The sequence below is a fragment of the Syngnathus leptorhynchus genome, chromosome 21 (genome assembly GCF_054491065.1).
Source record: "Syngnathus leptorhynchus isolate UIUO chromosome 21, UIUO_Slep, whole genome shotgun sequence".
NCBI lineage: Eukaryota > Metazoa > Chordata > Actinopteri > Syngnathiformes > Syngnathidae > Syngnathus > Syngnathus leptorhynchus.
In genome coordinates, this window is record NC_141215.1 from 557,032 (window position 1) to 619,515 (window position 62,484).

At 46.8% G+C, this 62,484-nt stretch overlaps 2 non-coding genes and 11 pseudogenes across 2 annotated transcripts; all 13 read right to left on the reverse strand.

Moving 5' to 3' along the window:
• Window positions 1-3,376: 3,376 nt before the first annotated feature.
• LOC147039949 (5S ribosomal RNA) lies at window positions 3,377-3,495 on the reverse strand (annotated as a pseudogene).
• A 1,676-nt stretch (window positions 3,496-5,171) lies between these two features.
• On the reverse strand, window positions 5,172-5,290 carry LOC147039950 (5S ribosomal RNA; annotated as a pseudogene).
• A 604-nt stretch (window positions 5,291-5,894) lies between these two features.
• On the reverse strand, window positions 5,895-6,011 carry LOC147039951 (5S ribosomal RNA; annotated as a pseudogene).
• Window positions 6,012-7,142: 1,131 nt separating this feature from the next.
• LOC147039952 (5S ribosomal RNA) lies at window positions 7,143-7,251 on the reverse strand (annotated as a pseudogene).
• Window positions 7,252-11,268: 4,017 nt separating this feature from the next.
• LOC147039953 (5S ribosomal RNA) lies at window positions 11,269-11,387 on the reverse strand. Its single transcript, XR_015063241.1, has one exon. It is a non-coding gene; the product is annotated as a 5S ribosomal RNA (ribosomal RNA).
• Window positions 11,388-13,240: 1,853 nt separating this feature from the next.
• On the reverse strand, window positions 13,241-13,357 carry LOC147039954 (5S ribosomal RNA; annotated as a pseudogene).
• Window positions 13,358-15,312: 1,955 nt separating this feature from the next.
• LOC147039955 (5S ribosomal RNA) lies at window positions 15,313-15,429 on the reverse strand (annotated as a pseudogene).
• Window positions 15,430-26,746: 11,317 nt separating this feature from the next.
• On the reverse strand, window positions 26,747-26,865 carry LOC147039956 (5S ribosomal RNA; annotated as a pseudogene).
• Window positions 26,866-28,541: 1,676 nt separating this feature from the next.
• LOC147039957 (5S ribosomal RNA) lies at window positions 28,542-28,660 on the reverse strand (annotated as a pseudogene).
• A 604-nt stretch (window positions 28,661-29,264) lies between these two features.
• On the reverse strand, window positions 29,265-29,381 carry LOC147039958 (5S ribosomal RNA; annotated as a pseudogene).
• A 1,131-nt stretch (window positions 29,382-30,512) lies between these two features.
• LOC147039959 (5S ribosomal RNA) lies at window positions 30,513-30,621 on the reverse strand (annotated as a pseudogene).
• A 4,018-nt stretch (window positions 30,622-34,639) lies between these two features.
• On the reverse strand, window positions 34,640-34,758 carry LOC147039960 (5S ribosomal RNA). Its single transcript, XR_015063242.1, has one exon. It is a non-coding gene; the product is annotated as a 5S ribosomal RNA (ribosomal RNA).
• Window positions 34,759-36,074: 1,316 nt separating this feature from the next.
• Window positions 36,075-36,191, reverse strand: LOC147039961 (5S ribosomal RNA; annotated as a pseudogene).
• Between the last annotated feature and the right edge of the window lie 26,293 nt (window positions 36,192-62,484).

The window sequence follows — 62,484 nt, forward strand, 5'->3', positions numbered from 1 at the left end:
TGGGCCAGAGACGCTGACAAAGTGTTCAAGAAAGGCAAAGGTTCTGATGTATTTCATCTAGATGATGATGATAATCATGTAGATGAAGATGCAACAGTTTTCTTCCAAAGTTCCCAATGGGGCAGAGGAAGAGGTCAAGGCCAACAAGGTCGCAGGCCGCCATATGGTTCAAAACCCCCACCAGATTCTGACAACTGTTGGAACTGTGGGAGACGAGGACACTTTGCAAGAGTGTGTCGTTATGCAAAACGAGACCAATCAAAGGGTGGAGGGAGGGGCAGAGGAAAAGCCAAATTTTCAGCATAACGGGCTTCCTCCCCTTTGACCGCTCATGCTCCTACTTTTGGTTTAAAACATTTGTTTTAGGTTATTAGAACCCCTGTACATACAATGAAATTATGACAATGCTGATTGTATGCCCGGCAAATGACAAGGGGTCAAATTATGTGTGCACACTAAAGTTAAAATTTGCAAATCAAGTGGTAAAGTAATACAACTTGTTTCTAAAAGATAAATAGAAAAATTAGAATGTGCTGTCCTCGCGTGCGTGGGTGGGACCAGCTTCATGATCGACCGCAAGAAATGGCCAGCTTGTGACGAATCATTGTTGCCAGGTCCCCTCCCCTCGCACCGAGAGCTGTGCACGTGTGTGCATATTTGTTAAACTGATAAAATTGGCTAAACCTGTGTACAAAAGAAATTTGTTAGACTGTGGTCTATCCAATTTGCACCGCAAAACAGAAACAATTTTGAAGAATAAAATAAATAAATAAATAAATAAATAAGAGAAGAAAAGAAAGAAATCTGTTTGTAGACAGAAAACTGGTTTAATTCGCAAGCTGTGTTTTTTTTTTATGTGTTGAGTTTTTTTTTTTTTTGGACTGGTGAATTGTTCTATCGGAAACATTAGGATAGGGATTGTGCTGAGAATGGTATATGAATGTTGTGTGGAGGACTTGGATAGCTTGGGACCAATGTGTTGAAAAGACTCCTCTTTGGTGACTGTGTGTGAGATGCAAATGAGCAGGGACGAATGATTTCCTGAATGAAAGGAAAGTATTGGTTGAATGGTTGAAGTTGTTGGAGACTACTATGGGAAATTGGTAGAGCAGCTTGGACAAAAGAGTGATTTTGTGCAAGTTAAATGCTAAGAAAACAAAAACAAAAAACCCAAAGAAAAAGTTGTTGCTAATTACTAACGAAGTTATGAGGAAGTGGTGTGGGTGTTTAGAAGGGCACGCGCTTATGCGCTTCCCTGGCTCATCAACATTTGTTTGACTGATCAAAGGAACCATTTGCTACGGGACTTAACATCCAAATCTAACCGGGATCAGAGAATCTCCTTTAAACCAGGAGGCAATAAATGGGATAGCCCCTGTCGTAAATGATCTTTTGTCAGGAGGGATCATTAGGAAGTGCTCAGATATTCCTTGCAACACTCCTATTTTTCCAGTCCAAAAGGCCAACAAGATTGATTGGCGAATGATACAAGATTTACGAGCAGTAAATGAGGCAATACAAACGAGCACCTAATGTGCCTGACCCGCACACACTTCTGAACACTTTGAAACCATACCAGAAGTTTTTCACGGTGATTGATCTTAGCAATGCATTTTTCTCAGTGCCAATCCACCCAGACTCACAGTTTTGGTTTGCGTTTACCTTTAAAGGACTAAGTTATACGTACACCGGATTGCCGCAGGGATTTGCTGATAGTCCAACTATTTTCACTCAAGCTATCATGGCATGTTTGGCTGATTTTCAAATTTCAAACAAAAGCCAACTTCTAGTTTATGTAGATGATCTCTTGATAGCCTCTGAAACTGAAGCTGCTTGCAAGGAAGACTCCTTAGCTTTGTTACACTATCTCTGTAAAGCAGGGAATAAAGTAAGCAAAAATAAACTACAATGGATCAAACAGGAAGTGAACTATTTAGGTCACACGTTGTCAGCTGCTGGAAGACAGATACAAAAAAACTGAAAACAAATCATTGCAGATGCACCAAAACCTGAATAAAAAAAAAAAAATGTCATTTTTGGGGCTCTGCAATTACTGCAGAGCATGGATCCCACATTATGCAGAAAAGACGCAACCACTGCTGAATATTGTGCATGGAGTCCGCCAAACTGTTCACAAAATAACAGGTTTTGCGCCATTCGAACTGTTGACTGGTCGCCTAATGCCAGGGCCTGCCTCCACCTTGGTCCCGCCAGCTGACGTACCGACACCTGATTTATCACACGCTGCATACTGGAAGTATCTTCATTCACTTGTATCCAGTGTGTCTACGCAGGTCGCAGACAAAGCGGTTGCAGATTTGTCATCAGCATCACCGGAGTCGGACATCACTCCGTATGTCTACCTCCGGGTGCTTTCCCGGAAGTGGACTGAACCTCGCTGGAAAGGACCGTTTAGGGTTCTGGCTAGAACTTCACACGCCGTCCAATTGGAAACTAAAGGACAAAAGTGGTACCATTACTCACAGTTGCGCCAGGCCCCAGACTTTGTGCCTGCCTATGGTGAGCATAAAGGTTGACCGCCCGGACGGGCAGGTCAAGAGAGGGAACGTGACGATGGCGAGAATTGGATCAAAGTCGGACTTGAAAGTGTCTGAACCAAGACGACGACGATGCAAATGTTTAACTTTATTGACTATTTTGCTTGCTGGCTTGTGCTTTGTGTGGACTATGTTGGCGTTTGAACATATGGTGCGGGATGGCAGAAGTGATGGAGCGAAAGGAGAACGAGTGAGGGTGTATCATTCCTGTAATGGAACGGTATGGTATGAAGCAGAGCAAGATGGTGGTAAGACGCTGACACAGACACAACAACTACTGCTAAATCTGAAGTATAAACAACCGACCATCGACAGCGTCCCCGCCCCCAGTTCAAATAGAGGCAGAATAATCCTCTTCCCCCTTGGTGGCCAGGTAGTCTCCCCTGGCCACTGAAGACTGAAGACGACAACCGCGCGGCAGACATTTCCAAGTTCTCCCCCGATGAAGCAGTGCTGCAAAGGGGGTGAGAATTGTGCTCACCCTCCAACAGTGGGCATGCCAAGCCCCCGACGGCTGAACAATCACGAGCAATTTTTGTCTTGACTGTTGTTATTGGTAACATTCTGGTCGCCTAAGGCAGAGGGACCGTGTGAGACTTTTCCTGCATTATGACATCTTGCCGCAGGATTGGGACATAGAAACTTGTGTTAAGTGTTGATCGCAATTTGGAGTCAGATCAATAGCTAAAAATCCGTATCCTAACAAGTTTCAATGTCGGAGTTAAAACTAGGGCTGAAGTTTCCGAATGCCATACGTGATGGGTGTTGTAAAAAAATTGCTTGAATGATTGAATTGAAAAAAAATAAACTAAAATAAAAGCTTACAGCGCCTGGTATTCCCAGGCGGTCTCCCATCCAAGTACTAACCAGGCCCGACCCTGCTAAGTTTCCGAGATCGAATGAGATCGGACGTTCTCAGGGTAGTATGGCCGTAAGCCATCAGAATCTCCAGAGTTTTGCATTTTATAGACACAATCGTCCCTGAAAACCCGTGCCAAGCAACTTGATGGCTGTTGTAAAAGTTTCCTTTCACAATTGATGTGGGGAAAAAAAAGGCTTTCAGCACCTGGTATTCCCTGAACATCTCCCATCCATGTTTTGCAGGCTGGCGCCCCCTTGGCTCCCCAGTGAGTTCCTAGCCCCCCCCCCTAAACACTCCACCAGTAACATTTTTGTCTCACACTTAATATTAATGGGATGGATGTGCTTGGTGCAGGGACACAAGCTTCTCAACATCAGGCTGGAACTCACTAAGAAGAAGTCGTAGATCCCCGCGGTCAGTAATTTTCAGTCGGTTTCTTTGCTTGGAAAGAAGCAAGGCGACTGCACTGAAGCCCCGTTCTACTAAATATGATGTTGGGAAGGCAATAAAGTACATCTTGACCTTGTTCCACAGCACTTGATAGCAGTCAGAGATTTTTTTTTGGAACCAAAAATCTTGATATGACTTTTTGAACTTTGGCCTTAGCTCAATGTCATTTTGAATTGAAATCAGTTCTTCCTCTGCCACTCCAGTTTCTTCACCGTCGACATTTAGGAATGGATTGATCACGCAGTCTGGTATTTCAAGCAATAAAATGTCCTCAAATCTACCACTCGAACTTCTGACTTCGACTTCAGACTGCCGCCCCCCTACCGCCCCCTTCTTCCTCACCGCCCCCCCAGATCTTTCCACCGGTACCGCCCACTTTGGGAACCACTTCTGTACATAGTCTCGCCTCAAATTTTTGTCTTAACTGTTGTTATTGGTAACATTCTGGTCGCCTAAGGCAGAGGGACCGTGTGAGACTTTTCCTGCATTATGACATCTTGCCGCAGGTTTTTCACTCACACATTAAAATTGATCTACGTAGATTGCGTAAATGATGTTTAGCCGAGCATGTTTTACAGAACACTAATGATTTTGAAATGATGATCGAAAATGCTTTGCAAGTGATGGACACAATGATGTGCTGTTTCTGTGTTTAGATTTTGTTGTTGTTTTTCTTTCTTCATTATATTTTCTTACTTATGTTTTATTGATCGGGGTGGGCATAATCATATGATAAACAGGAGGGATATGTTAGGGTTTATAAACTATCTTGATCGTATAATTATGTTGAGATGTAGACTAGAATGATGAACTTTGTTTGAACCTTTTACCTTTCCTTGACTCTGAAAAGTTTAACCATTCAGTTGTTGAAACTTTCCAAATGGTGTGGAAACATCCTTGTTTACTTAGTCATCTAAAATGCTCCACTAGGTTTTATTTCCAAGACCTCGTAAAACAATAAACTGGGACCCTCTGCACTGGTTAACCATTTGCTGAGGTGACCACCAACTGGGACCCTCTGCACTGATTAACCATTTGCTGAGGTGACCACCAAACATGTCAAATGTCACCCCCACCCTACTTGTTCTCAATAAATATGCTCTTGTAAGAGACTAACGGCTGAGTCTGTTAGGACATTGCTGTACCTACAGTAACAGACAAGCTCTCCACCTGCAAGTGCTTAAAGGGCATACTGTCTCCAGTGTGGTTCTTGCAAAATAAGTTAGAGTCAGAACATCTCTAACAGGTGTTGTAAAAGATTGCTTGAACAATTGAAGTGAAAAAAAATAAAATAAAATAAAAGCTCACAGCACCTGGTATTCCCAGGCGGTCTCCCATGCAAGTACTAAGTAGGCCCGACCCTGCTAAGCTTCCGAGATTGGACGAGATTGGGCGTTCTCAGGGTAGTATGGCCGTAAGCCGTCAGAGTCTCCAGAGTTTTACATTTTATAGACACAATCGCCCCTGAAAACCCGTGCCAAGCAACGACGGTACTTGATGCCTGTTGTAAAAGTTTCCTTTCACAATTGACGTGGGAAAAAAAAGGCTTTCAGCACTGGTATTCCCTGAACGTCTCCCATCCATGTAACAACCAGGTAAGAAAAAGGCTTTCTTCCAAGACTTTTGGTGTTTCACGGAAACATGGCTATCATGAAACGTTATTGACAGCTTTTTGTGTGGTAGCACGGATTTGCCGTTGCGACCTGCATTTTGCCGTATCAAAGTAAATGTCTTGAAAAGGGGAAAAACACTACATTGGAAGTGTTTTTCCCCTTTTCAAGACATTTGACTGCTGCTTTGAGTTCACAGGGAGCCAGGCTCTTTATTTACTGTACATAGTCTCCCCTCTAGTGGTACGAATTGTAAACTACAACGGTATGGATGACACCACACAATTTACATTTCAAACTCGGGTTACAGTTTCAATGTCGGAGTTAAAACTAGGGCTGAAGTTTCCGAATGCCATACGTGATGGGTGTTGTAAAAGATTGCTTGAACGATTGAATTGAAAAAAATAAAATAAAAGCTTACAGCACCTGGTATTCCCGGGCGGTCTTCCATCCAAGTACTAACCAGGCCCGACCTTGCTAAGCTTCCGAGATCGGACAATCGGGCGTTCTCAGGGTAGTATGGCCGTAAGCCGTCGAAGTCACCAAAGTTTTGCATTTTATATAAACAATCGCCCCTGAAAACCTGTGCCTAGCAACTTGATGGCTGTTGTAAAAGTTTTCTTTCACAATTGATGTGGGAAAAAAAAGGCTTTCAGCACCTGGTATTCCTTGAACATCTCCCATCCATGTTTTGCAGGCTGGCGCCCCCTTGGCTCCCTAGTGAGTTCCTAGCCCCCCGTCCCCCCACAGACACATATGGAAACAAACACCTCTTTCTTGATATTTGGTATGCTGCAATTTGAAAAGAGGTTAAACACTGATGTGTATTTCACAAATAAAACCCAATTTAGCAAACCAATTCATTTTTTAACTGTTTTAACTGTTTCAGCAACATAGAATGGTAAAGACCTAAACACTCCACCAGTAACATTTTTGTCTCACACTTAATATTATGGGATGGATGTGCTTGGTGCAGGGACACAAGCTTCTCAACATCAGGCTGGAACTCACTAAGAAGAAGTCGTAGATCCCCGCGGTCAGTAATTTTCAGTCGGTTTCTTTGCTTGGAAAGAAGCAAGGCGACTGCACTGAAGCCCCGTTCTACTAAATATGATGTTGGGAAGGCAATAAAGTACATCTTGACCTTGTTCCACAGCACTTGATAGCAGTCAGAGATTTTTTTTTGGAACCAAAAATCTTGATATGACTTTTTGAACTTTGGCCTTAGCTCAATGTCATTTTGAATTGAAATCAGTTCTTCCTCTGCCACTCCAGTTTCTTCACCGACGACATTTAGGAATGGATTGATCACCCAGTCTGGTATTTCAAGCAATAAAATGTCCTCAAATCTACCACTCGAACTTCTGACTTCGACTTCAGACTGCCGCCCCCCTACCGCCCCCTTCTTCCTCACCGCCCCCCCAGATCTTCCCACCGGTACCGCCCACTTTGGGAACCACTGCTGTACATAGTCTCCCCTCTAGCGGTAAGAAACGTGAACTGCAACGCTATGGATGACACCACACAATTTACGTTTAAAACTCGGGTTATAGTTTCAATGTCGGAGTTAAAACTAGGGCTGAAGTTTCCCAATGCCATACGTGATGGGTGTTGTAAAAGATTGCTTGAACGATTGAATTGAAAAAAATACAATAAAATAAAAGCTTACAGCACCTGGTATTCCCAGGCGGTCTCCCATCCAAGTACTAACCTGGCCAGACCTTGCTAAGCTTCCGAGATTGCGTGTTCTCAGGGTAGTATGGCCGTAAGCCATCAGAGTTCCCAGAGTTTTGCATTTTATAGACACAATTGCCCCTGAAAACCCGTGCCAAGCAACTTGATGGCTGTTGTAAAAGTTTCCTTTCACAATTGACGTGGGGAATAAAAAGGCTTTTAGCACCTGGTATTCCCTGAACGTCTCCTATCCATGTCACAACCAGATCCGAAAAAGGCTTTCTTCCAAGACTTTTGGTGTTTCACGGAAACATGGCTATCGTGAAACGTTATTGACAGCTTTTTGTGTGGTAGCACGAATTTGCCGTTGCGACCTGCATTTCGCTGTATCAAAGTAAATGTCATGAAAAGGATAAAAACACTACATGGAAGCGCAATATGTATGTAATGTTGGGTTATTTTACAAATAAAGACTGCTGCTTTGAGTTCACAGGGAGCCAGGCTCTTTATTTACTGTACATAGTCTCCCCTCTAGCGGTAAGAAACGTGAACTACAACGGTATGTATGACACTACACAATTTACGTTTCAAACTCGGGTTATAGTTTCAATGTCGGAGTTAAAACTAGGGCTGAAGTTTCCGAATGCCATACGTGATGGGTGTTGTAAAAAAATTGCTTGAACGATTGAATTGAAAATAAATAAATCTTCACCTTCACCTTCATCTTCTTCCGCTTATCCGGGGTCGGGTCGCGGGGGCAGCAGCTTTAGGAGGGACTCCTAGACCTCCCTCTCCCCAGCCACTTCCTCCAGCTCATCCCGGGGGATTCCAAGGCGTTCCCAGGCCAGCCGAGGGACGTAGTCTCTCCAGCGCGTCCTGGGTCGTCCCCGGGGTCTCCTACCGGTGGGACATGCCCGGAACACCTCCCCAGGGAGGCGTTCAGGAGGCATCCTAATGAGATGCCCGAGCCACCTCAACTGGCTCCTCTCAACGTGGAGGAGCAGCGGCTCTACTCCGAGTCTCTCCCGGATGACTGAGCTTCTCACCCTATCTCTAAGGGAGAGCCCGGACACCCTGCGGAGGAAACTCATTTCAGCCGCTTGTATCCTGGATCTTGTTCTTTCGGTCACGACCCATAGCTCGTGACCATAGGTGAGGGTAGGAGCGTAGCTCGACCGGTAAATCGAGAGCTTTGCCATTTGGCTCAGCTCTCTCTTCACCACGACGGACCGGTACAGAGTCCGCATTACTGCCGACGCTGCACCGATCCGCCTGTCGATCTCGCGCTCCATCCTGGCCTCACTCGTGAACAAGACCCCAAGATACTTGAACTCCTCCACTTGGGGCAGGCTCTCATCCCCGATCCGGAGAGGGCATTCCACCCTTTTCCGACCGAGGACCATGGACTTGGATTTGGAGGTGCTGACCCTCATCCCGACCGACCATGGACTCGGATTTGGAGGTGCTGACCCTCATCCCGACCGCTTCACACTCGGCTGCGAACCGCTCCAGTGAGAGCTGGAGATCACGGACTGAAGAAGCCAACAGCACCACGTCATCTGCAAAAAGCAGTGACGCAATGCTGAGGTCCCCAAACCGGACGCCCTCAACGCCTCGGCTGCGCCTAGAAATTCTGTCCATAAAAATTATGAACAGAATCGGTGACAAAGCGCAGCCTTGGCGGAGTCCAACCCTCACTGGGAACGAATCCGACTTACTGTCGGAAATGTGGACCAAACTCTGGCATCGGTGATACAGGGACCGAACCGCCCTTATCAGTTGGCTCGGCACCCCGTACTCCCGAAGCACCCTCCAGAGAACCTCCCGAGGGACACGGTCGAACGCCTTCTCCAAGTCCACAAAACACATGTGGACTGGTTGGGCGAACTCCCATGCACCCTCGAGGATCCTGCCGAGGGTGTAGAGCTGGTCCACTGTTCCACGGCCAGGACGAAAGCCACACTGCTCCTCCTGAATCCGAGATTCGACCTCCCGACGGATCCTCCTCTCCAGCACCCCTGAATAGACCTTACCAGGGAGGCTGAGGAGTGTGATTCCCCTGTAATTGGAACACACCCTCCGGTCCCCCTTCTTAAAGAGGGGAACCACCACCCCAGTCTGCCAATCCAGAGGCACCGTCCCCGATGTCCACGCAATGCTGTAGAGGCGTGTCAGCCATGACAGCCCCACAACATCCAGAGCCTTTAAGAACTCCCGGCGGATCTCATCCACCCCCGGGGCCTTGCCACCAAGGAGTTTTTTAACTACCTCAGTGACTTCGACCTCCGAGATTGGAGAGTCCGCCTCAGAGTCCTCAGGCCCTGCTTCCACAATGGAAGGCGTGTCGGTCGAATTGAGGAGGTCTTCGTCACCGACTCACGACATCCCGAGTCGAGGTCAGCAGCACACCATCTCCACTGTAAACAGTGTTGACCGTGCACTGCTTCCCCCTCCTGAGACGCCGGATGGTGGACCAGAATTTCCTCGAAGCCGTCCGGAAGTCATTCTCCATGGTCTCGCCAAACTCCTCACACGCCCGAGTTTTTGCCTCAGCAACCGCCGAAGCCGCGTTCCGCTTGGCCATCCGGTACCTGTCAGCTGTCTCCAGAGTCCCGCAGGCCAAAAAGCCCTATAGGACTCCTTCTTCAGCTTGACGGCATCCCTTACCGCCGGTGTCCACCAGCGGGTTCGGGGATTGCCGCCACAACAGGCACCAACAACCTTAACGGCCACAGCTCCGGTCGGCTGCCTCAACAATGGAGGCGCGGAACAAGGTCCACTCGGACTCAATGTCCCCCGCCTCCCCGTGGGAAAAGCTCTGCCGGAGGTGGGAGTTGAAGCTCTTCCTGACAGGGGATTCTGCCAGACGTTCCCAGCAGACCCTCACAGAGCGTTTGGGTCTGCCAGGTCGGACCGGCATCTTCCCCCGCCATCGGAGCCAACCCACCACCAGGTGGTGATCAGTTGACAGCTCCGCCCCTCTCTTCACCCGAGTGTCCAAAACATGCGGCCGCAAATCCGATGACACGACTACAAGGTCGATCAACGAACTGCGGCCTAGGGTGTCCTGGTGCCAAGTGCACACATGGACACCCTTATGCCTGAACATGGTGTTCATTATAGAAAATCCGTGTCGAGCACAAAAGTCCAATAATAGAACACCGCTCTGGTTCAGATCGGGGGGGCCGTTCCTCCCAATCATGCCCTTCCAGGTCTCACTGTCATTGCCCACGTGAGCATTGAAGTCACCCAGTAGAACGATGGAGTCCCCAGAAGGAGCGCTCTCCAGCACTTCCTCCAGGGACTCTAAGAAGGGTGGGTACTTTGAGCTGCCGTTCGGTGCATAGACACAAACAACAGGACCCGTCCCCCCACCCGAAGGCGGAGGGAGGCTACCCTCTCGCTCACCGGGGTGAACCCCAATGTGCAGGCGCCCAGCGGGGGGCAATAAGTATGCCGACAGCTGCTCGACGCATCTCACCGTGGGCAACTCCAGAGTGGAAGAGAGTCCAGCCCCTCTCGATAGGGCTTGTACCAGAGCCCAAACTATGTGTGGAGGCAAGTCCGACTATGTCTAGTCGGAACCTTTCTGCCTCACACACCAGCTTGGGCTCCTTTCCAGCCAGAGAGGTGACATTCCATGTCCCTAGAGCCAGCCTCTGCAGCCGGGGATCGGACCGCCAAGGTCCCCGCCTTTGGCCGCCGCCCAGCTCACTATGCACCCGACCCCTTTGGCCCGTCCTATAGGTGGTGAGCCCATTGGAAGGGGAACCCATGTTTTCTTTTCGGGCTATGCCCGACCGGACCCCATGAGCGAAGGCCCGGCCACCAGGCGCTCGCCTTCGAGCCCCACCTCCAGGCCTGGCTCCAGAGAGGTGCCCCGGTGACCCGCGTCCGGGCGAGGGAAAACGACATCCATATATTTTTTTCATCATAAGGGGTCTTCTGAGCCGTGCTTTGTCTGGCCCCTCACCTAGGACCCTTCTGCCATGGTTACCCTACCAGGGGCATGAAGCCCCAGACAACATGGCTCCTAGGATCATAGGGGCACGCAAATCCCTCCACCACGATAAGGTGACGACTCAAGGAGGGTGAAAATAAATAAATAAATAAAAGCTTACAGCACCTGGTATTCCCAGGCGGACTCCCATCTAAGTACTAACCAGGCCCGACCCTGCTAAGCTTCCGAGATCTGACGAGATCGGGCATTCTCAGGGTAGTATGGCCGTAAGCTGTCAGAATATCCAGAGTTTTGCATTTTATAGACACAATCGCCCCTGAAAACTCGTGCCAAGCAACTTGATGGCTGTTGTAAAAGTTTCCTTTCACAATTGACGTGGAAAAAAAAGGCTTTCAGCACCTGGTATTCCCTGAACGTCTCCCATCCATGTCACACAACCAGGTCCGAAAAAGGCTTTCTTCCATGACTTTTGGTGTTTCATGGAAACATGGCTATCATGAAAAGTTATTGACAGCTTTTTGTGTGGTAGCACGAATTTGCCGTTGCGACCTGCATTTTGCCGTATCAAAGTAAATGTCTTGAAAAAGGGAAAAACACTATATTGGAAGTGTTTTTCCCATTTCAAGACATTTGACTGCTGCTTTAAGTTCACCGGAAGCCAGGCTGTTTATTTACTGTACATAGTCTACCCTCTAGCGGTAAGAAACGTGAACTGCAACGCTATGGATGACACCACACAATTTACGTTTCAAACTCGGGTTATAGTTTCAATGTCGGAGTTAAAACTAGGGCTGAAGTTTCCGAATGCCATACGTGATGGGTGTTGCAAAAGATTGCTTGAACGATTGAATTGAAAAAATAAATACATAAATAAATAAATATTAGCTTACAGCACCTGGTATTCCCAGGCGGTCTGTCATCCGAGTACTAACCAGGCCCGACCGTGCTAAGTTTCCGAGATCAGGCGTTTTCAGGGTAGTATGGCCGTAATCCGACAAAGTTTCCAAAGTTTTGCATTTTATAGAAACAAATGCCCCTGAAAACCCGTGCCAAGCAACTTGATGGCTGTTGTAAATGTTTCCTTTCACAATTGACGTGGGAAAAAAAAGGCTTTCAGCACTGGTATTCCCTGAACATCTCCCATCCATGTAACAACCAGGTCCGAAAAAGGCTTTCTTCCAAGACTTTTGGTGTTTCACGTGAACATGGCTATCATGAAACGTTATTGACAGCTTTTTGTGTGATAGCACGAATTTGCCGTTGCGACCTGCATTTTGCTGTATCAAAGTAAATGTCATGAAAAGGGTAAAAACACTACATGGAAGGGCAATGTGTATGTAATGTTGGGTTATTTTACAAATAAAGACTGCTGCTTTGAGTTCACAGGGAGCCAGGCTCTTTATTTACTGTACATAGTCTCGCCTCTAGTGGTAGTACATGCAAGTACTAACCGGGCCCGACCTTGCTAAGCTTCCGAAATCGGACGAGATCAGGCGTTCTCAGGGTAGTATGGCCGCAAGCCATCAGAGGCTCCAGAGTTTTACATTTTATAGACACAATCGGCCCTGAAAACCCGTGCCAAGCAACGATGGTACTTGATGCCTGTTGTAAAAGTTTCCTTTCACAATTGACGTGGGAAAAAAAAGGCTTTCAGCACTGGTATTCCCTGAACGTCTCCCATCCATGTAACAACCAGGTAAGAAAAAGGCTTTCTTCCAAGACTTTTGGTGTTTCACGGAAACATGGCTATCATGAAACGTTATTGACAGCTTTTTGTGTGGTAGCACGGATTTGCCGTTGCGACCTGCATTTTGCCGTATCAAAGTAAATGTCTTGAAAAGGGGAAAAACACTACATTGGAAGTGTTTTTCCCCTTTTCAAGACATTTGACTGCTGCTTTGAGTTCACAGGGAGCCAGGCTCTTTATTTACTGTACATAGTCTCCCCTCTAGTGGTACGAATCGTGAACTACAACGGTATGGATGACACCACACAATTTACATTTCAAACTCGGGTTACAGTTTCAATGTCGGAGTTAAAACTAGGGCTGAAGTTTCCGAATGCCATACGTGATGGGTGTTGTAAAAGATTGCTTGAACGATTGAATTGAAAAAAATAAAATAAAAGCTTACAGCACCTGGTATTCCCGGGCGGTCTTCCATCCAAGTACTAACCAGGCCCGACCTTGCTAAGCTTCCGAGATCGGACAATCGGGCGTTCTCAGGGTAGTATGGCCGTAAGCCGTCGAAGTCACCAAAGTTTGTCATTTTATATAAACAATCGCCCCTGAAAACCTGTGCCTAGCAACTTGATGGCTGTTGTAAAAGTTTCCTTTCACAATTGATGTGGGAAAAAAAAGGCTTTCAGCACCTGGTATTCCCTGAACATCTCCCATCCATGTTTTGCAGGCTGGCGCCCCCTTGGCTCCCCAGTGAGTTCCTAGCCCCCCCCCCATGATGGCTGTTGTAAAAGTTTCCTTTCACAATTGATGTGGGAAAAAAAAGGCTTTCAGCACCTGGTATTCCCTGAACATCTCCCATCCATGTTTTGCAGGCTGGCGCCCCCTTGGCTCCCCAGTGAGTTCCTAGCCCCCCCCCCCCCTAAACACTCCACCAGTAACATTTTTGTCTCACACTTATTATTAATGGGATGGATGTGCTTGGTGCAGGGACAAGCTTCTGAACATCAGGCTGGAACTCACTAAGAAGAAGTCGTAGATCCCCGCGGTCAGTAATTTTCAGTCGGTTTCTCTAGTCGCTACCTTCTAGCGGTAAGAAACGTGAACTGCAACGCTATGGATGACACCACACAATTTACGTTTCAAACTCGGGTTATAGTTTCAATGTCGGAGTTAAAACTAGGGCTGAAGTTTCCGAATGCCATACGTGATGGGTGTTGCAAAAGATTGCTTGAACGATTGAATTGAAAAAATAAATACATAAATAAATAAATATTAGCTTACAGCACCTGGTATTCCCAGGCGGTCTGTCATCCGAGTACTAACCAGGCCCGACCGTGCTAAGTTTCCGAGATCAGGCGTTTTCAGGGTAGTATGGCCGTAATCCGACAAAGTTTCCAAAGTTTTGCATTTTATAGAAACAAATGCCCCTGAAAACCCGTGCCAAGCAACTTGATGGCTGTTGTAAATGTTTCCTTTCACAATTGACGTGGGAAAAAAAAGGCTTTCAGCACTGGTATTCCCTGAACATCTCCCATCCATGTAACAACCAGGTCCGAAAAAGGCTTTCTTCCAAGACTTTTGGTGTTTCACGTGAACATGGCTATCATGAAACGTTATTGACAGCTTTTTGTGTGATAGCACGAATTTGCCGTTGCGACCTGCATTTTGCTGTATCAAAGTAAATGTCATGAAAAGGGTAAAAACACTACATGGAAGGGCAATGTGTATGTAATGTTGGGTTATTTTACAAATAAAGACTGCTGCTTTGAGTTCACAGGGAGCCAGGCTCTTTATTTACTGTACATAGTCTCGCCTCTAGTGGTAGTACATGCAAGTACTAACCGGGCCCGACCTTGCTAAGCTTCCGAAATCGGACGAGATCAGGCGTTCTCAGGGTAGTATGGCCGCAAGCCATCAGAGGCTCCAGAGTTTTACATTTTATAGACACAATCGGCCCTGAAAACCCGTGCCAAGCAACGATGGTACTTGATGCCTGTTGTAAAAGTTTCCTTTCACAATTGACGTGGGAAAAAAAAGGCTTTCAGCACTGGTATTCCCTGAACGTCTCCCATCCATGTAACAACCAGGTAAGAAAAAGGCTTTCTTCCAAGACTTTTGGTGTTTCACGGAAACATGGCTATCATGAAACGTTATTGACAGCTTTTTGTGTGGTAGCACGGATTTGCCGTTGCGACCTGCATTTTGCCGTATCAAAGTAAATGTCTTGAAAAGGGGAAAAACACTACATTGGAAGTGTTTTTCCCCTTTTCAAGACATTTGACTGCTGCTTTGAGTTCACAGGGAGCCAGGCTCTTTATTTACTGTACATAGTCTCCCCTCTAGTGGTACGAATCGTGAACTACAACGGTATGGATGACACCACACAATTTACATTTCAAACTCGGGTTACAGTTTCAATGTCGGAGTTAAAACTAGGGCTGAAGTTTCCGAATGCCATACGTGATGGGTGTTGTAAAAGATTGCTTGAACGATTGAATTGAAAAAAATAAAATAAAAGCTTACAGCACCTGGTATTCCCGGGCGGTCTTCCATCCAAGTACTAACCAGGCCCGACCTTGCTAAGCTTCCGAGATCGGACAATCGGGCGTTCTCAGGGTAGTATGGCCGTAAGCCGTCGAAGTCACCAAAGTTTGTCATTTTATATAAACAATCGCCCCTGAAAACCTGTGCCTAGCAACTTGATGGCTGTTGTAAAAGTTTCCTTTCACAATTGATGTGGGAAAAAAAAGGCTTTCAGCACCTGGTATTCCCTGAACATCTCCCATCCATGTTTTGCAGGCTGGCGCCCCCTTGGCTCCCCAGTGAGTTCCTAGCCCCCCCCCCATGATGGCTGTTGTAAAAGTTTCCTTTCACAATTGATGTGGGAAAAAAAAGGCTTTCAGCACCTGGTATTCCCTGAACATCTCCCATCCATGTTTTGCAGGCTGGCGCCCCCTTGGCTCCCCAGTGAGTTCCTAGCCCCCCCCCCCCCCTAAACACTCCACCAGTAACATTTTTGTCTCACACTTATTATTAATGGGATGGATGTGCTTGGTGCAGGGACAAGCTTCTGAACATCAGGCTGGAACTCACTAAGAAGAAGTCGTAGATCCCCGCGGTCAGTAATTTTCAGTCGGTTTCTCTAGTCGCTACCTTCTAGCGGTAAGAAACGTGAACTGCAACGCTATGGATGACACCACACAATTTACGTTTCAAACTCGGGTTATAGTTTCAATGTCGGAGTTAAAACTAGGGCTGAAGTTTCCGAATGCCATACGTGATGGGTGTTGCAAAAGATTGCTTGAACGATTGAATTGAAAAAATAAATACATAAATAAATAAATATTAGCTTACAGCACCTGGTATTCCCAGGCGGTCTGTCATCCGAGTACTAACCAGGCCCGACCGTGCTAAGTTTCCGAGATCAGGCGTTTTCAGGGTAGTATGGCCGTAATCCGACAAAGTTTCCAAAGTTTTGCATTTTATAGAAACAAATGCCCCTGAAAACCGGTGCCAAGCAACTTGATGGCTGTTGTAAAAGTTTCCTTTCACAATTGACGTGGGAAAAAAAAGGCTTTCAGCACTGGTATTCCCTGAACATCTCCCATCCATGTAACAACCAGGTCCGAAAAAGGCTTTCTTCCAAGACTTTTGGTGTTTCACGGGAACATGGCTATCATGAAACGTTATTGACAGCTTTTTGTGTGATAGCACGAATTTGCCGTTGCGACCTGCATTTTGCTGTATCAAAGTAAATGTCATGAAAAGGGTAAAAACACTACATGGAAGGGCAATGTGTATGTAATGTTGGGTTATTTTACAAAAAAAGACTTCTGCTTTGAGTTCACAGGGAGCCAGGCTCTTTATTTACTGTACATAGTCTCGCCTCTAGTGGTAGTACATGCAAGTACTAACCGGGCCCGACCTTGCTAAGCTTCCGAAATCGGACGAGATCAGTTGTTCTCAGGGTAGTATGGCCGCAAGACATCAGAGGCTCCAGAGTTTTACATTTTATAGACACAATCGGCCCTGAAAACCCGTGCCAAGCAACGATGGTACTTGATGCCTGTTGTAAAAGTTTCCTTTCACAATTGACGTGGGAAAAAAAAGACTTTCAGCACTGGTATTCCCTGAACGTCTCCCATCCATGTAACAACCAGGTAAGAAAAAGGCTTTCTTCCAAGACTTTTGGTGTTTCACGGAAACATGGCTATCATGAAACGTTATTGACAGCTTTTTGTGTGGTAGCACGGATTTGCCGTTGCGACCTGCATTTTGCCGTATCAAAGTAAATGTCTTGAAAAGGGGAAAAACACTACATTGGAAGTGTTTTTCCCCTTTTCAAGACATTTGACTGCTGCTTTGAGTTCACAGCAGTTTCAAGCAATAAAATGTCCTCAAATCTACCACTCGAACTTCTGACTTCGACTTCAGACTGCCGCCCCCCTACCGCCCCCTTCTTCCTCACCGCCCCCCCAGATCTTCCCACCGGTACCGCCCACTTTGGGAACCACTGCTGTACATAGTCTCCCCTCTAGCGGTAAGAAACGTGAACTGCAACGCTATGGATGACACCACACAATTTACGTTTCAAACTCGGGTTATAGTTTCAATGTCAGAGTTAAAACTAGGGCTGAAGTTTCCGAATGCCATACGTGATGGGTGTTGTAAAAGATTGCTTGAACGATTGAATTGAAAAAAATACAATAAAATAAAAGCTTACAGCACCTGGTATTCCCAGGCGGTCTCTCATCCAAGTACTAACCAGGCCTGACCTTGCTAAGCTTCCGAGATCGCGTGTTCTCAGGGTAGTATGGACGTAAGCCATCAGAGTCTCCAGAGTTTCGCATTTTATAGACACAATTGCCCCTGAAAACCCGTGCCAAGCAACTTGATGGCTGTTGTAAAAGTTTCCTTTCACAATTGACGTGGGAAAAAAAAAGGCTTTTAGCACCTGGTATTCCCTGAACGTCTCCTATCCATGTCACAACCAGATCCGAAAAAGGCTTTCTTCCAAGACTTTTGGTGTTTCACGGAAACATGGCTATCATGAAACGTTATTGACAGCTTTTTGTGTGGTAGCACGAATTTGCCGTTGCGACCTGCTTTTTGCTGTATCAAAGTAAAAGGCTCTTTATTTACTGTACCTAGTCTCCCCTCTAGCGGTAAGAAACGTGAACTACAACGGTATGGATGACACCACACAATTTACGTTTCAAACTCGGGTTATAGTTTCAATGTCGGAGTTAAAACTAGGGCTGAAGTTTCCGAATGCCATACGTGATGGGTGTTGTAAAAGATTGCTTGAACGATTGAAGTTAATGTGTCGTCTTTTGGTGGTCACAAAAACGCACGAGTTTTAGTGTGAGGGACCCTGGACCCAGGCCTGTATTAGTGTGCTTTGTTAGGAATAAACAATTGGTAAATTTGGTCTGATTGATCTACTGGTCTTCTCTTTGACAGAATGAACTCGCAAAATTGTTAGGTGCGCCAGTGTGTGGATTGGGACATCCAAACTTGTGTTAAGTGTTGATTGCAATTTGAAGTCAGATCAATAGCTAAAAATCCGTATCCTAACAATTTCTTGGTGACCCCGACATAATGTCAAGAGAAGGGTAATTGGCAACTCGTGGTCTGAATCCAGGACACCGGACAGCGTCTGGGACGCTGTCTCTCGGTCGGCGAACCGTTTGGGTTAAGTGCACAACGTTGAGCTGGTACAACGTCTCCTCAACCCTGAGCGCTCATCACTGATAAGGTTAGCAGAATACCTGTTACTATAAGTCTAAATTCTGCAAATTGAAAGAGGAAATTTAAGAGGAGACTGTTGTTCAGATCAAATAAAGTGTGCAAGAAGTTAAGATACATACGGTGAATAAGTTTGGAACTTATGTGTGTGACGTGTACGGTAAAGTCAGGGACTTATGCGTATTACGGATAGGTCCGGGACCTAGCTTCGTCGTGGTGGACAAGGGTACGTTGACGAGCGTATTCAAATAGCCAGGTTTTTTGAGATCCTGGGAGAAGTGAGGCCTCCCCAAAACATCCGGTGGTAGCAGTTCCTCCTGTGAGAGATTAGACCGCTAAAATATCCTAAATGAATAAAATTGGGGGGAATGTGTGTGTGTGTGTGTGTGTGTGTGTGTGTGTGTGTGTGTGTGTGTGTGTGTGTGTGTGTGTGTGTGTGTGTGTGTGTGTGTGTGTGTGTGTGTGTGTGTGTGTGTGTGTGTGTGTGTGAGATGAGAGGAGTGCGTAAATAGGGAGTTGCAGCGGCAACTGAACTGACATATGAACAAATGCAATGGTTCAAAATGACAGAGAAAGGGGTGCCACACATTTCGCCGGCTATTGCCCCAGGACACGAGGCCAGACAATTGGGCTCAATGGTCAAGCAGTTGTTGCAACAGACCGATTGGCGGAAAACTCACGTTCCTAATTTGTACTGGTTTGAGTCTCAGAATGCATTCCAAATTAAACAACCCATGGCAGACAGGATTGCTGGAGATGATGTTGGTGTCCCGCGGTCCAGTAATCTGGACGGGGAACACCTAGACTCCTGTTTTTTGGATTTTTCAGAATTAATTTTAGTAGTGCTATTTTTATGATTTTGTGTGGACATTGATGACAATTGATGGGACCATCCAGCAGAAAACGTCCCAGATTCAAATTTCACCCACCTATAGACAATATTGATGCAGAGTGTTAGGGTTTATAAACTATCTTGATCGTATGATTATGTTGGGATGTAGACTAGAATGATGAACTTTGTTTGAACCTTTTACCTTCCCGTGACTCTGAAAAGTTTAACCATTCAGTTGTTGAAGCTTTCCAGATGGTGTGGAGGCGTCCTTGTTTTGCTCCACTAGGATTTATGTCCACGGCCTCGTGGAGCGATAAACTGGGACCCTCCCAAGTGGTTAATCATTTGCTGAGGTGACCACCACACATGTCAAATGTCACCCCCACCTTGGCTGACTCTCACCCCCACCCTTCTTCTCTCAATAAATACTCTCTTGCATGACTTCAACGGCAGACTTTGTTCGGACATTGCTGTATCTACAGTAACGAACAAATTCTCCACTTGCAAGTGTTCAAAGGGCATATTGTCTCTCGCGTGGTTCTTGCAAAATAAGTTAGAGTCGGAACATCTCTAACATTTTGGTGCCGTGACCCGGATCCAACATACCCACTGCTGATCGACGGAGGACGACGTGCTGCATTGTCGACAAGCCAGCGTCCATTAGGAGGATCTGGTAAAGAAAAGACCTGGCAAGAAAATTCTTCGCTGGGCCAGCATCTTAGGTCTGCCTTCGTCGGACTACAGTGGATTGACGGGATCCGGCAGTGCAACGAACCAGGGGACAAGTAAGTTAAAGCCCTAAAATTGTGTGATTGTGCTGTTGTGAAACGCGTAAGAGTGGAAGGTGCACGGAATATAGCTTGGGTTTAAGTCCCAGTGGAAGGAACAGACTAAGGAAAACAGAGCTTCCTTTTCATTCATTGAAGAGGTGCGTAGATTCTTCTTTGTCTGTTCTTCCAAGCTGCAGGATCTGGCTTGGGTTTAAGTCCCAGTGGAAGGAACAGACTAAGGAAAACAGAGCTTCCTTTTCATTCATTGAAGAGGTGCGTAGATTCTTCTTTGTCTGTTCTTCCAAGCTGCAGGATCTGGCTTGGGTTGGAGTCCCAGTGGAAGGAACGTGCTAAGGAACACAGAGCTTCTTTTTTGTGATTCAAAGAAGGGTGTAGATTTTTCTTTGTACGTTTTTCCGAGCCATAGAACAGCTTGGGTTGGAGTCCCAGTGGAAGGAACAGGTTAAAAAAAAGACAGAGCTTCTTTTTCTTAATTGAAGAAGGGCGTAGATTCTTTTTTTGGTCTGTTTTTCCGAGCTGTTTGCATGAAAGTTGTGTGGTTGAGAGTGTGAATGGTAGGATAAATTGAAAAAAAAACAGTACTAGCAAAAACCAACGGTAATACACAGGCTAGTAATTTTGTTGAAGGGTAAATTTAATCCTGCATTGAGGATCCTCAAAAAAGAAAAACAAAAAATTGAAAAAAAAAAATTGGAAAAATCTAAAAATACCAAGTTAAGATGGGAAATAAAAACGGTAAATCTCTAGCTCTTGAAGGTGATGAGAAGTCCATTCCATTAACATTTAAAAAATAATTTAGGGTGCATAATGGCATCCCATTCAATGATGCAACACTAGTGAAGTCTAGTGTGGAGCTGGAGTTGGGGGCGGAACGGAACTCAGAGGCGGAGCTGGAGGCGGAGCTGAAGTCAGAGGCAGATCTGGTGTGAAGCTGGTATCAGAAGCAAAGATAATGTGGAGCAGGAGTTGGAGGAGAACTTGGAGTCAGATGCAAATCTGGTGTGGAACTGGAGTCGGAGGTGGTGCAGAAGTCAGACACTGGTGTGGAGGTAGAACCGTAGTCAGAGGCAGAACTAACCGCGGTGCTGTGGTCAAAGGTGGAGCAGGTGTGGAGCTGAAGTCAGAGGCAGAAATGGTATGAAGCTGGTACCGGCGCTGAAGTCAGAGGTGGAGCTGAAGTCAGAGGCAGAGCTGGTGTGACACTGGTATCGGAATTGAAGTCGGTAGCGAAATTGATGTGAACCTGAAGTCAAAGACGGAGCTGAAATTATAGTCAGATGCAAAGCTGGTGTGGAGCTGGAGTTTGAGGTGGAGCTGAAGTCAGGGGCAGTGCTGGTGAGCAGCTGGAGTCAGAGATGGAGCTGAAGTCAGTGGCAGAACTGGTGTGGAGCTGGAGTCGGTATCGGCGCTGAAGTCAGAGGCAGAGCTGGTGTGGAAGTGGAGTCAGAGGCTGTTCCATTAAACCATATAGTGTACATTCCTTCCCTGCAACACTAGTGAAATCTTCATGGTATAGTGGATAGTGCTCTGGACTCTCACCCCAGCGACCCGGGTTCAAATCCCGGTGGGACCAAAAAAAAATATGTCATCATGGAACAGGCGTTGGCGGCGGAGCTGGTGTGGAGCTGGAGTCGGAGGCGGAACGGAAGTCAGAGGTGGCGCTGGAGCTGGAGGCGGAGCTGAAGTCGGAGGCGGAGCTGAAGTCAGGGGCAGATTTGGTATGACGCCGGGATCGAAGGCGGAGCTGAAGTCAGTGACAGAGATGGTTTGGAGCTGGAGTTGGAGGAGCTGTAGTCAGAGGTGAAATTGAAGTCAGATGCAGAACTGGTGTGGAGCTGGAGTCAGAGGCGGAGCTGAAGTCAGGGTCGGAGGTAGGGCCGAAGTCAGAAACTGGTGTGGAGCTGGAGGCGGAGCTGGAGGCTGAAGTCAGAGGCAGAGATGGTGTAGAGCTGGAGTCAGATGTAGAACTGGTGTGGAGCTGAAGTCAGAGGCGGAGCTGAAGTTGGAGTCAGATGCAAAGCTGGTGTGGGGCTGGAGTTGGAGGCAGAACTGGTGTGGAGCTGGAGTCAGAGGTGGTGCTGTAGTCAGAGACTGGTGTGGAGCTGGAGGCGGAGCTGAAGGCAGAGGCAGAGCAGGTGTGGAGCTGGAGGCAAAGTTGGAGGCGGAAGTGGGGCTGAAGTCAGTGGCAGAGCTGGAGGCGGAGCTGAAGTCAGAGGCAGAGCTGAAATTGGAGTCAGATGGAGAGCTGATGTGGAGGTGGAGTCAGAGGTGGAACTGGTGTGGAGCTGGAGTCGGAGGAGGAGCTGTAGTCAGAGGCGGAGCTGAAGTTGAAGTCAGATGCAAAACTGGTATGGAGCTGGAGTCGGAGGTGGAGCTGAAGTCAGAGGAAGAGCTGATGTGAAGCTGGAGTCAGAGGCGGAGCTGAAGTCAGGGTCGGAGGTGGAGCTGAAGTCAGAGATTGGTGTGGAGCTGGAGGCGGAGCTGGAGGCGGAGCTGGAGGCGGAAGTGGGGCTGAAGTCAGAGGCAGACATGGTGTAGAGCTGGAGTCAGAGGCAGAGCTGGAGGCGGAGCTGAAGTCAGAGGCAGAGCTGGAGGCGGTGCTGAAGTCAGAAGTGGAGCTGAAGTCAGAGGCAGAGCTGGTGGTGGAGTCAGAGACTGCTCCATTAAAACATATAGTGTACATTCCTTCCCTGCAACACTAGTGAAGTCTTCATGGTATAGTGGATAGTGCTCTGGACTCTCACCCCAGCGGCCCGAGTTCAAATCCCGGTGGGACCAAAAAAAATATGTCATCATGGAAAAGGCGTTGGAGACGGAGCTGGTGTGGAGCTGGAGTTGGAGGCGGAACGGAACTGCCTTCAGCTGAAGTCAGAGGCAGCTCTGGTGTGGGGCCGGGATCGGAGGCAGAGATGGTGTGAAGCTGGAGTTGGAGGAGGAGCTGGAGTTAGTAGCAGAGCTAGTGAGGAGCTGGAGTCAAATGCGGAGCTGAAGTCAGAGGCAGAGCTGGAGGTGGTGCTGAAGTCAGACGTGGAGCTGAAGTCAGAGGCAGAACTGGTGGTGGAGTTAGACACTGCTCCATTAAACTTGCTTATCAGCAACAGCTAAAGTATGCGCTCCTCAATGGTTCCCCACCTGAATTAGTCAACAGGGTGTGGAAACACTTGGTGGAAGCACACACTGCTTGTGTTACAACAACCATGTAGTGGGCCAGAGACGCTGACAAAGTGTTCAAGAAAGGCAAAGGTTCTGATGTATTTCATCTAGATGATGATGATAATCATGTAGATGAAGATGCAACAGTTTTCTTCCAAAGTTCCCAATGGGGCAGAGGAAGAGGTCAAGGCCAACAAGGTCGCAGGCCGCCATATGGTTCAAAACCCCCACCAGATTCTGACAACTGTTGGAACTGTGGGAGACGAGGACACTTTGCAAGAGTGTGTCGTTATGCAAAACGAGACCAATCAAAGGGTGGAGGGAGGGGCAGAGGAAAAGCCAAATTTTCAGCATAACGGGCTTCCTCCCCTTTGACCGCTCATGCTCCTACTTTTGGTTTAAAACATTTTTTTTAGGTTATTAGAACCCCTGTACATACAATGAAATTATGACAATGCTGATTGTATGCCCGGCAAATGACAAGGGGTCAAATTATGTGTGCACACTAAAGTTAAAATTTGCAAATCAAGTGGTAAAGTAATACAACTTGTTTCTAAAAGATAAATAGAAAAATTAGAATGTGCTGTCCTCGCGTGCGTGGGTGGGACCAGCTTCATGATCGACCGCAAGAAATGGCCAGCTTGTGACGAATCATTGTTGCCAGGTCCCCTCCCCTCGCACCGAGAGCTGTGCACGTGTGTGCATATTTGTTAAACTGATAAAATTGGCTAAACCTGTGTACAAAAGAAATTTGTTAGACTGTGGTCTATCCAATTTGCACCGCAAAACAGAAACAATTTTGAAGAATAAAATAAATAAATAAATAAATAAATAAGAGAAGAAAAGAAAGAAATCTGTTTGTAGACAGAAAACTGGTTTAATTCGCAAGCTGTGTTTTTTTTTTATGTGTTGAGTTTTTTTTTTTTTTGGACTGGTGAATTGTTCTATCGGAAACATTAGGATAGGGATTGTGCTGAGAATGGTATATGAATGTTGTGTGGAGGACTTGGATAGCTTGGGACCAATGTGTTGAAAAGACTCCTCTTTGGTGACTGTGTGTGAGATGCAAATGAGCAGGGACGAATGATTTCCTGAATGAAAGGAAAGTATTGGTTGAATGGTTGAAGTTGTTGGAGACTACTATGGGAAATTGGTAGAGCAGCTTGGACAAAAGAGTGATTTTGTGCAAGTTAAATGCTAAGAAAACAAAAACAAAAAACCCAAAGAAAAAGTTGTTGCTAATTACTAACGAAGTTATGAGGAAGTGGTGTGGGTGTTTAGAAGGGCACGCGCTTATGCGCTTCCCTGGCTCATCAACATTTGTTTGACTGATCAAAGGAACCATTTGCTACGGGACTTAACATCCAAATCTAACCGGGATCAGAGAATCTCCTTTAAACCAGGAGGCAATAAATGGGATAGCCCCTGTCGTAAATGATCTTTTGTCAGGAGGGATCATTAGGAAGTGCTCAGATATTCCTTGCAACACTCCTATTTTTCCAGTCCAAAAGGCCAACAAGATTGATTGGCGAATGATACAAGATTTACGAGCAGTAAATGAGGCAATACAAACGAGCACCTAATGTGCCTGACCCGCACACACTTCTGAACACTTTGAAACCATACCAGAAGTTTTTCACGGTGATTGATCTTAGCAATGCATTTTTCTCAGTGCCAATCCACCCAGACTCACAGTTTTGGTTTGCGTTTACCTTTAAAGGACTAAGTTATACGTACACCAGATTGCCGCAGGGATTTGCTGATAGTCCAACTATTTTCACTCAAGCTATCATGGCATGTTTGGCTGATTTTCAAATTTCAAACAAAAGCCAACTTCTAGTTTATGTAGATGATCTCTTGATAGCCTCTGAAACTGAAGCTGCTTGCAAGGAAGACTCCTTAGCTTTGTTACACTATCTCTGTAAAGCAGGGAATAAAGTAAGCAAAAATAAACTACAATGGATCAAACAGGAAGTGAACTATTTAGGTCACACGTTGTCAGCTGCTGGAAGACAGATACAAAAAAACTGAAAACAAATCATTGCAGATGCACCAAAACCTGAATAAAAAAAAAAAAATGTCATTTTTGGGGCTCTGCAATTACTGCAGAGCATGGATCCCACATTATGCAGAAAAGACGCAACCACTGCTGAATATTGTGCATGGAGTCCGCCAAACTGTTCACAAAATAACAGGTTTTGCGCCATTCGAACTGTTGACTGGTCGCCTAATGCCAGGGCCTGCCTCCACCTTGGTCCCGCCAGCTGACGTACCGACACCTGATTTATCACACGCTGCATACTGGAAGTATCTTCATTCACTTGTATCCAGTGTGTCTACGCAGGTCGCAGACAAAGCGGTTGCAGATTTGTCATCAGCATCACCGGAGTCGGACATCACTCCGTATGTCTACCTCCGGGTGCTTTCCCGGAAGTGGACTGAACCTCGCTGGAAAGGACCGTTTAGGGTTCTGGCTAGAACTTCACACGCCGTCCAATTGGAAACTAAAGGACAAAAGTGGTACCATTACTCACAGTTGCGCCAGGCCCCAGACTTTGTGCCTGCCTATGGTGAGCATAAAGGTTGACCGCCCGGACGGGCAGGTCAAGAGAGGGAACGTGACGATGGCGAGAATTGGATCAAAGTCGGACTTGAAAGTGTCTGAACCAAGACGACGACGATGCAAATGTTTAACTTTATTGACTATTTTGCTTGCTGGCTTGTGCTTTGTGTGGACTATGTTGGCGTTTGAACATATGGTGCGGGATGGCAGAAGTGATGGAGCGAAAGGAGAACGAGTGAGGGTGTATCATTCCTGTAATGGAACGGTATGGTATGAAGCAGAGCAAGATGGTGGTAAGACGCTGACACAGACACAACAACTACTGCTAAATCTGAAGTATAAACAACCGACCATCGACAGCGTCCCCGCCCCCAGTTCAAATAGAGGCAGAATAATCCTCTTCCCCCTTGGTGGCCAGGTAGTCTCCCCTGGCCACTGAAGACTGAAGACGACAACCGCGCGGCAGACATTTCCAAGTTCTCCCCCGATGAAGCAGTGCTGCAAAGGGGGTGAGAATTGTGCTCACCCTCCAACAGTGGGCATGCCAAGCCCCCGACGGCTGAACAATCACGAGCAATTTTTGTCTTGACTGTTGTTATTGGTAACATTCTGGTCGCCTAAGGCAGAGGGACCGTGTGAGACTTTTCCTGCATTATGACATCTTGCCGCAGGATTGGGACATAGAAACTTGTGTTAAGTGTTGATCGCAATTTGGAGTCAGATCAATAGCTAAAAATCCGTATCCTAACAAGTTTCAATGTCGGAGTTAAAACTAGGGCTGAAGTTTCCGAATGCCATACGTGATGGGTGTTGTAAAAAAATTGCTTGAATGATTGAATTGAAAAAAAATAAACTAAAATAAAAGCTTACAGCGCCTGGTATTCCCAGGCGGTCTCCCATCCAAGTACTAACCAGGCCCGACCCTGCTAAGTTTCCGAGATCGAATGAGATCGGACGTTCTCAGGGTAGTATGGCCGTAAGCCATCAGAATCTCCAGAGTTTTGCATTTTATAGACACAATCGTCCCTGAAAACCCGTGCCAAGCAACTTGATGGCTGTTGTAAAAGTTTCCTTTCACAATTGATGTGGGGAAAAAAAAGGCTTTCAGCACCTGGTATTCCCTGAACATCTCCCATCCATGTTTTGCAGGCTGGCGCCCCCTTGGCTCCCCAGTGAGTTCCTAGCCCCCCCCCCTAAACACTCCACCAGTAACATTTTTGTCTCACACTTAATATTAATGGGATGGATGTGCTTGGTGCAGGGACACAAGCTTCTCAACATCAGGCTGGAACTCACTAAGAAGAAGTCGTAGATCCCCGCGGTCAGTAATTTTCAGTCGGTTTCTTTGCTTGGAAAGAAGCAAGGCGACTGCACTGAAGCCCCGTTCTACTAAATATGATGTTGGGAAGGCAATAAAGTACATCTTGACCTTGTTCCACAGCACTTGATAGCAGTCAGAGATTTTTTTTTGGAACCAAAAATCTTGATATGACTTTTTGAACTTTGGCCTTAGCTCAATGTCATTTTGAATTGAAATCAGTTCTTCCTCTGCCACTCCAGTTTCTTCACCGTCGACATTTAGGAATGGATTGATCACGCAGTCTGGTATTTCAAGCAATAAAATGTCCTCAAATCTACCACTCGAACTTCTGACTTCGACTTCAGACTGCCGCCCCCCTACCGCCCCCTTCTTCCTCACCGCCCCCCCAGATCTTTCCACCGGTACCGCCCACTTTGGGAACCACTTCTGTACATAGTCTCGCCTCAAATTTTTGTCTTAACTGTTGTTATTGGTAACATTCTGGTCGCCTAAGGCAGAGGGACCGTGTGAGACTTTTCCTGCATTATGACATCTTGCCGCAGGTTTTTCACTCACACATTAAAATTGATCTACGTAGATTGCGTAAATGATGTTTAGCCGAGCATGTTTTACAGAACACTAATGATTTTGAAATGATGATCGAAAATGCTTTGCAAGTGATGGACACAATGATGTGCTGTTTCTGTGTTTAGATTTTGTTGTTGTTTTTCTTTCTTCATTATATTTTCTTACTTATGTTTTATTGATCGGGGTGGGCATAATCATATGATAAACAGGAGGGATATGTTAGGGTTTATAAACTATCTTGATCGTATAATTATGTTGAGATGTAGACTAGAATGATGAACTTTGTTTGAACCTTTTACCTTTCCTTGACTCTGAAAAGTTTAACCATTCAGTTGTTGAAACTTTCCAAATGGTGTGGAAACATCCTTGTTTACTTAGTCATCTAAAATGCTCCACTAGGTTTTATTTCCAAGACCTCGTAAAACAATAAACTGGGACCCTCTGCACTGGTTAACCATTTGCTGAGGTGACCACCAACTGGGACCCTCTGCACTGATTAACCATTTGCTGAGGTGACCACCAAACATGTCAAATGTCACCCCCACCCTACTTGTTCTCAATAAATATGCTCTTGTAAGAGACTAACGGCTGAGTCTGTTAGGACATTGCTGTACCTACAGTAACAGACAAGCTCTCCACCTGCAAGTGCTTAAAGGGCATACTGTCTCCAGTGTGGTTCTTGCAAAATAAGTTAGAGTCAGAACATCTCTAACAGGTGTTGTAAAAGATTGCTTGAACAATTGAAGTGAAAAAAAATAAAATAAAATAAAAGCTCACAGCACCTGGTATTCCCAGGCGGTCTCCCATGCAAGTACTAAGTAGGCCCGACCCTGCTAAGCTTCCGAGATTGGACGAGATTGGGCGTTCTCAGGGTAGTATGGCCGTAAGACATCAGAGTCTCCAGAGTTTTACATTTTATAGACACAATCGCCCCTGAAAACCCGTGCCAAGCAACGACGGTACTTGATGCCTGTTGTAAAAGTTTCCTTTCACAATTGACGTGGGAAAAAAAAGGCTTTCAGCACTGGTATTCCCTGAACGTCTCCCATCCATGTAACAACCAGGTAAGAAAAAGGCTTTCTTCCAAGACTTTTGGTGTTTCACGGAAACATGGCTATCATGAAACGTTATTGACAGCTTTTTGTGTGGTAGCACGGATTTGCCGTTGCGACCTGCATTTTGCCGTATCAAAGTAAATGTCTTGAAAAGGGGAAAAACACTACATTGGAAGTGTTTTTCCCCTTTTCAAGACATTTGACTGCTGCTTTGAGTTCACAGGGAGCCAGGCTCTTTATTTACTGTACATAGTCTCCCCTCTAGCGGTACGAATTGTAAACTACAACGGTATGGATGACACCACACAATTTACATTTCAAACTCGGGTTACAGTTTCAATGTCGGAGTTAAAACTAGGGCTGAAGTTTCCGAATGCCATACGTGATGGGTGTTGTAAAAGATTGCTTGAACGATTGAATTGAAAAAAATAAAATAAAAGCTTACAGCACCTGGTATTCCCGGGCGGTCTTCCATCCAAGTACTAACCAGGCCCGACCTTGCTAAGCTTCCGAGATCGGACAATCGGGCGTTCTCAGGGTAGTATGGCCGTAAGCCGTCGAAGTCACCAAAGTTTTGCATTTTATATAAACAATCGCCCCTGAAAACTTGTGCCTAGCAACTTGATGGCTGTTGTAAAAGTTTTCTTTCACAATTGATGTGGGAAAAAAAAGGCTTTCAGCACCTGGTATTCCTTGAACATCTCCCATCCATGTTTTGCAGGCTGGCGCCCCCTTGGCTCCCTAGTGAGTTCCTAGCCCCCCGTCCCCCCACAGACACATATGGAAACAAACACCTCTTTCTTGATATTTGGTATGCTGCAATTTGAAAAGAGGTTAAACACTGATGTGTATTTCACAAATAAAACCCAATTTAGCAAACCAATTCATTTTTTAACTGTTTTAACTGTTTCAGCAACATAGAATGGTAAAGACCTAAACACTCCACCAGTAACATTTTTGTCTCACACTTAATATTATGGGATGGATGTGCTTGGTGCAGGGACACAAGCTTCTCAACATCAGGCTGGAACTCACTAAGAAGAAGTCGTAGATCCCCGCGGTCAGTAATTTTCAGTCGGTTTCTTTGCTTGGAAAGAAGCAAGGCGACTGCACTGAAGCCCCGTTCTACTAAATATGATGTTGGGAAGGCAATAAAGTACATCTTGACCTTGTTCCACAGCACTTGATAGCAGTCAGAGATTTTTTTTTGGAACCAAAAATCTTGATATGACTTTTTGAACTTTGGCCTTAGCTCAATGTCATTTTGAATTGAAATCAGTTCTTCCTCTGCCACTCCAGTTTCTTCACCGACGACATTTAGGAATGGATTGATCACCCAGTCTGGTATTTCAAGCAATAAAATGTCCTCAAATCTACCACTCGAACTTCTGACTTCGACTTCAGACTGCCGCCCCCCTACCGCCCCCTTCTTCCTCACCGCCCCCCCAGATCTTCCCACCGGTACCGCCCACTTTGGGAACCACTGCTGTACATAGTCTCCCCTCTAGCGGTAAGAAACGTGAACTGCAACGCTATGGATGACACCACACAATTTACGTTTAAAACTCGGGTTATAGTTTCAATGTCGGAGTTAAAACTAGGGCTGAAGTTTCCCAATGCCATACGTGATGGGTGTTGTAAAAGATTGCTTGAACGATTGAATTGAAAAAAATACAATAAAATAAAAGCTTACAGCACCTGGTATTCCCAGGCGGTCTCCCATCCAAGTACTAACCTGGCCAGACCTTGCTAAGCTTCCGAGATTGCGTGTTCTCAGGGTAGTATGGCCGTAAGCCATCAGAGTTCCCAGAGTTTTGCATTTTATAGACACAATTGCCCCTGAAAACCCGTGCCAAGCAACTTGATGGCTGTTGTAAAAGTTTCCTTTCACAATTGACGTGGGGAAAAAAAAGGCTTTTAGCACCTGGTATTCCCTGAACGTCTCCTATCCATGTCACAACCAGATCCGAAAAAGGCTTTCTTCCAAGACTTTTGGTGTTTCACGGAAACATGGCTATCGTGAAACGTTATTGACAGCTTTTTGTGTGGTAGCACGAATTTGCCGTTGCGACCTGCATTTCGCTGTATCAAAGTAAATGTCATGAAAAGGATAAAAACACTACATGGAAGCGCAATATGTATGTAATGTTGGGTTATTTTACAAATAAAGACTGCTGCTTTGAGTTCACAGGGAGCCAGGCTCTTTATTTACTGTACATAGTCTCCCCTCTAGCGGTAAGAAACGTGAACTACAACGGTATGTATGACACTACACAATTTACGTTTCAAACTCGGGTTATAGTTTCAATGTCGGAGTTAAAACTAGGGCTGAAGTTTCCGAATGCCATACGTGATGGGTGTTGTAAAAAAATTGCTTGAACGATTGAATTGAAAATAAATAAATCTTCACCTTCACCTTCATCTTCTTCCGCTTATCCGGGGTCGGGTCGCGGGGGCAGCAGCTTTAGGAGGGACTCCTAGACCTCCCTCTCCCCAGCCACTTCCTCCAGCTCATCCCGGGGGATTCCAAGGCGTTCCCAGGCCAGCCGAGGGACGTAGTCTCTCCAGCGCGTCCTGGGTCGTCCCCGGGGTCTCCTACCGGTGGGACATGCCCGGAACACCTCCCCAGGGAGGCGTTCAGGAGGCATCCTAATGAGATGCCCGAGCCACCTCAACTGGCTCCTCTCAACGTGGAGGAGCAGCGGCTCTACTCCGAGTCTCTCCCGGATGACTGAGCTTCTCACCCTATCTCTAAGGGAGAGCCCGGACACCCTGCGGAGGAAACTCATTTCAGCCGCTTGTATCCTGGATCTTGTTCTTTCGGTCACGACCCATAGCTCGTGACCATAGGTGAGGGTAGGAGCGTAGCTCGACCGGTAAATCGAGAGCTTTGCCATTTGGCTCAGCTCTCTCTTCACCACGACGGACCGGTACAGAGTCCGCATTACTGCCGACGCTGCACCGATCCGCCTGTCGATCTCGCGCTCCATCCTGGCCTCACTCGTGAACAAGACCCCAAGATACTTGAACTCCTCCACTTGGGGCAGGCTCTCATCCCCGATCCGGAGAGGGCATTCCACCCTTTTCCGACCGAGGACCATGGACTTGGATTTGGAGGTGCTGACCCTCATCCCGACCGACCATGGACTCGGATTTGGAGGTGCTGACCCTCATCCCGACCGCTTCACACTCGGCTGCGAACCGCTCCAGTGAGAGCTGGAGATCACGGACTGAAGAAGCCAACAGCACCACGTCATCTGCAAAAAGCAGTGACGCAATGCTGAGGTCCCCAAACCGGACGCCCTCAACGCCTCGGCTGCGCCTAGAAATTCTGTCCATAAAAATTATGAACAGAATCGGTGACAAAGCGCAGCCTTGGCGGAGTCCAACCCTCACTGGGAACGAATCCGACTTACTGTCGGAAATGTGGACCAAACTCTGGCATCGGTGATACAGGGACCGAACCGCCCTTATCAGTTGGCTCGGCACCCCGTACTCCCGAAGCACCCTCCAGAGAACCTCCCGAGGGACACGGTCGAACGCCTTCTCCAAGTCCACAAAACACATGTGGACTGGTTGGGCGAACTCCCATGCACCCTCGAGGATCCTGCCGAGGGTGTAGAGCTGGTCCACTGTTCCACGGCCAGGACGAAAGCCACACTGCTCCTCCTGAATCCGAGATTCGACCTCCCGACGGATCCTCCTCTCCAGCACCCCTGAATAGACCTTACCAGGGAGGCTGAGGAGTGTGATTCCCCTGTAATTGGAACACACCCTCCGGTCCCCCTTCTTAAAGAGGGGAACCACCACCCCAGTCTGCCAATCCAGAGGCACCGTCCCCGATGTCCACGCAATGCTGTAGAGGCGTGTCAGCCATGACAGCCCCACAACATCCAGAGCCTTTAAGAACTCCCGGCGGATCTCATCCACCCCCGGGGCCTTGCCACCAAGGAGTTTTTTAACTACCTCAGTGACTTCGACCTCCGAGATTGGAGAGTCCGCCTCAGAGTCCTCAGGCCCTGCTTCCACAATGGAAGGCGTGTCGGTCGAATTGAGGAGGTCTTCGTCACCGACTCACGACATCCCGAGTCGAGGTCAGCAGCACACCATCTCCACTGTAAACAGTGTTGACCGTGCACTGCTTCCCCCTCCTGAGACGCCGGATGGTGGACCAGAATTTCCTCGAAGCCGTCCGGAAGTCATTCTCCATGGTCTCGCCAAACTCCTCACACGCCCGAGTTTTTGCCTCAGCAACCGCCGAAGCCGCGTTCCGCTTGGCCATCCGGTACCTGTCAGCTGTCTCCAGAGTCCCGCAGGCCAAAAAGCCCTATAGGACTCCTTCTTCAGCTTGACGGCATCCCTTACCGCCGGTGTCCACCAGCGGGTTCGGGGATTGCCGCCACAACAGGCACCAACAACCTTAACGGCCACAGCTCCGGTCGGCTGCCTCAACAATGGAGGCGCGGAACAAGGTCCACTCGGACTCAATGTCCCCCGCCTCCCCGTGGGAAAAGCTCTGCCGGAGGTGGGAGTTGAAGCTCTTCCTGACAGGGGATTCTGCCAGACGTTCCCAGCAGACCCTCACAGAGCGTTTGGGTCTGCCAGGTCGGACCGGCATCTTCCCCCGCCATCGGAGCCAACCCACCACCAGGTGGTGATCAGTTGACAGCTCCGCCCCTCTCTTCACCCGAGTGTCCAAAACATGCGGCCGCAAATCCGATGACACGACTACAAGGTCGATCAACGAACTGCGGCCTAGGGTGTCCTGGTGCCAAGTGCACACATGGACACCCTTATGCCTGAACATGGTGTTCATTATAGAAAATCCGTGTCGAGCACAAAAGTCCAATAATAGAACACCGCTCTGGTTCAGATCGGGGGGGCCGTTCCTCCCAATCATGCCCTTCCAGGTCTCACTGTCATTGCCCACGTGAGCATTGAAGTCACCCAGTAGAACGATGGAGTCCCCAGAAGGAGCGCTCTCCAGCACTTCCTCCAGGGACTCTAAGAAGGGTGGGTACTTTGAGCTGCCGTTCGGTGCATAGACACAAACAACAGGACCCGTCCCCCCACCCGAAGGCGGAGGGAGGCTACCCTCTCGCTCACCGGGGTGAACCCCAATGTGCAGGCGCCCAGCCGGGGGGCAATAAGTATGCCGACAGCTGCTCGACGCATCTCACCGTGGGCAACTCCAGAGTGGAAGAGAGTCCAGCCCCTCTCGATAGGGCTTGTACCAGAGCCCAAACTATGTGTGGAGGCAAGTCCGACTATGTCTAGTCGGAACCTTTCTGCCTCACACACCAGCTTGGGCTCCTTTCCAGCCAGAGAGGTGACATTCCATGTCCCTAGAGCCAGCCTCTGCAGCCGGGGATCGGACCGCCAAGGTCCCCGCCTTTGGCCGCCGCCCAGCTCACTATGCACCCGACCCCTTTGGCCCGTCCTATAGGTGGTGAGCCCATTGGAAGGGGAACCCATGTTTTCTTTTCGGGCTATGCCCGACCGGACCCCATGAGCGAAGGCCCGGCCACCAGGCGCTCGCCTTCGAGCCCCACCTCCAGGCCTGGCTCCAGAGAGGTGCCCCGGTGACCCGCGTCCGGGCGAGGGAAAACGACATCCATATATTTTTTTCATCATAAGGGGTCTTCTGAGCCGTGCTTTGTCTGGCCCCTCACCTAGGACCCTTCTGCCATGGTTACCCTACCAGGGGCATGAAGCCCCAGACAACATGGCTCCTAGGATCATAGGCGCACGCAAATCCCTCCACCACGATAAGGTGACGACTCAAGGAGGGTGAAAATAAATAAATAAATAAAAGCTTACAGCACCTGGTATTCCCAGGCGGACTCCCATCTAAGTACTAACCAGGCCCGACCCTGCTAAGCTTCCGAGATCTGACGAGATCGGGCATTCTCAGGGTAGTATGGCCGTAAGCTGTCAGAATATCCAGAGTTTTGCATTTTATAGACACAATCGCCCCTGAAAACTCGTGCCAAGCAACTTGATGGCTGTTGTAAAAGTTTCCTTTCACAATTGACGTGGAAAAAAAAGGCTTTCAGCACCTGGTATTCCCTGAACGTCTCCCATCCATGTCACACAACCAGGTCCGAAAAAGGCTTTCTTCCATGACTTTTGGTGTTTCATGGAAACATGGCTATCATGAAAAGTTATTGACAGCTTTTTGTGTGGTAGCACGAATTTGCCGTTGCGACCTGCATTTTGCCGTATCAAAGTAAATGTCTTGAAAAAGGGAAAAACACTATATTGGAAGTGTTTTTCCCATTTCAAGACATTTGACTGCTGCTTTAAGTTCACCGGAAGCCAGGCTGTTTATTTACTGTACATAGTCTACCCTCTAGCGGTAAGAAACGTGAACTGCAACGCTATGGATGACACCACACAATTTACGTTTCAAACTCGGGTTATAGTTTCAATGTCGGAGTTAAAACTAGGGCTGAAGTTTCCGAATGCCATACGTGATGGGTGTTGCAAAAGATTGCTTGAACGATTGAATTGAAAAAATAAATACATAAATAAATAAATATTAGCTTACAGCACCTGGTATTCCCAGGCGGTCTGTCATCCGAGTACTAACCAGGCCCGACCGTGCTAAATTTCCGAGATCAGGCGTTTTCAGGGTAGTATGGCCGTAATCCGACAAAGTTTCCAAAGTTTTGCATTTTATAGAAACAAATGCCCCTGAAAACCCGTGCCAAGCAACTTGATGGCTGTTGTAAAAGTTTCCTTTCACAATTGACGTGGGAAAAAAAAGGCTTTCAGCACTGGTATTCCCTGAACGTCTCCCATCCATGTAACAACCAGGTAAGAAAAAGGCTTTCTTCCAAGACTTTTGGTGTTTCACGGAAACATGGCTATCATGAAACGTTATTGACAGCTTTTTGTGTGGTAGCACGGATTTGCCGTTGCGACCTGCATTTTGCCGTATCAAAGTAAATGTCTTGAAAAGGGGAAAAACACTACATTGGAAGTGTTTTTCCCCTTTTCAAGACATTTGACTGCTGCTTTGAGTTCACAGGGAGCCAGGCTCTTTATTTACTGTACATAGTCTCCCCTCTAGTGGTACGAATCGTGAACTACAACGGTATGGATGACACCACACAATTTACATTTCAAACTCGGGTTACAGTTTCAATGTCGGAGTTAAAACTAGGGCTGAAGTTTCCGAATGCCATACGTGATGGGTGTTGTAAAAGATTGCTTGAACGATTGAATTGAAAAAAATAAAATAAAAGCTTACAGCACCTGGTATTCCCGGGCGGTCTTCCATCCAAGTACTAACCAGGCCCGACCTTGCTAAGCTTCCGAGATCGGACAATCGGGCGTTCTCAGGGTAGTATGGCCGTAAGCCGTCGAAGTCACCAAAGTTTGTCATTTTATATAAACAATCGCCCCTGAAAACCTGTGCCTAGCAACTTGATGGCTGTTGTAAAAGTTTCCTTTCACAATTGATGTGGGAAAAAAAAGGCTTTCAGCACCTGGTATTCCCTGAACATCTCCCATCCATGTTTTGCAGGCTGGCGCCCCCTTGGCTCCCCAGTGAGTTCCTAGCCCCCCCCCCATGATGGCTGTTGTAAAAGTTTCCTTTCACAATTGATGTGGGAAAAAAAAGGCTTTCAGCACCTGGTATTCCCTGAACATCTCCCATCCATGTTTTGCAGGCTGGCGCCCCCTTGGCTCCCCAGTGAGTTCCTAGCCCCCCCCCCCCCCCCCTAAACACTCCACCAGTAACATTTTTGTCTCACACTTATTATTAATGGGATGGATGTGCTTGGTGCAGGGACAAGCTTCTGAACATCAGGCTGGAACTCACTAAGAAGAAGTCGTAGATCCCCGCGGTCAGTAATTTTCAGTCGGTTTCTCTAGTCGCTACCTTCTAGCGGTAAGAAACGTGAACTGCAACGCTATGGATGACACCACACAATTTACGTTTCAAACTCGGGTTATAGTTTCAATGTCGGAGTTAAAACTAGGGCTGAAGTTTCCGAATGCCATACGTGATGGGTGTTGCAAAAGATTGCTTGAACGATTGAATTGAAAAAATAAATACATAAATAAATAAATATTAGCTTACAGCACCTGGTATTCCCAGGCGGTCTGTCATCCGAGTACTAACCAGGCCCGACCGTGCTAAGTTTCCGAGATCAGGCGTTTTCAGGGTAGTATGGCCGTAATCCGACAAAGTTTCCAAAATTTTGCATTTTATAGAAACAAATGCCCCTGAAAACCGGTGCCAAGCAACTTGATGGCTGTTGTAAAAGTTTCCTTTCACAATTGACGTGGGAAAAAAAAGGCTTTCAGCACTGGTATTCCCTGAACATCTCCCATCCATGTAACAACCAGGTCCGAAAAAGGCTTTCTTCCAAGACTTTTGGTGTTTCACGGGAACATGGCTATCATGAAACGTTATTGACAGCTTTTTGTGTGATAGCACGAATTTGCCGTTGCGACCTGCATTTTGCTGTATCAAAGTAAATGTCATGAAAAGGGTAAAAACACTACATGGAAGGGCAATGTGTATGTAATGTTGGGTTATTTTACAAAAAAAGACTGCTGCTTTGAGTTCACAGGGAGCCAGGCTCTTTATTTACTGTACATAGTCTCGCCTCTAGTGGTAGTACATGCAAGTACTAACCGGGCCCGACCTTGCTAAGCTTCCGAAATCGGACGAGATCAGTTGTTCTCAGGGTAGTATGGCCGCAAGACATCAGAGGCTCCAGAGTTTTACATTTTATAGACACAATCGGCCCTGAAAACCCGTGCCAAGCAACGATGGTACTTGATGCCTGTTGTAAAAGTTTCCTTTCACAATTGACGTGGGAAAAAAAAGACTTTCAGCACTGGTATTCCCTGAACGTCTCCCATCCATGTAACAACCAGGTAAGAAAAAGGCTTTCTTCCAAGACTTTTGGTGTTTCACGGAAACATGGCTATCATGAAACGTTATTGACAGCTTTTTGTGTGGTAGCACGGATTTGCCGTTGCGACCTGCATTTTGCCGTATCAAAGTAAATGTCTTGAAAAGGGGAAAAACACTACATTGGAAGTGTTTTTCCCCTTTTCAAGACATTTGACTGCTGCTTTGAGTTCACAGCAGTTTCAAGCAATAAAATGTCCTCAAATCTACCACTCGAACTTCTGACTTCGACTTCAGACTGCCGCCCCCCTACCGCCCCCTTCTTCCTCACCGCCCCCCCAGATCTTCCCACCGGTACCGCCCACTTTGGGAACCACTGCTGTACATAGTCTCCCCTCTAGCGGTAAGAAACGTGAACTGCAACGCTATGGATGACACCACACAATTTACGTTTCAAACTCGGGTTATAGTTTCAATGTCAGAGTTAAAACTAGGGCTGAAGTTTCCGAATGCCATACGTGATGGGTGTTGTAAAAGATTGCTTGAACGATTGAATTGAAAAAAATACAATAAAATAAAAGCTTACAGCACCTGGTATTCCCAGGCGGTCTCTCATCCAAGTACTAACCAGGCCTGACCTTGCTAAGCTTCCGAGATCGCGTGTTCTCAGGGTAGTATGGACGTAAGCCATCAGAGTCTCCAGAGTTTCGCATTTTATAGACACAATTGCCCCTGAAAACCCGTGCCAAGCAACTTGATGGCTGTTGTAAAAGTTTCCTTTCACAATTGACGTGGGAAAAAAAAAGGCTTTTAGCACCTGGTATTCCCTGAACGTCTCCTATCCATGTCACAACCAGATCCGAAAAAGGCTTTCTTCCAAGACTTTTGGTGTTTCACGGAAACATGGCTATCATGAAACGTTATTGACAGCTTTTTGTGTGGTAGCACGAATTTGCCGTTGCGACCTGCTTTTTGCTGTATCAAAGTAAAAGGCTCTTTATTTACTGTACCTAGTCTCCCCTCTAGCGGTAAGAAACGTGAACTACAACGGTATGGATGACACCACACAATTTACGTTTCAAACTCGGGTTATAGTTTCAATGTCGGAGTTAAAACTAGGGCTGAAGTTTCCGAATGCCATACGTGATGGGTGTTGTAAAAGATTGCTTGAACGATTGAAGTTAATGTGTCGTCTTTTGGTGGTCACAAAAACGCACGAGTTTTAGTGTGAGGGACCCTGGACCCAGGCCTGTATTAGTGTGCTTTGTTAGGAATAAACAATTGGTAAATTTGGTCTGATTGATCTACTGGTCTTCTCTTTGACAGAATGAACTCGCAAAATTGTTAGGTGCGCCAGTGTGTGGATTGGGACATCCAAACTTGTGTTAAGTGTTGATTGCAATTTGAAGTCAGATCAATAGCTAAAAATCCGTATCCTAACAATTTCTTGGTGACCCCGACATAATGTCAAGAGAAGGGTAATTGGCAACTCGTGGTCTGAATCCAGGACACCGGACAGCGTCTGGGACGCTGTCTCTCGGTCGGCGAACCGTTTGGGTTAAGTGCACAACGTTGAGCTGGTACAACGTCTCCTCAACCCTGAGCGCTCATCACTGATAAGGTTAGCAGAATACCTGTTACTATAAGTCTAAATTCTGCAAATTGAAAGAGGAAATTTAAGAGGAGACTGTTGTTCAGATCAAATAAAGTGTGCAAGAAGTTAAGATACATACGGTGAATAAGTTTGGAACTTATGTGTGTGACGTGTACGGTAAAGTCAGGGACTTATGCGTATTACGGATAGGTCCGGGACCTAGCTTCGTCGTGGTGGACAAGGGTACGTTGACGAGCGTATTCAAATAGCCAGGTTTTTTGAGATCCTGGGAGAAGTGAGGCCTCCCCAAAACATCCGGTGGTAGCAGTTCCTCCTGTGAGAGATTAGACCGCTAAAATATCCTAAATGAATAAAATTGGGGGGAATGTGTGTGTGTGTGTGTGTGTGTGTGTGTGTGTGTGTGTGTGTGTGTGTGTGTGTGTGTGTGTGTGTGTGTGTGTGTGTGTGTGTGTGTGTGTGTGTGTGAGATGAGAGGAGTGCGTAAATAGGGAGTTGCAGCGGCAACTGAACTGACATATGAACAAATGCAATGGTTCAAAATGACAGAGAAAGGGGTGCCACACATTTCGCCGGCTATTGCCCCAGGACACGAGGCCAGACAATTGGGCTCAATGGTCAAGCAGTTGTTGCAACAGACCGATTGGCGGAAAACTCACGTTCCTAATTTGTACTGGTTTGAGTCTCAGAATGCATTCCAAATTAAACAACCCATGGCAGACAGGATTGCTGGAGATGATGTTGGTGTCCCGCGGTCCAGTAATCTGGACGGGGAACACCTAGACTCCTGTTTTTTGGATTTTTCAGAATTAATTTTAGTAGTGCTATTTTTATGATTTTGTGTGGACATTGATGACAATTGATGGGACCATCCAGCAGAAAACGTCCCAGATTCAAATTTCACCCACCTATAGACAATATTGATGCAGAGTGTTAGGGTTTATAAACTATCTTGATCGTATGATTATGTTGGGATGTAGACTAGAATGATGAACTTTGTTTGAACCTTTTACCTTCCCGTGACTCTGAAAAGTTTAACCATTCAGTTGTTGAAGCTTTCCAGATGGTGTGGAGGCGTCCTTGTTTTGCTCCACTAGGATTTATGTCCACGGCCTCGTGGAGCGATAAACTGGGACCCTCCCAAGTGGTTAATCATTTGCTGAGGTGACCACCACACATGTCAAATGTCACCCCCACCTTGGCTGACTCTCACCCCCACCCTTCTTCTCTCAATAAATACTCTCTTGCATGACTTCAACGGCAGACTTTGTTCGGACATTGCTGTATCTACAGTAACGAACAAATTCTCCACTTGCAAGTGTTCAAAGGGCATATTGTCTCTCGCGTGGTTCTTGCAAAATAAGTTAGAGTCGGAACATCTCTAACATTTTGGTGCCGTGACCCGGATCCAACATACCCACTGCTGATCGACGGAGGACGACGTGCTGCATTGTCGACAAGCCAGCGTCCATTAGGAGGATCTGGTAAAGAAAAGACCTGGCAAGAAAATTCTTCGCTGGGCCAGCATCTTAGGTCTGCCTTCGTCGGACTACAGTGGATTGACGGGATCCGGCAGTGCAACGAACCAGGGGACAAGTAAGTTAAAGCCCTAAAATTGTGTGATTGTGCTGTTGTGAAACGCGTAAGAGTGGAAGGTGCACGGAATATAGCTTGGGTTTAAGTCCCAGTGGAAGGAACAGACTAAGGAAAACAGAGCTTCCTTTTCATTCATTGAAGAGGTGCGTAGATTCTTCTTTGTCTGTTCTTCCAAGCTGCAGGATCTGGCTTGGGTTTAAGTCCCAGTGGAAGGAACAGACTAAGGAAAACAGAGCTTCCTTTTCATTCATTGAAGAGGTGCGTAGATTCTTCTTTGTCTGTTCTTCCAAGCTGCAGGATCTGGCTTGGGTTGGAGTCCCAGTGGAAGGAACGTGCTAAGGAACACAGAGCTTCTTTTTTGTGATTCAAAGAAGGGTGTAGATTTTTCTTTGTACGTTTTTCCGAGCCATAGAACAGCTTGGGTTGGAGTCCCAGTGGAAGGAACAGGTTAAAAAAAAGACAGAGCTTCTTTTTCTTAATTGAAGAAGGGCGTAGATTCTTTTTTTGGTCTGTTTTTCCGAGCTGTTTGCATGAAAGTTGTGTGGTTGAGAGTGTGAATGGTAGGATAAATTGAAAAAAAAACAGTACTAGCAAAAACCAACGGTAATACACAGGCTAGTAATTTTGTTGAAGGGTAAATTTAATCCTGCATTGAGGATCCTCAAAAAAGAAAAACAAAAAATTGAAAAAAAAAAATTGGAAAAATCTAAAAATACCAAGTTAAGATGGGAAATAAAAACGGTAAATCTCTAGCTCTTGAAGGTGATGAGAAGTCCATTCCATTAACATTTAAAAAATAATTTAGGGTGCATAATGGCATCCCATTCAATGATGCAACACTAGTGAAGTCTAGTGTGGAGCTGGAGTTGGGGGCGGAACGGAACTCAGAGGCGGAGCTGGAGGCGGAGCTGAAGTCAGAGGCAGATCTGGTGTGAAGCTGGTATCAGAAGCAAAGATAATGTGGAGCAGGAGTTGGAGGAGAACTTGGAGTCAGATGCAAATCTGGTGTGGAACTGGAGTCGGAGGTGGTGCAGAAGTCAGACACTGGTGTGGAGGTAGAACCGTAGTCAGAGGCAGAACTAACCGCGGTGCTGTGGTCAAAGGTGGAGCAGGTGTGGAGCTGAAGTCAGAGGCAGAAATGGTATGAAGCTGGTACCGGCGCTGAAGTCAGAGGTGGAGCTGAAGTCAGAGGCAGAGCTGGTGTGACACTGGTATCGGAATTGAAGTCGGTAGCGAAATTGATGTGAACCTGAAGTCAAAGACGGAGCTGAAATTATAGTCAGATGCAAAGCTGGTGTGGAGCTGGAGTTTGAGGTGGAGCTGAAGTCAGGGGCAGTGCTGGTGAGCAGCTGGAGTCAGAGATGGAGCTGAAGTCAGTGGCAGAACTGGTGTGGAGCTGGAGTCGGTATCGGCGCTGAAGTCAGAGGCAGAGCTGGTGTGGAAGTGGAGTCAGAGGCTGTTCCATTAAACCATATAGTGTACATTCCTTCCCTGCAACACTAGTGAAATCTTCATGGTATAGTGGATAGTGCTCTGGACTCTCACCCCAGCGACCCGAGTTCAAATCCCGGTGGGACCAAAAAAAATATGTCATCATGGAACAGGCGTTGGCGGCGGAGCTGGTGTGGAGCTGGAGTCGGAGGCGGAACGGAAGTCAGAGGTGGCGCTGGAGCTGGAGGCGGAGCTGAAGTCAGAGGCGGAGCTGAAGTCAGAGGCAGATTTGGTATGATGCCGGAATCGAAGGCGGAGCTGAAGTCAGTGACAGAGATGGTTTGGAGCTGGAGTTGGAGGAGCTGTAGTCAGAAGTGAAGTTGAAGTCAGATGCAGAACTGGTGTGGAGCTGGAGTCAGAGGCGGAGCTGAAGTCAGGGTCGGAGGTAGAGCCGAAGTCAGAAACTGGTGTGGAGCTGGAGGCGGAGCTGGAGGCGGAAGTGGGGTTGAAGTCAGAGGCAGAGATGGTGTAGAGCTGGAGTCAGATGTAGAACTGGTGTGGAGCTGAAGTCAGAGGCGGAGCTGAAGTTGGAGTCAGATGCAAAGCTGGTGTGGGGCTGGAGTTGGAGGCAGAGCTGGTGTGGAGCTGGAGTCAGAGGTGGAGCTGTAGTCAGAGACTGGTGTGGAGCTGGAGGCGGAGCTGAAGGCAGAGGCAGAGCAGGTGTGGAGCTGGAGGCAAAGTTGGAGGCGGAAGTGGGGCTGAAGTCAGTGGCAGAGCTGAAGGCGGAGCTGAAGTCAGAGGCAGAGCTGAAATTGGAGTCAGATGCAGAGCTGATGTGGAGGTGGAGTCAGAGGTGGAACTGGTGTGGAGCTGGAGTCGGAGGAGGAGCTGTAGTCAGAGGCGGAGCTGAAGTTGAAGTCAGATGCAAAACTGGTGTGGAGCTGGAGTCGGAGGTGGAGCTGAAGTCAGAGGAAGAGCTGATGTGAAGCTGGAGTCAGAGGCGGAGCTGAAGTCAGGGTCGGAGGTGGAGCTGAAGTCAGAGATTGGTGTGGAGCTGGAGGCGGAGCTGGAGGCGGAAGTGGGGCTGAAGTCAGAGGCAGACATGGTGTAGAGCTGGAGTCAGAGGCAGAGCTGGAGGCGGAGCTGAAGTCAGAGGCAGAGCTGGAGGCGGTGCTGAAGTCAGAAGTGGAGCTGAAGTCAGAGGCAGAGCTGGTGGTGGAGTCAGAGACTGCTCCATTAAAACATATAGTGTACATTCCTTCCCTGCAACACTAGTGAAGTCTTCATGGTATAGTGGATAGTGCTCTGGACTCTCACCCCAGCGGCCCGAGTTCAAATCCCGGTGGGACCAAAAAAAATATGTCATCATGGAAAAGGCGTTGGAGACGGAGCTGGTGTGGAGCTGGAGTTGGAGGCGGAACGGAACTGCCTTCAGCTGAAGTCAGAGGCAGCTCTGGTGTGGGGCCGGGATCGGAGGCAGAGATGGTGTGAAGCTGGAGTTGGAGGAGGAGCTGGAGTTAGTAGCAGAGCTAGTGAGGAGCTGGAGTCAAATGCGGAGCTGAAGTCAGAGGCAGAGCTGGAGGTGGTGCTGAAGTCAGACGTGGAGCTGAAGTCAGAGGCAGAACTGGTGGTGGAGTTAGACACTGCTCCATTAAACTTGCTTATCAGCAACATCTAAAATATGCGCTCCTCAATGGTTCCCCACCTGAATTAGACAACAGGGTGTGGAAACACTTGGTGGAAGCACACACTGCTTGTGTTACAACAACCATGTAGTGGGCCAGAGACGCTGACAAAGTGTTCAAGAAAGGCAAAGGTTCTGATGTATTTCATCTAGATGATGATGATAATCATGTAGATGAAGATGCAACAGTTTTCTTCCAAAGTTCCCAATGGGGCAGAGGAAGAGGTCAAGGCCAACAAGGTCGCAGGCCGCCATATGGTTCAAAACCCCCACCAGATTCTGACAACTGTTGGAACTGTGGGAGACGAGGACACTTTGCAAGAGTGTGTCGTTATGCAAAACGAGACCAATCAAAGGGTGGAGGGAGGGGCAGAGGAAAAGCCAAATTTTCAGCATAACGGGCTTCCTCCCCTTTGACCGCTCATGCTCCTACTTTTGGTTTAAAACATTTGTTTTAGGTTATTAGAACCCCTGTACATACAATGAAATTATGACAATGCTGATTGTATGCCCGGCAAATGACAAGGGGTCAAATTATGTGTGCACACTAAAGTTAAAATTTGCAAATCAAGTGGTAAAGTAATACAACTTGTTTCTAAAAGATAAATAGAAAAATTAGAATGTGCTGTCCTCGCGTGCGTGGGTGGGACCAGCTTCATGATCGACCGCAAGAAATGGCCAGCTTGTGACGAATCATTGTTGCCAGGTCCCCTCCCCTCGCACCGAGAGCTGTGCACGTGTGTGCATATTTGTTAAACTGATAAAATTGGCTAAACCTGTGTACAAAAGAAATTTGTTAGACTGTGGTCTATCCAATTTGCACCGCAAAACAGAAACAATTTTGAAGAATAAAATAAATAAATAAATAAATAAATAAATAAGAGAAGAAAAGAAAGAAATCTGTTTGTAGACAGAAAACTGGTTTAATTCGCAAGCTGTGTTTTTTTTTTATGTGTTGAGTTTTGTTTTTTTTTGGACTGGTGAATTGTTCTATCGGAAACATTAGGATAGGGATTGTGCTGAGAATGGTATATGAATGTTGTGTGGAGGACTTGGATAGCTTGGGACCAATGTGTTGAAAAGACTCCTCTTTGGTGACTGTGTGTGAGATGCAAATGAGCAGGGACGAATGATTTCCTGAATGAAAGGAAAGTATTGGTTGAATGGTTGAAGTTGTTGGAGACTACTATGGGAAATTGGTAGAGCAGCTTGGACAAAAGAGTGATTTTGTGCAAGTTAAATGCTAAGAAAACAAAAACAAAAAACCCAAAGAAAAAGTTGTTGCTAATTACTAACGAAGTTATGAGGAAGTGGTGTGGGTGTTTAGAAGGGCACGCGCTTATGCGCTTCCCTGGCTCATCAACATTTGTTTGACTGATCAAAGGAACCATTTGCTACAGGACTTAACATCCAAATCTAACCGGGATCAGAGAATCTCCTTTAAACCAGGAGGCAATAAATGGGATAGCCCCTGTCGTAAATGATCTTTTGTCAGGAGGGATTATTAGGAAGTGCTCAGATATTCCTTGCAACACTCCTATTTTTCCAGTCCAAAAGGCCAACAAGATTGATTGGCGAATGATACAAGATTTACGAGCAGTAAATGAGGCAATACAAACGAGCACCTAATGTGCCTGACCCGCACACACTTCTGAACACTTTGAAACCATACCAGAAGTTTTTCACGGTGATTGATCTTAGCAATGCATTTTTCTCAGTGCCAATCCACCCAGACTCACAGTTTTGGTTTGCGTTTACCTTTAAAGGACTAAGTTATACGTACACCAGATTGCCGCAGGGATTTGCTGATAGTCCAACTATTTTCACTCAAGCTATCATGGCATGTTTGGCTGATTTTCAAATTTCAAACAAAAGCCAACTTCTAGTTTATGTAGATGATCTCTTGATAGCCTCTGAAACTGAAGCTGCTTGCAAGGAAGACTCCTTAGCTTTGTTACACTATCTCTGTAAAGCAGGGAATAAAGTAAGCAAAAATAAACTACAATGGATCAAACAGGAAGTGAACTATTTAGGTCACACGTTGTCAGCTGCTGGAAGACAGATACAAAAAAACTGAAAACAAATCATTGCAGATGCACCAAAACCTGAATAAAAAAAAAAAAATGATGTCATTTTTGGGGCTCTGCAATTACTGCAGAGCATGGATCCCACATTATGCAGAAAAGACGCAACCACTGCTGAATATTGTGCATGGAGTCCCCATGGCAATGACAGAAAAAATAATATGGACACTGTTGGAATATATTTCTAATTTAACCTGAACTCGAGTTACTAATCTGACTCCAATTTGTGACCTTACCCAACTGCCACTCATCCAACAATATGCGCGCTCGTTCTGCAATAGAAAGGTATCAGGAAGCCGGCATTTTCACACACGAGTGGATTTATTTCTAACACACAAATCTAATACATCACCTGGGTCTCGGGTCCCTCTCAATACACCTCTGTACGCCTCTGTTGCCACCAGCAGACGTACTCTACATCCGAGTTGCCCAGCCATTAGTTATACTACACAATATGCAAATAGAACATCAACAAAGGCATTCTGTCATTATTCTATTGGCTATGTGTAAACTGCAGTTAACTTTAGCTTGCTCTCATTGGTCTTTCTTCTCCTGCCGAATAACTTGCTCGCTCCTCCTGGTTGTAGTTTTCCTTCCAGGGTCACCAGTTGTTATCTACCAGCTGGCCCTGTGGGTCTTGTCCTCTTTGCTGCTCCTGGGTTATCTTTTGTTCTGGAACGCAGACGTCCTTGCACCAACCACATATTTTGTTTTGTTCCCACCGTCACACACTCAGCACTTTACAGTTTCATACTCTCATGCACAAGATGTCTAATGAACTACTTTAAGATCAAACCCTTATGTTCCTTCATTCCCTCTCATGACCTCAGACTACTGAGGTCATCACTCGAATACCTTGTTTTCTTGTTAAACACAAGCTAAAAATCACTAGCCGTAAGCTAAAAATCAGTAAACAATTTAATTCTAGTAGACAATCAGGAGAAAAGTTCATACCCTCCCATGGCCCCAGGTCCCTGAGGCCACCTTCACATACTCACATCCCGGAGGGCCACAGCTGTCTCCGCCTCCTGGGGGTCCTTCTGAGGGATCATCATGTACTGGCCACCCGGAGGGAGTGGCCCCAACGTGCGTTCAATTGTCTTAACAGTTAATGATCTGATACATGGAATACAGCAACATCCGCATAACACCATAATAGCGGCAAACACAGCGATAGAAATCAGTACTGATGCAATCAAGCTTTTATATTTGCCAAAGACGTTTAACCAGTCAGAGTACCAACTGGTGTCCACACCTGAGTGCTCCTTCATTTTGTTACTTAGCGTGCGCAGACCCTCCAATGCCTTAGTAAGCCGACCGTCAGGAGACGTATTGTTGGGAATCAGAGTACAGCACTGATCCCCAAAAATACCACAGACTCCTCCTCTTTCCGCTAGCACCATATCTAAACCTATTCTATTTTGGAATGCCATAAGAGACGTGGCTGCTAATTGCTCATGCACTGTTCGGAGTGCCGAGGTGGTGAAGTTCGCCAATCGTTGGACATTGTAGTGGACATAATTAATCCGGTCCACATTTTGTTTACTGTAATGAGCAGGAAAATACTCTCCCATCCTGCCGCCACTTGATTCACCAATTTGTATTCATCAGGGACCCCTCTCGGAACTCCAATTGCATCTATGTACGTGGGGTCTCCTGCATTCAACCATTCTTGCATGTCCTTTTTCCTCCTCACAAGGAAGGGGATTCTTCCCCACCGTCCAATGCCTTCCCAATTTATTCTGGACACGTCTAATGCTGTCACACTAATTGGCATGATCAGCGTTACTAGGGCGCACTTACCTGAGGCATTGGAGGGAAGCCTATCGTACAACACTTTTGCTCCACACCACAGCCAAACATCAGCACGAGCGAGAGGGATTCCTGCTGGCAAAGACACATTTTCATTACACCATGACTCCTGGATATTTCCAATCCCAGGGCCAGTCCCATTTAACTTTAGGCAGGTGAAATTTTGTTGTGCAAAATGGGCTTCAAAAATGGGCTTTTTCTTTTCCATATCTGTCAGTGGAAAGGCCAAGTCCAATTTGCTGCACTCTCCTTGGAGAGTCTTGTTATACAGGAAACCAAAGAGACAAGTTTTGGATACAGCAGTTGCTGCCATGATTTTCAAAACTGGTCTCGCACCTAAACATACCAAACAATTTTCGTTAGTATTGTTAGCGGCCTGTTCAGCCATCAGGAGCCAATTATTAGTGACCATAGAAATACCTGTGTGAATCATAAACCAGTCATCCACCGTCGTCATTGTTTTGGCCGTGGTACCCGTTTGACGGGTATAATTATTTAACACTGGTGCTTCCCCTTTTGTCATAGTCCCATTCTCACAAATGATAATTGGAAAATATGGATCTTTTCCAGACGAATATGCCCACAACTTAAACCCCCAACATGATGTATTTAACACTAACACTTCTTGGTGTGGTGGCGCAATTGACTTATCACCCGTTGCAATTGTCAATTTCAATATCTCCCCTTCTTTTCTTAGGAGAATCTTATTATGGAAATACTTAGCAATATTATTCTTTGACGGTGTCCAATAATCACCCGCCTGTGTGGTAACCAAGGAATCCCATCCCCACATTGTCACATGCCCTGTCATATACCACCAATAACCAGGGAACATGTCTCCAGTTACTACCGACATGTCTGCCATCACTGATGTATACCACGCTTCCCGAAACCCTCTCAGTGCCTTTATTGGTATATTTACTTGGGTAGTTGTTTTCGGGGCCACTGTTACTCTCACCGAATTATTGTATGCCCAGCCTATTATCCAAGGCTGGTAGCCTTTTTTCTCCCACTCATTTTCTGACTTCACCTCTCTTCTCCTTCTTGGTTCCTGTGGGCGTACCAAGGGCCAGTCCTGGTACCATGGTTGATAATTGTCCAATTTATCTAACAAATCAAGCCATTGTTGAGTCCAGTTGAAATTTGTCACCCAAGCGTTCACCTGTATCGGTTGTTTATACTTCAGATTTAGCAGTAGTTGTTGTGTCTGTGTCAGCGTCTTACCACCATCTTGCTCTGCTTCATACCATACCGTTCCATTACAGGAATGATACACCCTCACTCGTTCTCCTTTCGCTCCATCACTTCTGCCATCCCGCACCATATGTTCAAACGCCAACATAGTCCACACAAAGCACAAGCCAGCAAGCAAAATAGTCAATAAAGTTAAACATTTGCATCGTCGTCGTCTTGGTTCAGACACTTTCAAGTCCGACTTTGATCCAATTCTCGCCATCGTCACGTTCCCTCTCTTGACCTGCCCGTCCGGGCGGTCAACCTTTATGCTCACCATAGGCAGGCACAAAGTCTGGGGCCTGGCGCAACTGTGAGTAATGGTACCACTTTTGTCCTTTAGTTTCCAATTGGACGGCGTGTGAAGTTCTAGCCAGAACCCTAAACGGTCCTTTCCAGCGAGGTTCAGTCCACTTCCGGGAAAGCACCCGGAGGTAGACATACGGAGTGATGTCCGACTCCGGTGATGCTGATGACAAATCTGCAACCGCTTTGTCTGCGACCTGCGTAGACACACTGGATACAAGTGAATGAAGATACTTCCAGTATGCAGCGTGTGATAAATCAGGTGTCGGTACGTCAGCTGGCGGGACCAAGGTGGAGGCAGGCCCTGGCATTAGGCGACCAGTCAACAGTTCGAATGGCGCAAAACCTGTTATTTTGTGAACAGTTTGGCGGACGACCAACAGGGCTAGGGGTAATGCTTGCAACCACGTCATTTTTGTTTGAGCCATGATCTTAGCCAATTTGTCTTTCAAAGTCCTGTTAAACCTTTCAACTTTGCCTTGGCTCTGGGGGTGGTACACACACCCAAAGCGATGCTTCAGCCCCAACAGCGCCTCCACTTTAGCCATTGCTTTGTTGTTAAAATGTGTCCCATTATCTGATCTGATTAAAGCAGGAAAACCATGTGTTGGAATATAATGATTCACCAAAGCTTTAATGACTGACGTGGTGTCTTCCCTTGCACACGGATACGCCTCCGGCCAGCGTGAATAAGAATCCACAATGACCAGAAGGAACCGCTTCCCGTTGACCCTGTCAAGCATGTCCGTGAAGTCAATTACAATTTCTGCTCCAGGCCAGGCCACAGGGGAGAATGCTCCTGGCTTGGGTTTCAATGTCGGTCGTGCATTAAATGTTTGACATAATACACAAGCCGCCACAAACTGCCAGACCACCTCCTGCAACCTTGGATGCCACCACTGACGAAGTTTTGGAAACATTGCCTGAGGCCCCACATGTGCCACTGTATGGGCCTCAGTCAACACCGAGGTCATGAGTTGTCCTTCAGGGAGGACCGGCTGGCCTCTAGGTCCCACCCAAAGACCATCCGATCGCCTGACCGCCTTTGATGCGATCCACATCGATTTTTGTTCCGGTGACGACTTACCTTGTGCGTCCTTAATGTCCTCCAATGTAACCTCGGGTGCCACTGGAAGATCCGGGGGTTCCCCATCCCCGACCACAGCCGTGGTTGCTAACATCATCTCGCCCTGAGGGGTGTACCCAGCCACTTCTTTCGCGAGAGCATCCGCCCTCTCATTACCCTTTGCCATCATGGTGTTGGCCTTTGAATGTCCCGGGACCTTTACAATTGCCAATTTGTGGGGACCCTTAATTGCTTCATACAATCGCTCCATCAAAGTTCTATGAGCAATTTCTTTGCCTTTCGCTGTTAGCCAGCCATTGTGCAGCCACCCCTTTAGGTCAATCAGGGCAGCCGACGCTGCATATGCTGAATCAGTATATACAGTTAATTGCTGTCCTGGACACTGTTCCAAAGCCAACACCAAAGCCAACACCTCAGCCGCCTGGGCGGAGGGTTTTGTTGTCAACTTCTGAGCTGTCACCGGGAGGAAGGAAGAACCTTTCCTCTCCACCACTGACGCTGCCGCATGGAGGGTCCCATCCTTGGCACGCCAGCAACACCCATCCGTGAACATAACCCGTCCACCTTCCAATGGTTCTGCATACAAGTCCTCACGGACCTTTTGATCTTTCTGTACTTTCAGAGCACACTCATGTGCCCTTTCCAGGAGGTGATTCGCCATGTTCACACCATCATGCACATACGTAACGTTTGGTGCCGTCAATGTCCTCATCATCCGTGTTTGTCTTAAGGGTGTCAACGTAAATGCCGCCGATGCGACAAAAGCTGACACCGCATGGTCTGTTAACACCTGGACGGCATACCCCATGACCACATGTGCCGTTTTCTGTAGGACCTTTGCCAGGCCCGCGGCGTATCTAACGCAGTCTGCTTGTTTCTGTTCAATTCCGTCTAATGGCACACTACAATACAATAGAACTGCCCTGTTTGTCCCATGTCTTTGGTACAATGCCGCATTCACTGTCTTCTCATTAATGGCCACATCTAACTGAAACACCTTAGTGTAATCTGGGGTAGCCAAAGCTGCTGCTGATGCCAATTCCTGAATTAGTTGCACAAACAATGCATCATCCTCAGGGGTCCACTGCAATGTGGCCTTCAAATTTCGGACCCCTTGTTGTTTGACCAGGGCCCGCAAGCTTTGTGTTTTATCCACAAAACATGGGATGTAGGCTCGGCTGTAGCCACACAATCCCAAGAAAGACAGCATGTCTTGCACTGTCTCTGGACGTGGGTGTCGCAAGATGGAGCTGCGGTGATCCGGGGACATAGCCAAACCGGCTGGTGTGATGACACGCCCCAGAAAAACCACAGACTTACGACAACACTGTAACTTTTTCCTTGACACTTTGAAGCCTAGGTCAGCAAGCTTCAACAGCACTGCTCGTGTGGCTTCCACACACTGGTTGGATGTTTCGGCTGCAATGAGGAGATCGTCCACATACTGCAGGAGCACTGAGCCTTGGGGTAGTTCACATGATAATAACAAGTCCTTCAATACCTGATTAAAGATTCCCGGCGAATTCTTGAAGCCTTGTGGGAGTCGTTTGTACTGCAATTTCACCCCTTTGTAAGAAAATGCTAACACGTGTCGTATTGACTCAGCCAGTGGTAAACAGAAATATGCATTCGCCAAATCAATTACCGTATACCACTGTTTCTGAGGATCCAGGGAGGACAGGATGCGATGGGGGTCAGGGACCGGCAAAACTGGAGTTATAGTTATGTCATTCACCGGCCGCAAGTCATGGGCCATCCTCCATGTCACCCCATCAGCCTTCCGGACCGGCCTCAGAGGTGTGTTCCAAGAGGACGCCGACGTTTCCAACACCCCCGGATCCCACAATCCTGCCACTGTGTCCTCCATACCTTTGTCTGCTTCCTTCGGCCATTGATATTGAGGACGGCGGACCAGACTGGAGCAATCAACTTCCAATTGGATCGGCTGAACCGTATGACAAAAACCAACATCAAATGGACCCTGCGACCAAAAGGTCTGTGGCATTTGATCCAGCATCGCCTGTGCAGACTCATGGTCCGTCTGTTCCCGCCCATGATGGCGGTCCAGAAAGACCAATTCAAGGTCTGACTCATCTACCATTTTTGCCATTATCCTGTAACTTTTGGTTGCGGCCGAATGCCACACATCTGGATTCTCAGTCATCATCCAGTCATGTCGTTGTGTTAATCGTTTCACCATGGGCCCCAATTGGCGGGGCTCATGGCCTGGCGACACAGCCAGTGACACGTGCGGCAAACCTTCCTCACTCATTCGATACCATTGCTCTTGCTCCGGCGACAACTGTACATATGCTGCCACCCCCTCGGGGCCCACAAAGATGCATGGTGATTGTAATGTCCAATCATCTCCCTCAATTTCTTCAAACGCATCTCTATATATCTCATCTGATTCTCTATCATAATATAGAGTGCAATGCAATGGATCCACTGGGGGGTGGTACGGTGCCAATGCCTGGATCCACGGTTTCCACAAGAGGTACGTGGAGTAGACACCTCCCCCAAACGGAGTCTCAGGATTCAATCTCGCCCAGTAGATTCGTGCCGTTTCTGGTACTGTGGGGAGTGGTGCCATCAACCACTGACCCTGAGGTGTCACAGGCTGGGAGCATTCCAGAACCTGTCCGTCAGGAAATGTCACTGTAAGTCCCTTCTCGCCGCACAATATCTGGGCTCTCAATGCTGACAACATGTCTCTGCCCATCAAATTGATGGGTGTGTCCATTGCATGAACATATGAATGATATAGTTTCTGTCCGGTGTTTGTGATTTCCGTTTTCAATGGCCGACTAAAGGGCAGAGTCTGAGGACGTCCCGAGAAGCCGACCAACGTTGTAACTCGTTTCGACAACGCTGTAGTTGGCAGTGGCATGTTGATCGATGAATGTGTTGCTCCAGTGTCCACCAACATCTGGACCGGAGTGTCTGCCACTGTCAACCGAAGCATTGGCTCTGCCTGACCAGTGCTTCCCGAGCTTCCCAGGCCCCCCTATTCGTCCGGGCCGTACCACAGGTCGGCTTGGTAATACTGCCCTTGTGGATTCGGCTGTGGCCACGGGCGGGGCTGCTGTGGTCCCCTTTGGTGTGGTGGCCCTGCTTGCTGGTTCTGCTGCTCCGCCCCTTGCGGTGGTGGTGGGTTGCCATTACAATCTCGTGCCCAGTGATCAGGGGCCCCGCAGTTGAAGCAAGTCCCTGGAGCGAACCAATTCCGCCCTCGTCCCAGGGGGGCGCCACGACCACGCCCTCTGTATCCACCACGGAACCCTTGGCCTCGGCCCCGTCCAGCCCCCACTGGAGTCTGATACATCTGTTTTTGTTTAACCTTTTCTTGTTTTGCCTCACCATGCAACTTTGCCAACTGTAATTTAACCAAACTAGTCGCCAGAGCGTCAGTTTCCTTTTGATCTTTATTTGCTTTTTCCATGTAGATGCGGCAATGGTGTATCAAATGCCTCTTGAATCTCGGTTCCGGACAGACCAAAATGTCCGGATCAACTCTCATAATCGCTTGCACCTCATTTGGGAGGCCGTTCAGCATTGCCGTCCTGAACATCATCTCAGCTTCAGGGTAGCTGCCTGGGTGTTTACCTGTGGTCTCAATCCACAGCTCCAATGCCTGAGCATAATGTTGCTCCGGAGTCACATCTTTTCCATAATTAAAAATTGTTGGCATCACATCCACTGGGGAGGGAAAGGCCGCCCTCAGCTCCCGAAACAACGCCTCCGCGATCTCTGCCAGGGGCGTTTCTCTCCCCAGCTGGCGGGTGCCAGCTGCCCCCTCAATATTCTGTAATTGAATCAGGGAACATGATCCCAAAATGGCTTGTCTAAAATCCCCCAATGCTACTCCCTGTCCTGACATGGCAGCTAAAAATTTAGTAATCCAGGCTCGTGCCCCTTTATGCAGGGGGGGCAATTTTTCCACCAATGCAGCCACATCCCGAAGCACCAAAGGCTCATATTGACGGCCCGCTTGAGTCACCACTAGGGGTGCCATTGTTTGAGGCTGCTCCTGCTGTGCCATCATTTTCCCTTTACTACTTGCGGTGATCAGCGCCGCTGGGCGTTGCCTGCCCATGTCTCCGTGTGTCTGTCAGACAGATCGAATAGGTGTGCCTTCTCTCTGGAAAAAGGGTGTAAAAGTGATTTCACACTTTTTGGCTTGTTGGTGTCCACTTTTGGGTGCAATGGAGATGTGACTTTGTGAATGAACAGTCGGATCTTTTCCACAATATTACTTCCTTGTTTAACTTCAAAAACAATTGAACTCCTTGTCTTGCTGTCAAAGAAACTATCTCTGTCAGACAGATCGAATGAACTGATAAAGACGCCAGGGTATGAAATTTTGCTCTTTCTCCGTGAAACAATTCATCCTTCTTTAATTTCAGAAAGAACTTCTGACACCGTTCTTTTTCCTTCTTAATTTTCTTACTTTTTATTCCATTAATTTTGAAGGGACCCTTAATTTGAAGGGAACCCTTAATTTGAAGGGACCCGAGACCGTTATCCCACTTCCTCTTATCCGCCATCTTTAAATCCACTCGCGTGTCTCCCAACCACTTTTTACGCAGAACAATTTTAGTTTCCACACTCACACCGCTTCCACACTGATACGTAAATCCCAGATTTTAAACCGTATCGTAACCACGAATAGTTCCAAACTATTCTAGTAGGTAAATCCCAGATTTTATACCCTACTAAGTCCACACTATTGTACTGATACGTAAATCCCAGATTTTAAACCGTATAGTAACCGTGAATAGTTCCAAACTATTCTAGTAGGTAAATCCCAGATTTTATACCCTACTACACACTTTCACTGGTCCGCTCATCCTTCCTCTTATAATTTAGCGTTGTCAATGTGCAGAATTTGAAAAGTAATCTGCTTACCTTGTCTCACTGTGGGCCCAAGAGGAAAGACGGTCGGACGTGTGGCGTCTTTATCAGGTCGTCACCTGGTGTGGACGTGGGTCCCAGACCCCGAGTCCCAGACTCTTGTGGTTACCGAAGTCCCAGACTTCTTTAGAGTCCCAGACTCTTTTACCTCTCTTGCATCACGTCGGGGTCACCATAAATTGTTGGAATATATTTCTAATTTAACCTGAACTCGAGTTACTAATCTGACTCCAATTTGTGACCTTACCCAACTGCCACTCATCCAACAATATGCGCGCTCGTTCTGCAATAGAAAGGTATCAAGAAGCCGGCATTTTCACACACGAGTGGATTTATTCCTAACACACAAATCTAATACATCACCTGGGTCTCGGGTCCCTCTCAATACACCTCTGTACGCCTCTGTTGCCACCAGCAGACGTACTCTACATCCGAAAAAAAAAAAAAAAGATGTCATTTTTGGGGCTCTGCAATTACTGCAGAGCATGGATCCCACATTATGCAGAAAAGACGCAACCACTGCTGAATATTGTGCATGGAGTCCCCATGGCAATGACAGAAAAAATAATATGGACACCAGTAGCGGAAGATGCTTTTGTAGTACTGAAACAGGCTTTGATGGAAACTACAACCCTTATCTTACCAGACTACAATAACACGTTTGTGCAAACGGTAGACTGCAGGAATGGTTTTATGACCCCAGTGTTGCTGCAGAGTCATGGCAGTAAACTAAGACCAATTGCATTTTATTCAAAAAAAATTGGATCCAGTGGCTCAATCGTTACCAGACTGTGTCCAAGCAGTATGCGCAGCAGCGCTTGCAGTGACACTATCCGCAGATGTGGTCCTTTTCCACAAAATGGACTTGCTGGTTCCACATGCTGTAGATGTGTTGCTACTGCAAAGCAAAATGAACTTTTTGTCACCCGCCAGACACCTATCCTACACTGCTACACTTCTGTCACAACCGCATATTATGATAAAAAGGTGCACAGTCCTAAATCCAGCAACATTGATCCCGTTGCCAGAGGATGGAACCCCACATAATTGTTTAGATGCTACAGAACATCTACAGCTACCTAGACAAGATTTAAGTGACGCTCCACTTGATAAAGGGGAAAAGTGGTTTGTGGATGGATCATGTTCAAAGGATCTTAAAGGGAACAATCAAAGTGGTTATGCAATTGTGAAGTTGCCAAACCAGATTATTGAAGCAGAGAAGCTTCCATACAATCGGTCAGCGCAGGCTGCTGAGCTGATTGCACTGACAAGAGCTTGTCAATTAGCAAGAGATAAGGAAGTCACTGTATACATAGACAGTCAGTATGCGTTTTCTACTCTGTTCTATTTTGCAAAACAATGGGAGCGCAGGGGAATGACAACGTCAACCGGTAAGCCGGTTACCCATGCCTCCTTGTTGAAAGACTTGTTGCAGGCCATCCGTTTGCCTGCTAAACTTGCTGTGTGTAAATGTGCTGCTCACACCACAGGCACAGATGAAGTCTCAAATGGAAACAGATTTGCAGACAAAATCGCTAAGGAAGCAGCAGCAGGGAAACATGGCCATGAAATTTTTTTAATAGATTCAGAGGACACGCAACTCATAGATAAAACTATACTGACAGACATGCAGGGCAATGCTCCAATGGTGGAAAAACGAATGTGGACGACAAAAGGTGCAGTTGTGGATACAGATAATATCCACCGCATCAATGACAAACCTGTTTTACCAAAATCACTTTTTAAGGCAGCAGCAATTGCGACACATGGGCCTTGCCATGTGTCGACAGGAGGGATGAGGTCAATTCACTACCTTTGGTTTAGATTCTGACTTAAAAAATTTTTGGGTGAAGCATGTCCTGTTTGTGTGAAACATAATCCACAAGGGAACATGAGACCTAAGAGAGGCTCATTTCCAAAACCGTCTTACCCATTCCAAATCATGCACATAGATTTTATTGAACTCACACAAAGTGGACCTCACAAATACTGCCTAGTGATGATTGATGCATTTTCCAAATGGGTTGAAATTGTTCCATCTAAATGAGTAGATGCCTTAACAGTGGCACCCATCCAGTGCAGGCCTGGTTGAACGAGCAAACGCTACTATCAAAAGCAGGTTGAAAAAATGCATGGAATCAACAGGCAGAGAGAGCCTGGCCAGAGTGCCTAGACTTGGTGAAACTCTATATGAGAATCACCCCCAATTCAGAAGGGCTAACGCCTTTTGAAATTATCCATGAGAGACCATATAGACTACCCTTGTTCACTCCAGATTTGCAAAAAGCAGATGAAGAACAGACCTTGGCAGATTACATGTTCAGAACGCTCAAAATGAAAGATGTGTTAAATGCAAATTTACTGCCGCCTAGTCTTTCCCCACAGGTTGACAACCTCATTAAGCCAGGAGACTGGGTCTACATCAAGGTCATCAAAAGAAAGAACTGGGCCAGCCCGCGGTGGGAGGGACCATTCCAAGTCTTGCTGACTACCCCCACTGCAGTAAAGATTGCTGAACGGCCCAGCTGGATTCACCTCAGCCACTGCAAGTTGCAGAGAGTGCTGGACCCCTCATTCGGAGTGGTGGGGAAGTTCCGACTTCAAAGGGGTTTCATCGCTTAGGGTGGAACGTCTCAATGTTGGTGAAGAATTCAGCGATCCCCACTCCGCTAGGCGAGGAGATGTCCCGGTGTCTCTGCCATCCTCCTAGTAGCAACGGAATTCCATATGCCAGGTGGATTCTATGCTGCGCTGTGGTTGGAGTGTGCTATAATTTGTGGGCTCATCTGAATGGACCAATGGACAGTGTCATTCGTGGAAGAAGATGGTCACATGATGAGAATTTCGGGGACTGGTCATGGGACCGCAGAGGCCCATACGGGGCCTACGCTTGGTGCCGGTGTGTGGGGTTCACTGTGAGAGCTCACACACAGGAGGAATGCTATGTGTGTGTGTTCCAAACTCCCCCCCTTCCTCCACAAAGGTTTACCTGGAGGCCAGAACAATGACTGTCACTGAAGCAAATGCATGGCCTTTGTGGGAGGGGTTTGGATTTCAACACCATGCTGTCACAGTCAGTGATGCTACCCCTACCGCCCTGGACTCACAGAAAAGAACCTGTGATCGAACTCTTTTGGATCAATGTCAACGCAACTGTTAAAGGACGAACATTGCCGCAAGTGGCCTACACAGAGAGACCAGCTGGAGTGAACTACACGTTACATCCAAGGAAACGAGACCCAAAAATGCATTAACGACGACTGCTCTCCAGGAGGAAACTGGATGGGAGCTTTGGACATCACCGCTGAGTGTCAGGATAAGAGAGCCATTTCAAGTGGTGAGGGATCTCCCACCGATATGGCTGCGCCATCTAACGGGACCTACTTCATACAGAATGGCTGGTGGCTTTGTGGTCACAAGGTTTATCCGATGCTGCCCGCCAACTGGACAGGAGTGTGTGCTCCAGTGTCGGTGACAGACCACACTTACAGGATAAAACACCATCAGCTGACGACAGCACACAACTCTTCTGGACGTCGACGGCAACGCAGGGCTGTTGCAACCTTTGACCCTCATGACCCTGTCTGGGGTGCGAACGTGCCAGATGATCATAAAATATGGTCCGTCGGAGACAAAGTTGTTCATGCGCTTTTTCCTTGGATCGGAGTTGGAAAACAAGCACTCTACATCGAGACACTGAACTATCGTTTCCAATTGTTTGTGAATCTCTCGCTGCAGGTCAATGATGGTCAAAACAGAGAGATTGAGGCTATTAGGCTAATGGTCTTACAAAACAGGATGGTTCTGGACTTGATGACTGCAGCGCAAGGTGGTGTGTGCCACATTATTGGGACCTCCTGTTGCACATACATACCAGGAGAAAATGACACGCACATCAACGACGCCATGAATTCACTGAAGAACTTACAGCAGGCCATGTCAAAAGACAAAGTCCCACACCAATGGGATTTCTTTTCGTGGCTATTCTCTGGCAACTGGTGGCAACTGCTGTTGAAATGTGTGGCTCCTGTGCTTTTTGTGCTTGTGTTGATGTGCTTATTTACAACTTGTGTTATCCCGTGTTTGAAGTCTGCTGTATCAAGACTTTTGTCTTCTACCATAGCACAAGTGCAAATACAACATATCAGACATGTCAAATGTGATGACTATGACGGCTGAACAAACACGAGCAGTTTTTGTCTTGACTGTTGTTATTGATAACATTATGGTCGCCTAAGGCAGAGGGACCGTGTGAGACTTTTCCTGCATTATAACATCTTGCCGCAGGTTTTTCACTCACACACTAAAATTGATCTATGCGTAGATGATGTTTAGCCGAGCATGTTTTACAGAAACTTAATGATTTGACCATCGAAAATGCTTCGCAAGTGATGGGTACAATGATGTGCTGTTTCTGTGTGTTTATTTTATTGTTGTTTTTCTTCATTATATTTTCTTACTTATGTTTTATTGATCGGGGTGGGCATAATCATAGGATAAACAGGAGGGATATGTTAGGGTTTATAAACTATCTTGATCGTATGATTATGTTGGGATGTAGACTAGAATGATGAACTTTGTTTGAACCCTTTACCTTCCCGTGACTCTGAAAAGTTTAACCATTCAGTTGTTGAAGCTTTCCAGGTGGTGTGGAGGCGTCCTTGTTTTGCTCCACTAGGATTTATGTCCACGGCCTCGTGGAGCGATAAACTGGGACCCTCCCAAGTGGTTAATCATTTGCTGAGGTGACCACCACACATGTCAAATGTCACCCCCACCTTGGCTGACTCTCACCCCCACCCTTCTTCTCTCAATAAATACTCTCTTGCATGATTTCAACGGCAGACTTTGTTCGGACATTGCTGTATCTACAGTAACGAACAAATTCTCCACTTGCAAGTGTTCAAAGGGCATATTGTCTCTCGTGTGGTTCTTGCAAAATAAGTTAGAGTCGGAACATCTCTAACACAGAGGAAAAGTAGTTTATGAAGCTAAGGTGAACACAACAGAAGAGCTCTCACGAGAGGAACAGGGAGGTTTGAGACAGAGATGTGACAGCGGAAATTGGCAAACGTAAGTCACGTTGTTTAATACGACAGAGACAAACCAAACATTACAGGACAAATTGGAAAAGTACCAGAGAAGGGTGTGGAGGAAGCAAATTGAACAGGTAAGGGACGTATTGGATTTAGCACCACCAGACAGAGAAGAGACATGTATTCACCAAGGTAAAGAGGATAGACGGTTTGTAGTTGCTTCATGTCATGGACAAAAGAAGTTAACATATGGAAAAATGTGGTTGTTTATTTTATTTATGGTTTTTCAATGCTTAGGGAATGAGTTTGGTTTGTCCTCGTTTGAGAGGGCATTGGAGAGTCACAGCATACAATTATTCACGAAAAAAGAAAGCCTGTTTTTGACAACCATGTGACTCAACAAAATATGACATGTTTAAAGTTAAAGGGAACCGGCATAAGTATTGGGACAATAGACTCCACCTGGTGCAAATTCACTGACAAATTTGTCACTGACTGTAACCTCTCCTTTCTCTCGTGCAGACATCTGGTTGTGGTGTGGTGATGACAAATTACATGATCGCTTGCCAAAGAATGCATCAGATCACTCGCTGTCCAGTTGATCGAGAAAACCGTTGGCCCGTTGCCACCGATAGGCCAATATACCCTGGTGACTCAACATGAGCCGCGGGGGGAAGGAAGGACCAATAGCGCGCTGGTAGCTGTTTGCTAGAGTAACGGGTGATGACCTCATAAATGAGGTCATGAGAGGGAATAAAGGGAAATGCCCTTTCAGCAGTTTGCAAACATATTTTTTAAGGTTGTGTGAAACATATAGTCATATCAATATAATATCTAGTATTGGAGTGCTTGTGTGGATTGGTGGGGGGTGAGGAATGTGCAGGCACACTGCATGAACTTGTTTTCTGCGAAGTGTTGTAAAACAGGCCCAGACAGGGAGTACGGGATGGTACGGGACGAGGGGAGTACCGGACGATAACACCTCAAAGTCGGTGAGGAACGAGAACAAAGAACAACACCGCGTCCAGGTGGTTGGGCTTCGAGAGGAAAAAAACAACCCCCTGACCAGAGTGATGACACCTCGACGGGGAGGAGATGGCCATCGACCTATCCGCCTCACAGTTAAGAGGGTGAGTGTGAGTGGGGATGGTTGTTTGTCTCAGTGTGCCCTGCGATCGGCTGGCAACCGGGTCAGGGTGTCCCCCGCCAACTGCCCGATGACAGCTGGGATATGCTCCAGCATGCCTGCTAATCCCGTGGGGACAAGCGGTAGAGAAAATGGATGGATGGATGGATGGATGGATGGATGGATGGATGGATGGATGGATGGATGGATGGATGGATGGATGGATGGATGGATGGATGGATGGATGGATGGATGGATGGATGGATATTTAAGTGCATTGTAAATTTAAAAAAAAAAACTGATCACAGTGATTGTACAATGTTTTAAAACATTTAGTCATCAGTTTTGTGGAACCTAAAAACACTGCCCTGGACGTTAAACACATCTAAATTTAGAAATCAACGAATTTAAAATCAATTTTCCACATCTAGGAAGCAATTCAGAACACATAAATTGAGGCCACACACTTGAAATTTCAAGTGGCAGCTGTTTTAAACAGACATTTGATTCAGTACATATGGCCCCTTCTCTGTTAATGCATAACATGTAAAAAAAAAACACACATAGATAACATATGTGCCATGCATAAGACATAATATTTCACTTAACAATACTCTTCTCTTGTAAATCTGTTTCTAACTTTCACAGCAATTACCAGTGAAAATATTCACATTTGTTTATTTTAGAGTGCAACATTCAAAGCAGCATTCCATAAAATTCAGTCTTAGTACTTCTCCCTGAACCTTGGCATTTTATAGCCTGCACAACTGCATCAATATCAGGCATCATGTCCTGGGTAGTAGCCAATTTCAGAATCTCATTTAAGTGCTTATGTGTGAGCTTTGAGCGTAGCTTTGTTCATTTA